Genomic DNA, 71,675 nt, shown 5'->3' on the forward strand with positions numbered 1-71,675 from the left:
TGAAGTGACTTCCCCAAGGTCACTCACAGAGTCCCTGGCAGAGATGTGAATGGCTCTATAATTCTGTCCAGAGCCAAACCAAAGTTCCAGATGTCATTTGGGGAAAATCCAGATGTGAATAGTGTCAGCCAGGTGGACCGCTAAAGTCACTCACCCGCCACAATACAAACAGGTTCTCCCTTGCAACATTGTAACTGAATTGACCCATAAATACTGTGACAAAAGGAGGTTACAGAAAATACCATGTGCAAAGGCCAAGAGGTTGGGAGGATGGTCTTGTGGTTAAAACACCATCAGGAGAGAGAGCACGGCACAGCTACAGCTATTGCAGCTTTCCTGTTTGATAGGCGAGTGTCTCTTTGTGCCAGAGATTCCCATTTGTAAATTAGGAATTATAATGCTACCCAGTGTGTGTGTGTGGGGGGGGGTTTGCTCCTTTTCTTGTAAAACCAGCAATATTTGGGGGAAAATACATTCGCATTGAAAAATCAGGGGTTTTAATTGAAAAAATAGAAACTGAAAGTGTTTTGATCTCTGGCAATTAAAAAAAATTTTTTCCCCCAAATTAATATGGAAAAAAAATCAAATCAGATGCTTAGTTACTGAAACCCCCAGTTTGGTGGGTTTTTTTATTTATTTTATTTTGGTTTGTTGAGCAAATTTTTTATGGCTGGGGCAAGGGGCGTTAGAGCTCTACTATATGAAATTTCCCAGCGTTCTATACTTTTTTTATTTGTTAAAAGGTACCTTGTCAAAGGTTCTTATGTAAATTAAGTTGTCATGGGATAAGAGGGAAGGTCCTTTCATGGATTGAGCACGGGTTAAAAGACAGGAAACAAATGGTAGGTATAAATGGTAAAGTTTCTGAATGGAGACGGGTAACTAGTGGTGTCCCCCAAGGGTCAGACCTAGGCCCAATCCCGCTCAATTTACTCATAAATGATCTGCAGAAGAGGGTGAGCTGTGAGATGGCAGAATTTGCAGATGACACTAAATTGTTCAAGATAAGGAAGACTGTGAAGAACTTCAAAAAGATCTCATCCAACTGAGTGACTGGGCAACAAAATGGCAAATGAAATTTAATGTAGATAAGTGTAAGGTAACGCACTTTGGGAAAAAATAACCCCAACTATACTTAGAATATAATCGGGGGCTAATTTAGCTATAATTAATCAGGAAAGAGATCTTGGAATTATCGTGGATAGTTCCTTGAAAACATCCATGCAGTGTGCAGAGGCCATCAAAAAGGCAAATAGGATGTTAGATAGTATGAAAAAAGGGATAGAAAATAAGACAAGGAATATCTTACTGCCCCTATATAAATCTATGGTATGCCCACATGTTAAATACTGTGTACAGATGTGGTCTCCTCACCTTAAAAAAATATCCTGGCATTGGAAAAAGTTCAGAAAAGGGCAACTAAAATGATTAGAGGCTTGGAACCGATCCCGTCTGAGGAGGGGCTAAAAAGATTGGGACTTTTCAGTTTAGAAAAAAGGCAACACGGGGTGGGGGTGGATAGAGGTATATAAAATTATGACAGGTGTGGAGAGGGTGAATAAGGAGAAGTTATTAACTTGTGCCCATAATATAAGAACTAGAGGACACCAAATGAAATTAATGGGTAGCAGGTTTAAAACTAATAAAAGAAAGTTCTTCATTACTCAGCACATACTCAATCTGTGGATCTCCTTGCCAGAGGAGACTGAAGTTTAGGACTATAAAAGAATTTAAGACAGAGCTAGATAAATTCATGGCGGTTAGGTCCATGAAAGGCTATTAGCCAAGGGTAGGAATGCTGTCCCTGGCCTCTGATTGTCAAAGGCTGGAGATGGATGGCAGGAGACAAATCGCTTGATCATTGGCTTTGGACTGGGAAAGCATCTCAGAGGGGACTGCTTACCTAGGACCCATGTCACCTCTGAAATTCAGACTCAGAGGCCCGATCATGCTCTCATGGACTCCAAAGAAAGCTGGGAAGGGAGCTTGTTTGGTATGCTGAGACACACCCAGAAGAGCTGGGGGAGCCTAGGGATGGGGAGATTGCCAACAGAAGCCCAACTAATGGGACAGACGTGCCAAGACTTGGTCTGGCCTTGCTGTCACCTACCACACTGAACCCTGCCTGGTCCCTGCTTCCTGGAGCTTTGTCCTAATCCACACCTCTGGAAAACACACACGCTCTGCTCGGCGGATGTTTTGCCACTGTTTAATGGGGCCAGGCTCGTTCCTGAACTCTCGGGCTACGTCTACACTAGCGCCTTCTTTTTGAAAGGGTCATGGTAATGAGCGAGGTTGGAAGAGGCTAATGAGGCGCTGCCATGAATATGCAGCACTTCATTAGAGAATGGTGGCCACAGTAAGTCCAACGTGCCACTTTGGAATCGCACGCCGCCCGTGTAGATGGGGGGGCCCTTGCAAAAGGACCCCCCGCCAGTCTTTGAAAGCCCCTTAAATAGGAGTAAGGGGCTTTTGAAGATGGGGGGGGGTCCTTTTCAAAGGTCCCCATCTACACGGGTGGTGTGCAATTCGAAAGCAGCACTTTAGAATTGCCACAGCCATCATTATGCTAATGCGGCACGGCATATTCATGAAACACCTTATTAGCATCTTCCCACCTCGCTCATTACCATGCCTCTTTTGAAAAGAAGGGGCTAGTGTGGATGTAGCCTGGGAGTGTTTTACACCCCTTGTGTGCAGATGTAGCTGGCCATGCAAGGTGCCAAGCTTTGGAGCCAGTGTCAGCCGCCTTTCCTTCCCACTAAGAGCAACCATATGCTTAATGCAGAATCCTTATGTGACATTAAAGCCAAAAAGCATCAAGCACAACTCAGCAGGCAATGACTGGCCCAAGAAGCTGCTAGGAGGGTCTGAAGACGTCATCTTTACACCATCACTCAGTTCTCCACCACACGAGTCGGAGAAAGACACATTAGGTAGCAGCAGAGACACTGCTAATACTTTATGTGGCTCAGCCACTAGATAGGGAGGGTACACAATGTGCAAGCAGGTTACACAGGCCTGGGCATGGCTGAGTTCATGCTATGGCCTCCAGGCTTTTGTTGGTGTTATTTTCAGAGGGAAACACGTTCTTTGGTGGGTGATAGATTCTTCATGGAGTGCATTGAGTGTGATGGGCTATCCGTTCTGGGAGCCTATGAGAGCACTTGCAAACAAGGCTTGCATGGTACACCAGCCCCTCACTGCTCCAGAAGGCCACTGTGGATGCTGGGATATGGGACCCTCCCAGACCTGCCATGGCACTGGTCATGCCCACTGCAGTGGAAGGGTGGCATGGTGGCTTTACCCCCACTGGAGGGTTTCCTTAAACATGGGGAACTTAGCTCGATCCACCAGGTCAGGGACCCAAGCACTCCATGCAACCTGGAGAGGATGATACAGCTGAATGGAGGTGGGTCAGGCACTGCCTAGTCAAAGCATGGTGCTTCTTTGGGTATGTCTATACAAAGGCCTGGGCTACACAAGGGATCAAGGTCGATCCCAGATATGCAATTCTAGCCATGCCATTAGTGTAGCTAAAATCAATGTATCAGGATTGACTTTGTACCCCGGTGCAGATCAGAGCTCTTTGGGCTCATGCCAACGTCCCTTACTCCATGCAGTAGCGTGGCATCCCAGGGTCAATGGCCAAGTCCAATGAGATCGATTTTGTTGCATCTTCACTGACACAGCAAAATCAAACAGGCAGATTGATCACAGAGTGTCAAACCCGTAGTAAGTATAGATGTTCCCTAGTGTAGACAGGCCAGGTTCTGGACGCTGCTTGGACTGATCTGTGATACCAGAGCGTTACGCTAGGGTGACCGCAGATCTGGCTAAGTGAGGTGGATGCAGCATCCTTTAGCACCCGGGGAATCCTGGTATGGTGTAAAGAGTCACATCTGATGCAGCAAGAGGGTCAGAGACGGCAGCAGGGCGTGAGGTATGTTCTGGGCAAAGGCTCAAGCCCAGGCAGAAGCAGCAGGCGGGGTGGGGAGTGTGTGCCAGAGGAAGGCGCGCCCAGCTCCTCAGCTGGTGGAATGAGCCACTTGGAAGTGAGGGGGTCAGATATGCACACACCAGCAGGGGCCACAGGTGGATTAACATGGCCTTATCCTCTCCAGCAGCTCATTGTCTTCTGCTTCCTCTTGGGCTGTTGCCAATATCACTCCGTTGTCTTGCTTGAATTAGCCCTGAAAGGGTACAAGCCGCCCAGCAGGCGAGGGAGGGTTTAGAATTGCACTCACTTTATTCAAAGAAAGAAAGAAGTGTGTCTGATACAGAAATGTCATCAAAATGCCACTCTCCCACAGGCCAGAAGGAGAACTACTGACTCAAGCAATTTACAGACAGGTTCAACCGGTAATCAGTCCAGCTCCATTGGCATAAATTAATAGTCCAGTTCCTCACCTGATATCACTCTTACTACGTCTAAACGTGCCCCAAACTTCGAAATGGCCATGCAAATGGCCATTTCGAAGTTTACTAATGAAACGCTGAAATGCATATTCAGCGCTTCATTAGCATGCGGGCGGCAGCGGCGCTTCGAAATTGACGCGCCTTGCCGCTGCGCGGCACGTCCAGACGGGGCTCCTTTTCGAAAGGACGCCACCTTCTTCGAAGTCCCCTTATTCCCCTGAGCTCATGGGAATAAGGGGACTTCGAAGTAGGCGGGGCCCTTTTGAAAAGGAGCCCCGTCTGGACGTGCCGCGCGGCAGCAAGGCGCGTCAATTTCGAAGCGCCACTGCCGCCCGCATGCTAATGAAGCGCTGAATATGCATTTCAGCGCTTCATTAGTAAACTTCGAAATGGCCATTTGCATGGCCATTTCGAAGTTTGGGGCACGTGTAGACACGGCCTTACAGAGTCAGCACCAGCCCTCGTCTTCAAAATTCACCCAGGGTCCCTGACTCCTGCCCACAGGAAGAGGCCGGCAGCAGAGCTGCGACAGCCAGGGCTGGGTTAATTTCATAGATCGAGATTTGCACATTTTTGTATGGCCATAAATATTGTTTATTTTTGCTGTACGAAGACACGCGAAGCACGTGATGCTGATAACAAACAGCCTCTGCTGAGTTAAAACTCCATTGTTCGCTCCCTGCTGCCTTCAGGTGGGTCTGGCTTTGCTACAGTTACACAAGTGGTCACAGGGGCACAGCCAGATATGAGCCCTGCATCTGCTCTCACTTACACCAGTTTAGCCCCATTGTCTTCCTGCTGTTCTTCCTCAGCGTAAATGAAATCAGAATTCCCCCCGAGGGCTCAGTCCTTAAAAGGAGCCCTGTCAAAATAAAACTCGCAGGCCATATTAATTCTGGGGTTGATCCTGCTTTGGGCAGGGGGCTGGACTAGATGACCTCCTGAGGTCCCTTCCAGCCCTAGGATTCTATGACATTGGTACAGGTCCCACATGAGGGAGTTTGCCAGACCAGGGAAGGTCAATTCCAGCCCCCTCTGCTCCTGGCCTCCAGGCTCTGCTGGGAAGGGGCACAGGGTTGCCAACCTTCCAGCCAGCCCCCCTCCGCCTCAGCTGCCCATTCCAGCTTCCAGGCTGCCCTCATGGCTGCCAACCCCACTGCCGACCCCGACACCTGGGCTCCATTTCCAGCCCCATCCAGGCTCTCAGTCCCCAGCCTGACTCTGCTCCTGGCCCAGCTGTGCTTCCAGCCGCCCTCCCGTCCCCAATGGCCCAGCTTGACTCCAGTTGGACCCCTAGCTGCTGGCCTGGCTTCATGCTCAGCTCTGCCCTGGGCCAGGCTCCCAGCCACTCTGCCCCGGTCTCTCAGTCACCAGGGCACTGTGGTGCAGCAACATTCATGGTCCTGCCAGACCAGCGAGGTTGAACTTGTAGTTACGTTAATCAGTCCAGATACACTGGCTTGCAGTAAATTAATGGCCCAGATCCTCACCTGGTGTCAATCAGCAGATATTGTTTAGAGTCAATGAAGTCAGCTGAAAAAACCCTCCCTATTTAGGAAAAAAAACATTACCCAACCGCAAGCAGTCAAAAATCGTAATTTGCGTCCCCAAAGTTGGTGAGCTGAGCTGAAAAAAGTCCTGGGATTAACATTTTGGAGGCAGGTGTTCTTTTAACCTGCCCCCCTGGCTTTGAATGGTTGGGGTCCTTGCTCCTCAAATATGAAGCGTAGAAACTTAGGGTTTTTTAAAGCAAAGCTGATACTCTCATGTGATCACAGGATTCCAAAAGCTGGGGCTTTTACGAAAAAACCCCCATCAAATATTGTTTGACTCAGTAAAATTGCAAGAATTGGTAATGGGGCATCAGCTTCTTAAAACTGAAATATATGAACCCCCCCCGCACATCCTAATGGTATTATCGATGTGATTGATTGAGTGATGCCTGTGCACTGAACTGGCTAAGGAGGTAGGGCTCCTCTGGTCCCCCTGTCCTGCCAGAAGGATGCCCTCCCAATGAGAATCAAGGCACATTGGCAGGTGGGCAGCTTGCAACATGAGACTGCTGCCTAGGCTGCACCTGTTTTGTGGACAGAGGCCATCAGTCCCTGGGACTGTCTCACTTCAGTGTAAGTCCAGCATCACTCTGTTGGCAACCATGCTGAGCCTGTCCCAGCGCTCTGAAATCCAAGCAGAGCCCACTCCCACCTGGCATCATATAGCTAACCCTCGAACAGGGAGAATGAAAACCCTGCGTCCAACTGCTGGGGGCATGGGGCAGAGATTTGGCCTGGCTCTGAATTCAGTGGCATGAGCACAATGTCCAACACTAAGCACGGGGGGGTCATGGCCTATATAAGGCCTCAAGATGCCACTGAAGTAAAAAGTAACCCATCAGAGCAATGTCTGGTATTCAGCTGCAAAGCTCACCCAGAGAGCACAGACCGGAGCTGGGGTGTAGCTGCTGCAAGGCCTCCCAATGCACTTTGCAAAGATCCCGGAAACTTGATTTTCAAACCACGCTCGGCCCCTCATTCTGCACGGGGAGGCCTAGATCACCATGGCGGCACCTGTGATGGATACCAGGGCCCCTGAGCATTGCAGTGTGAAAGTGGGACCCTACCTTAACCGACCGGGCTGGAGCACTGGGCCCTGAGAGCGGCAGCAAGCAGAGGTCAGAGCCACTGTGCACCTGGCAATGACTCACCCACAGTGTGGGGCTGCATCATTCTCTCAGGGCTGATCCAAACCCCAGTGACATTGTGGGAAAGACTCACATTGACTTGACCGAGGTTTGGTGCAGGCCCTGAGTGAGAGAGGGGTGGGGTGGGGGTGGGACCCCGGATCAATATCAGACAAGTCCCGAAAGGGTTGGTAACTTCGGGGTTTAGCCTCCCCAAAGAGAGAGGCAGATGGAGACTGTTTAATAGCTCCCCTATAACAGTACAGTTGCCCTTACACTGCTGGCACAGAGTCAAGGGGGAAAGTAACATAGAAATTCCTTACAGCCACCGTCCTATTGCAACCCCGGTCCCCGCCAGCTCTTTACATAGGCACCAGCCTACTTTCACGCCTGCATACAGATACAGTTCCAGTTCCCTGTGATGCTGGCCACACTCTGTAGTGCCGCTCTCCTACGGGCAGCGTGAGTGCATTCTTGCAGGCTGTTGTTAGAACTAGCCCCTTACACGAGTGTGTCAGGCAGCTCCGTGGCTCGCCGGTTCTGTGCAAGGTTGTCTCCTTTGGCTCCTGTTTTGCACGGCATAAGGTTGTGCAGAGAAAACGAAGCAGCGAGAAAAAGGGGGTGGGAACGCAAGACAAGCAGCCACGTACTCGGGGGTGTTTCGCCCCTCCTGGCACAGGCACTGCTTCCCGCAGGCTGTTGGAATGTACATATGTACAAAACAGGGCAGTTAGTGTGTGCGCTGCTCTCCCGGGGGCGGGGGGGGGGGCATCAGCCTCCGTCCCAAAGGGCAGCAGCAAAAGGTCAGCAGGATGAGCTGGGGCCCTCCATGTACGGTGTCCGAATGGGGGTCAGAAAAGCACAGGGGTTCCTCCCCAGAGCCCTAGAGTGGTGGGGGAATCCCAGGTCCATGTCGCATGGATTTCAGAGCTGACGCACGCTGCTGCAGTGGTTTGCATTCAGCTCGCTGAGGTGTCTCCCCACTGGGGCCACATGCTGGCATCAGTGGAACAAAATGCAAGCTTCATGGGGAAGCAGAGTTTGCATCATGCCAACCAGGGTTCAAAGGGTGCCTGGGCTTTTATTTCAGTGGCTGCTAATGAGGCGGCTCCACCCTCATGCAAGCAGCTGTGGGTTCCCCACACTACCCTTCTTGTAGGTGGGGCAGGGGTCCAGAGCTTCCCATCTCAAGGTTGCCTTGTGGTGGAGGTTTAGTGGTTGTCTTCTGATGTGCCTGCAGCCTGCAGATCTTCCTCAGTCCCTGTCTGATGCCGCAGTTTTTTGTTTTTTTTTTTTTTACAGGTTTTTGGAAAGTTTCAGGAATCCGTTGCTTTGTTATGCTGAGCCCCCACCCTCATGTCTCCTCCCCAACTCCCCATAATAGAATCACAGAATACTAGAACAGGAAGGGATCTCAAGAAGTTAAGTCCAGTCCCCTGCCCTCCTGGTGTCTCCATGGAGAATCAAGCACCTGCAAAGGTCTTTTTTTTTTTTTTTTAAAGAGCCCTTGAGCAGCCTCCTGGCTCCTCTCCAGCCACCTTCGCTAGAATTCCGTGGTGGTGACCTGAGTCACCTCTGAGTGCAGTTCCTCTCCTCTGCGGCCACGGGTGCCCCGATGGTGGCTGTCCATGTCTAGTCATGCCGGCTTATGGAGGACTTCCGAAGGGGTGCAGGTGGAGATGCGCTCTCGGGTGGTGTTCCTTGCCCGGGAGAAGCTGCTCTGCTCCATCTGGGATCGGAAGGGCAGGCAGAATTCCCGGAAGCACCTCTTGAAGTTCTCATCCAGGAAGGCATAGAGGACAGGGTTGAGGCTGCTGTTGGTGTAACCCAGGGCAATGCAGAAGTGCAAGCTGGCCACCACGTAGGGATTCTTCTTGTCTATGTCCACCAGTGTCCAGACGATGACGAAGATGTGGATGGGCGTCCAGCAGATGATGAAGGCCGCTACCACCACCAGCACCATGCGGGTGATGCGGCGCAGGTTGCGGTCCTTCTCCTTGGAGCCTGAGAGGAGGCGCACACTCTTGAGGCGTAGGATCATGAGGCCGTAGCAGATGGTGATGACCAGGATAGGCACCAGGAAGGCGAAGATGAACACGCAGATCTTGGTCACCGTGTCCCAGTACATGGGGGGATCGGGAAACTGGAGCATGCAAAGCACAACCCCATCTGCATGGAGAGAGAGGACAGGCGCATGGGAGAGAGACCGAGTTAGTACAGCCTGTTACTTGGATCAGCTGCCCCAAGGGTGCACTGACAGCCCTTTCTACTTATGAAAATGGCACAGGCAAAGAACTCGTCAATTGTTCCCATGTTTCTATGTCAACATAATTAAATACTCCTGACAGCCGAACACCAACGGGGATCGCATCAGTAGGATAATTGGAATGGCAGTTGAATTCAACAGGCTTAATTTGCATCAGAGTAGGAGCCTGCATTTGCATACAATAGGGCCTTATTTGCATGCTGTGTCTCCCATTGTATTCAAATGATTAGACTGTTCAAAGCTGCCACCTCCGCAATTCTCCAAGCAGCCAACCAGGATCCTTTTTTTTCAGCAGACAGAGCTGCCTGTGCACATGCAGGTTCCAACCTTGGCACCTGCTCAGTTCCCAAACACATCCAGCTAAATTCCTAACATTTGTATTTGGAGAGATTTAACTCTAGCTGAACAGACTGCTTCAGAGACAGAGTGCTGTTGAGTTGGTGTGATGCTCTCTATCCAGGTGCCAGCTTAGGACAAGGCTGCAGGGTAATTCACTCACAAGCTAATAGAAATCCAAGGAAATGTTAAATTGGGCCAGTTCACTTGTGTGGTAGTCTAGGAATTCAAAGGAAATGTTAATTATCTAACTTGTTGATTGCTAGGATGTTACGTTACGTATAACCCTGTAATTACCTAGGCTAAAATTGTGTTAGTGTTAAGATCAGAGTTCACTTAACCTGCAAACTTCATGAAAACTAACGGATTTTTGTTTGCAATTACACTTGGGGCTTTTCAAACCTCTGCCACCGACTCATTGAATAACTGTAGGCTAGCTTTTTAACGAGATCTGGGCACAGAATCAAAGATCTAGATCCAGGCTTCAGGTTGGCCTGTTCTGAGTTTTATAGATTTACCGATGAGTTCCTCAGTTTTCCCATCAGTCTAAATCTATTTGCCTGTCTCAAGCTACGTTGAAAGGGCTAATTAATGCAGTAAACCCTCGATATAATGGACTAATGGGGGGAGGGGTGTCCGTTAAAACTGAAAGTCCGTTATATTAGAAGGTTTGCACCTCCAGCTCCCAGTTGACCATGCTCAGAGCAGAGCGTAGCATCTCCCCTAGCTCTGAGTGACTGGTACCACCATGTTCCCTCCCACTCATGGCTGGGGTCTCTGGTCATGGCTGGAATAACCATCATGGATCTCAGCCGTGCCAGGAGGTGGGGACACAGCAGCGGAGGCCCTCCAAGCCGCAGCCAGGGAACACCATGGCTACGGTGGTCTCATCCATGGGGGCGGGACCAGTGGCACCTCTGGTGAGTATTGTACTCTACTTTCTTTGGGGGGATGCTAGTGGATGTCGGTTATTACCAATGTCCGGTAAAATGGGATCCACTATATCGTGGCTCTACTGTGTTTGTTGAGCATTTGTAGATTGTGGGGTCTTTGGGGCAGGGTCACCTTTTCATCTGATATGTGTACAGCGCCATGCACAGAAGGACCACAATCCTAAATTAGGCTTCCAGGCCCTACTGCTATACAAATAAGACTCTTAAACAGGAGCCTCTGTTGATGAATAATGATAACACCCTTCCTCTGGTCACAAAGCCGTTCTTAGAGCTAGCGAGTCTGAAAGGTCTCCATGCCTCATTCAGTTGCAGAGGTTTCGGAGACTGCCCATTCTAATGCTGATTCCTGTGAGGCAGATGCTTGTGCTCCGGAAATGGGGCCAAAGACTCATTGTAGAGATGCCACAAAATGGACCTCGACTGTGACATCCTCCCACTTACCAGGCTGCACAAGCTCAGAACTAATCAACCTCCCCTGAGAGACAGGGCAGGAGAGAAAGCACTGGGTGAATCCACAATGAGAAGTCCTGTGGCACCTTACAGACTAATAATGGAGCATGAGCTTTCGTGGGCAAAGACCCACTTTGTCAGATGCATGCAAAGCCAAGATCCGGAACCAGCACTTTCTGGTCCTAGCCCAGCGACAGAGCCACACCCCTACCCTTCCTCTCAAGCCAGCAGCTACCTTGAGCTACACCTTATGACAAAGCAGCTCCTCCACCTGAAGGGGGTCCCCTTGCTTTTAGGTGGATTGTTTGTTCAGGGCAGGTCCACACTACAGGGAAAGGTCGAATTAAGGTACGCAATTCCACCTACAGTAATTATGCAGCTGGAGTCAATGTACCTTAATTCAGGCTTCCATGCCGCCTCCATTAAGGGAGGCCATCAGGAGCCTGTGCTCCTGTCAACTTCCCTTACTCTTAACGGGGGAGGCAGGAGCACTGTGGTCAATGGGGTCACCCTGTAAGTTAAATTAAGCACGCTAACGTGAACTCTAGAAGATTGACCGCACGAGGGTGGATCTTCCCTGTAGTGAAGACATACCTGCCGAGGCTCACAGCAGCCCACAGTTTAGGCATTTCTCTAGGGCCCCAGCTCGCCATTTGTTGAGCTGCTTGGCCAGCATGGGGAAAAGTGGGGAAACCAAATTCCATAGTCTCTGTGGCACCTCCTAGTGGAGCAGAGCAGGACAAACCCCTTTACCAAAACCAGTCTTCTTCCTGTGTTGTCAGGGGGAGATGGTGATGGGGAGAAGCCAGGCCTGTCCTCATCTCTGGGCTCCAGCCCAGGAACCCTATGAAAGCAGTTGCCTGCAAATGTCTCCAATAATGGCCACCTGACATCTACTGCTCCCTGGGCCACTTCCCCACAGCGCTAACCAGCACCTTTCTTACCCCCAGGTTCTCCTTTCTGGCACCTACTGGCTCTTGCTCCTCCCAGATACTCCACAGCTCCATCTCTCCTCAGCTCTTTGGTGCACTGAGCCAACAGAAGAGGAGCCCTTTTTAACCAGTTGCAACCATTTCTTAATTGGCCTGAGGGGTTCTGGTTAGTCTGACTCCCTTGTCTCTGGAAACCACCTAACTGTCTCCAGAAATTTGATTGGCTTGAATCTGACAAGTTCCTGAGAGTTCTAGGGTAACCTCTGTTAGTTTATCTTGGGAACAGGGACCTATTTAACCTGGGGCTAATATATTTCCCTTCCACCACTTCTCTGCAGCCCTCTGGCCTGCCTCTATCACAGCCTACATGTCTTACGTTTATGCTCAGCTAGCCGGGGTACAGATAGTATAAATAGTGAGGCACTGCTTAGCTGAGGAGCCACACATGCCAAAGCCTTAGGTTATGAATAGCTCTCTACACACCTAAGCAGCCCCTCCTCCATTTACACCACTCTTCTGAGCTGTGTAGTGTCCCACTGCCTCCCAGCAGCTGGAACTTTTCCCCAGCGCAAGGAAAAGCTTTGGCTGGGGAAAAGCCCTGGGAACTCCCTGCTGCTGCTGGCTTTCCCCTCTGCCTTTTCCCTGCCAGCACCTCTCACTATTGTGTTGCGGCTATGCACACAGCAGCTATGACACAGCCTCTTTCTCCCTGGGGTGTGTAGCTGCTGCAAGTATAGACAAGGCCAGAGGGTCAGCCCTGCAGTTCCAGGAAGGTTGGTTTGAGCTGGCATACTCTAGCCAAAGGCTCACAGCAGGGGCCGCATTCACTTGCCTTTTGACTTTGTCACAGCCATGATCATGATAGGCACGCCAATGACAGAGGAGAGGACCCAGATGCAGACATTGATGATCTTGGCTTTGGCTGGGGTGCGGAAGTCCAGGGCCTTGACTGGGTGGCAAACGGCAATGTAGCGATCCACGCTCATCATGGTCAGCGTGAAGATGCTGGTGAACATGTTGTAGTAGTCAATGGAGAGGATGAGTTTGCAGAGCAGCTCTCCAAAGGGCCACGTCTCCATGAGGTATTTGGCGCTCTGGAAGGGCAGTGTGCTGGTTGCCAGGGCGTCCGCGAGAGCCAAGTTGAAGATGTAAATGTTGGTGGCTGTTTTCATCTTGGTGTATCTGAGGGGACAACACAAGGGAGAAAGATTAAAGGGCATCTGAGTTTATTCAGGGCCAACGGAGCTGGGTGCTACACAGAGGCTAAGGCCCAGAGCCTCAAAGGTATTTGGGTACTGAAATCAATGGACTGCCAAGAGGAGGGGGCAAAGGGGACAGTTGCTCCAGCATTTCAAAGGTGGATGAAGTTCCATCCACTGCCATTGCCAAAGTTGCAGCTGGAGCTCCGGGCTCCCTTGAAGTGCCACAGCATTGCTGCTCCACTGCTCTGCATGGCTGTGAAGGATGGTGGGGGGCCCAGTGCCGTGGCTCAGGCGGCACTAAGGCCCTGACTGCCTTAGGTCCCACCTCTTCTGTCCTTGGCTCCGCCCCTTCTGGTTGGTGCGGAGCTGGGCCCCTTCCCACCTTGCACCAGGGGCCCTAAGGCAAAGGGAAGTTCTGCCTTACTAATCTTCTAGAGTTCTTTGAGGGGACTAATAAGCATGTGTACAAGGGGGATTCATTGGATATAGTGTACTTAGACCTTAGACTGGAAGTGGGCGGCAGGAGAGGGATGACGATGATTGCCTGTTCTGTTCACTGCCTTTGGGGCACCTGGCGCTGTTGGAAGACAGGATACTGGACTAGATGGACCTTTAGCCTGAGGCTTGGTCTACACTCGGCAGCTCAGTCAGTTACAGATATGCAATTCTTGCTATGGCAGTTGCATAGTTGGAAGCAACTTATCTGCAATTGACTTACTGGGCCGCCCACACAGAGGGAGGTCAACAGGAAAGTTTCTCCTGTATGCCTGGAGACAGCGAGGAGTACAGAGGGCGACTTCTAACCCCAGGCAGATGTATTTCGTTCATCTCTACCAACCACGTGAAACACAACTGCAGAAGATCGACCCTGATGGGGTCAATTTTCCTGGAGGTGTAGCCACAGCCTAACTCAGAATGGCCGTTTTTAGGTTCTTATGTAACTGGCGCAATTTCCTTAACATTAAGCCCGTGCTTAGGTACTTGGACGAACTGGGGCTCCAATTAGGAAAGAGTAGACTAAAGTTCGGTCCTGCAGAGGTTCTAATCCCATTAGTTGCATAAGGCAGTATTAATCATTTCTGTAGCTAGATTGCAGAGAAAAGCGACCTTGCTGAGAATTCAAAGGAAGATGAGGTAAGAGCACATAAGCAGCCTTTCAGAAAAAGCCTTCTTTCAAATTAAATAATTTAATCTCTCTCTGCTGCTACAGAACAGTTAGCAGCCTTCCTCGTATAGCTGGCTTCTTTCTCTCTTTTTTTCTTTCTTTCCCCTCACTATTATCTCTTGGTTTTTTCCTACCGGATTGCTTGCTGAAATCCATTCAGCAACCCACGGGAACTAGCTGAAATTTCCTGATTAACAGTAGTTCTTTGCAATTGTAGCTTTTTCCCCCCTAAACTTCCTCAAAAGACCTTACAAACCTTATACCACAGAGACCAGAACTAGATGATTATTAGGCCCACTTTAGAGCAGGTAAATTGAGGCACACATGGGCACATTTCCAGAAAAGCTCTGGGCCAGGTTTTCCCAGTGTATACCAGCTCCTAGAGCATGGTTTCCCAAACTGGGGGGTGTGTCTTCATGGGGGGTGCATGAAGAAATTCTAGGGGGGGGCATGAGGTAACCCAGCCCCCCCATCATTCCCCCACCCAAAGAAAAAGCTGACCTTTGCTTCCAATTCTCAGCCATTGCCATTTTATGTTGGCAACTCAGTACAGCCATGATAAAAAGCAGGCAGCAGGCAAAGACCCATGTGGAGCTAGCTGCCTCTTGCAAAGGTGTGTGTGGGTTGGGGAGGGGAGGAGGAGGAGGAGGATGGGGTGAGAGTGGGGGACTGGGGGTGCCTGGCTTTGGGGGAGGGGAGGGTCTCAGGTGTGAAGGGAGACTCATGAGGCTCGGGCAGCCGGCTTGCAGGGCTTCTGTGTCTGGCCCCAGTATCACAGGGGTTGGGCAGCTCGGGACTGGCAGGCAGGTGGCTGGCCCTGTAAGCGTGGGGCTTGGGCAGGCAGCTGGTCCTGGCGGCTGGCGGGTGGGAGGTGGGCAGCTGGCCAGCTGGCCCCAGCAACGTGGGACACTGTCAGCTTGGATGGGCAGCTCCGGATGCACAGGGTTCAGGCAGGCGGGCAGGCAACTGGCGCAGGCAGCTCTGGCGGCTGGCACAGGGCTCAGACAGCTGGCCAGCTGGGGCTGCACCAGGCACCTGCAAGGGGCCAGGAAAAACTATTTCTGCTTATTTTTAATTAAAAAAAAATTTTTATATCAAGGTTTTGGGTCTATTTTAAATTATGAATGGAATTTTTTTTAAGGGGGGTTGGATGATGGTAAAGAAGAGGTGTATGAGGGTTTTTCAAAAATGAAAAGCGGGCATGATGCTGAAAAGCTTGGGACCCACTGCCCTAGAGTGACACAGCTAACTCTTCAGAAGTACTCAGCACTCAATGTGCATCTGGGGTCTTTTGAATATCTGCTGGTTTATTGAGATGTCAGATTAATTTGGCTACTTATTTCAAAGCACTGTTCACGATGCCTGAAATCTGGGTACTTATTTAGATACCTAAACAGCAGCTGAGCTCTTTTGAAAATTCTGGAACAAGATATTAAGTAGTTTATACAAAATCAACACAGCTATCAGATCCTGGAAACAGAACTCAAGGGTCTTCTCACCACATTCTGCACTAACCTCTAACATGTTCCTTCCTATCTGCAGACTGTGTGAATGCATATTAAACATGTATAAAACAAATGCAGTTAGGCATTTTCATAAGGCAATACAGACAAAGGCTCTCTTGGGTCCCTACTGAAACACTGAGAACTTTCAGGACATTAATTATTTTTTTCTTTTGTCCTTTAAATTATGGGATCCCACTTCAGAAGTTCTAAAACGCCAAGTTCTTGCATGAGGGAAAATCTGGAACTCTGAATTTTCTAAAAGGTTCCAAGGTCTTCAAGGTTCTGACCTGCACAATCCGTGAGCTCTTAGAATTCATGAAGATCTACAGCCACAGCCCTAGGCTGGTCTCGGCCAAGTGTTCCTGAGTTTGGAATTCACTTCCCCAGTTGGTTTGAGGGCTGCTGAGCCCCTTCGTCACTGGTTCATGGTGCAAACCAGACCTGTCTGATGTGGGGAAGAGGTGTGATAAGTGTTCGGTTCTGATGACTGCCCAGTTTGGGAAGAAGCTGTCATCACAACCTTAGGATGTGCTGTGGTCAGTCATGAGCTGGCCTACAATGGTAAGCTTTGGTTAACTGAGTTTTCTTGACCCAGGCACCAGAGACTTGGGCAGGGTCAGCTGTGCATATTATGTTGCATGCTTGGTCCTGTTGTCAGAGGGCCAGGTGGTGCAGGGATGTAGGAGTGGAACAGAAGGGACAATGCGTGGTAGCATCGTGCCCTGCTTCCAAGTAACAACGCAGCCCCTGCCTTTCTCAATTAGTGATGTGCCTTGCAGTTTGGGGCGTAACTGACTAGCAGCCTGGCTCTGTCGCACGGCAGCTGTGGTGCACCAGCAGACCTGGTATCTGGGTAGTGGTACCCTCCTGCTGCGAAGACACATCCGAGGAAAGTAACTGCCTAGGCACTTTTCCCTAGTGTACCTGCATTGCCGTTGGAGGGGAGCCAGAGCCAGCCCTGCTTGTCCTGGACCTCTCTGAATGCAAGTGTGTTTATCTCCCATGCGGGAGCAGGGTTTGAACCCAAGTACCACTGACAATAAAAGCACGGCCCCCTCCACTTAGTGAGTGACAGAAGTCAGTCAGGCAGCTGGTTGCAACATTAGGCTGTTATATGGACCAGCCCTAGAGAGGGACACGACACCCATTGTGCCAGTGTGTTACACGTGGAAAGCACCAGCAACCCCTTAAATGAGTGGTGAACCTCATGCTCTAGCCTGGGCTGCCCTACAGCCTCCAGGGGAATTCTGGGTGAGCCCACTGGGAATGTCCACTGCCCTGGGGCCCCAATTCTGTCCCATCAACACTCAGCTCTGCCAATGCATCGCAGCCCTCACATGCAGACACCCCTTCTGTTACAGCCCTGGAGCTGCCATTCCAACCAGGCCCTCGGTCTTGACCTACAGCCCCCACCCAGCTATTCCAGACCTCATCACCCTCTGCCTTTCCAATCGAGCTTCAACTAATGTGGCCCATTGCTGGCAGCCACTGTCTATCCTTAACTTTTATCAGGAACTATGTGGATTTAGTCAGGGTGAAATCTATTGTTCAGCCAGCAGGCTACTGACTGCAGCATTGTGTTCTCTGCAGGCTGAAAGAGAAGAGACTGCATTTCCACTCAGATTCATTGCTTGGAATCCGCTCACGGTCCTGGGTGGGACTTTGGTGCTTAGCAAGAGTTTAAGGAGCTGCTTGCAGCTGCTAACCACGGGTGCTCTCTGCAGATGCTCTTTCTTAGGAGAGTGTGTGTCCTTCAGGGTTCGCTCTATGGTTGGCTAAGCCTGAGGACAGAGTGAGAGGAACATTGCCTTGGCTGAATTCAAGCCACAGGTCTCTGGTCATGGATAAATTATTATTCTAAAGTGATGGTTTCAGCAACGCTGTTCTTCATAATGGAAACATGTTCTTCCCTGGCTGGGAAGCATGGCTCAATTGCAATGTGGGGCTGGGCAGTCTCTCACCTTGCTCCCCTTCTCTCAGGCTCTTGCTTTGGAGGGCTGCAGTGAATTGCTGAGCCCCATTTATCCACACAGAAAAATGTGCCGTGGAGCCAGGTGAGCCCCTACTAAGGTCTCCCACCTATCAGAAACCAGACCCTTAGCGCAGAACCCACATTCATCAGCTAATTGCCACGGTGCTCCTGATGGGGAGGGCTGATGGTGATTTTTAATACAGTGAACACTTTCATATCTGGCAGCCCAGGGACTGAGAGGTTGCTGGATATTCAAATATTCTGGATAATAGAGAGGTAAACTGAGTAATATTTAATGCTGAACAAAAACAAGATAAGATATTCAGAAACAAAATGTAGGCAGAGTGCTTTATTTACTAGCAACAGTGGTATTGTACACTGTAAACTTGTACTGTATTTGCTGTATTTATTTCCACTGTACTGTACGTATGGAAAACATAACTAAAATGTACTCATGGTTAAAATGGCAGTTATTTGAGAATTCCAGGTGACAGAACGCTGGATATGAAAGAGTTTACTGTAACTAATGTTACTGCAGTTCCTAGAAGACATAGCAAGGTTAGGGTCCTGTTGTGTTTGGCCCTCAGCATACACTTAACAAGAGGCCAAAGGGCTTCTGATCTAAAGAGCTGAAAACATCGTTGTTCGCATCATCTCTGCTTTACAGCTGGAGAAGTGAGGCTTGGGAAACTCTGGCAACTTGTGCATGGTCACACAGGAAGCCTAGGAGAGCCAGGAGATGCCTCAAGCTGGAGAACAAGTAGTCCTGTGGCATCTTATAGATTAACAGATATTTTGGAGCACAAACTTTCATGAGCAAAGACCCGCTTCATCAGAGTGACTCATGCATCTGATGACGCAGGTCTTTGCCCACGAAAGCTTATGCTCCAAAATATCTGTTAGTCTATATGGTGCCACAGGACTACTTGTTGTTCTCGAAGATACAACCTAACATGGCTACTTCTCTGATACTTATCAACCCGGAGAGCTCCTTTCCACTTCTAGAGCTGTGTTTCTTAAACTTTGAGACCACCACACACCAAACAATATTTTTATGCTGAATCCCTTAAAAATTTTTTTTGTAAATTGTCAGACCAAAACAAAACCAATAAAACCAAAAAACCCAAACCCACAACCCAAACAGCAACATATACAGGAAAACCAACAGGAAGTAATTTAATCGGGTATCCTGGCAATGAAGAGGTAACATTGTATCTGGTTTTAACAATAGAAAATATAGACCTCAGTGTATTTTTCCAAACGCTCACAGCACACCTGGGACTTGGTCCCAGAAAACCAGGGCTCCACAGACCACAGTTTAATTAACACCATCATAGAGCACCAAGAGCCCCCCTTGGGAAATGGGCCAAGAAGCTGACACTACACACAGCAGCCTTAGGACTTGCTCACTGTCCACACGAGCAGAAGAGCTGGGATTAGATCTCAGGCAGTTCAAGCACTCAGCTTGATAGCCAGCTAGCTAGACCACAGAGCCATCCTAGTCAAGTTTGCTATAGGGTGGGTGGGGGTTGGGGTCGGTCGGTCGGTCGGTCTCTCTCTCTCTCTGTGTGTGTGTGTGTGTGTGTGTGTGTGTGTGTGTGTGTGTGTGTGTGTGTGTGTGTGTGTGTGTGTGTGTATGCGCGCGCGCAAAAAGCACAAGACATTCAGATCACCTTCTCCCCCGGTCCCTTGCTCATGTTGCACGGACAGGGAAGTACCTGTGCACAGGGAGAGGAGACTAGGCCCCTGAGTGAACTAAACTTTGCCTCTGGCAGCAGAGGTGAAAGAAGTAACATATTTCTTCAGCTACTTTCCTATTGCAACCCGGGTCCCTGCCAGCTCCTTAACTAGCTCCCTGCTGGTGTTTGCTGCAGCTCAGCCACCTCTTGATGGAGCTGTGCCCCAGGCGGCACCCACTGACTTTCACCCACTGCCTGGCAGTGCAACTCCCCAAGATCAATTGCTTCCATTCACTTCACTTTGAACCTTTCTGCATGTGGTTTATGCCCTGAGCTGCCACGTGTCCTGTCCCTTGGCCCGGGATGTGTGCATTACTCCAGACCACACAAATCATTTTGTCTCTTTAAAACATGGAGGCAGCCGGCTCCCTCCAACATACACGCCCGTTGTTAGGTTGGACAGAAGACCCACGACTCGCCCTATGCCCACTGCAGAGCTGCTGTGTCGGGAAGAACCACAAACCAGCCGGTCATTTCTATCAAAGCCACGGTGACAAGCAGTGAAGGGAGAGAGAGAACAGGTCCCTAAACAATCTTCCGGAAACCACTTTCCGGTCTGTGCCAAACCAGCACGGCTCTTCAGCACACACTCTGGTGGGTGTAGCATCACACAGGGCTGGTTCAACTAATTAAACACGACTGCAAGCTAGAACATTAGCCTCACTTGTCTCGTCTCATGGACAAGGCCATCCATGCCGTCAGACTGAGCTGTGACATGATACAGAGGCAGTTAAGTCGTTGGCTTAAAAAAATATGCAAAGCTTTTAAAACAAGGACACCCCAAAAGGGCGGGGGAGAAACAGAAATCATCACTGGCCGGCATGTGAGGGGAGACTCCTGCCTGGCTTGTGACTGTTCTTACAGGTTAATAATGAAAGGGCTCCAGGTGAGCCCAGAAGGGCACCTTTAAAAGTTATTTGGCATGTAAAACACAGTGGCTTACACCTTGCAGGGCTGGTTCTCACCACCTCTGTCCCATATGGCTATTTACCCCCCTGCAGCGTTGGGGTAATATCCTAGCACCCTGCAGGGGGCACAAAGAGATCCAGCTGCGATCTGTTCCTTTGCTCAGCTCACTTTTCTCTCCCACCAATTTAAATCAGAGGTAAGTCTAAGGAAGCCAGTAGCTCTTCCCTAGTCAGGGTAGGGTTAACAGGGGTACCCAGAGCATTATGGGACAGCACCAGGCTCCACTCTCCCCTTGTGTGCAGATGTGGGAGTGGGAGTCCCGACTTCTCCCCAAGGCTCTGCTGCGCTGCAGTGGAATAAAGCAGCAAGTTCCCAGCCTGTGGTCCAGTGAGTAAAGAGCTTGCCCTGGCTGCCCTGAGCAAACCCTTTCCCGTGCTAGTGCACCCAGGAGCAGCAGTTTGAATTTATTTTGTCCCCTCTCTTTGTGCTCTGGGGAGGGTAACTGGTGTGTGTGTGGGTGTCGGGGGGATGCTTTCAGTTGTGGCGCTGTTTATTCTGGAGGCAGGGTGGCCTAGTGGATAGGGCGCCAGGCTGGGACTCAGGAGGCCTGGTTGTGCCGGTGGGCAAAAGCACTACAACAAGGTTCTCATACTCAGTTGGCCTTAGGGCGAGTGCCAGTCCTCAAATCCTTCTTGTGGGCCAGTGAGCAGCCTCCTGTGGCAGGGCTTCAGGAGGGGGCTGTCCACCACATGTTCCAGCCCCTGGCCCTGCTTGCTGCCCCTGGGAATTTAACACCCCCCCCCACTCCCGCCTCGGAGCCTGACCCAGCCCAAGCCCAAGCCCAAGCCCCAGCCCCTGCCAGCCGCTAGCTCTGTGCCACTGCCGGCACGTTCCTTGGGCCCCGGGGAGGTGGGTGTGGAGCCAGATCGGAAGGCTTGGCATGGCTGTCCCAACCGTCTTATGGACAGGATCATCCTCCTTACTCACAGTAGCCTGCAGGGCTCCAGGTGAGCTGGGGTCAGGCCCTCTGCACTCCCTATGGCAGCAGGAGCCATGGCAGAGTGGACTGATGCAAAGCCCTGCTTTGTTGCCATCTCCCAATCTCAGGATCGTGGGAAGAGGTGCAGTGGGGAGGGGCAGAGCAGGGGGGTGATGGGGCCGAACTTGGGGGGAAGTTACGGACACCCCTGAGGGCTGCAGGGACTCTCATGCCAGCAGCCAGGTATGGGCCAGATTGGGGAACTGCTCGGGCAGGAGCTGGCCCCTGGGCCAGGAGGTTGAGACCCCGGCACTACATACAACCCAGGTCCACTTGTTACTTTTAAAGTCAGGCCCCAGGTGACACACCCAGATCACACACACTCTGTAGTAGAGGGGGAAACTGAAGCCAGAGAGAGTCAAGTGCCTCACTGACTGGAGAACTTCCTGTCTCACCGCCCTTCCCGAGCGTGGTCAGTCAGGAACATTTCAATCCAGGACACCAGGGCAAACTTCCATCTGTATCTCAGCACAGGTGACTCCAGACAAGTTGGCAGCTGGCGTTTATACATTCCTGATGTGCTTAGAGAAGCCTGAAAACACCTGTCTTAATTTCATCTGGGTGTTAATTATTGTTTCCCATTCAGTCTTATTTAGATCATTGCCTGGCTGTCAGTGTGGCTTCACAAATTGCGAGTGCCCTGAAAAATATGCACGGCCAAATGCAGCTCTGGTGTACACGAGAGCAACAGAGCCTCACCCACTTATACCAGCAGCAAAACTGTCCCTGCAAGGAAGCGAGCAGAGGTACCGGCTTGTGTCTTCTGCATATGCCTGTGGGAGTGTCTGACTGCATCCCTCGGCTCCAGGCTCAGGGGGGTCGTTGAACTTTAATGCCAGGCTTGTGGTAAAACTGGCCTTATGAATATGCACGGGCATGTGCCCTGATTTTCCTAGCAAATCCTGGTGCAGCCTGTCTGGCCCTGCCCAAGCAGCCACAAGCATGGGGGAGGGGGCAAGATTTTGCAGGGTGCACACCCTCTAGTGCCAAGTTCCACGCCAGCACACACAAAGGGACTGAGCGGAAATCAGGCCTGAGCCAGGCTGGAGGAGTGGCTGGTCTACGGACACCCTCCTGAGCAGAAAGGCTGTGTTAGGGTCACAGCAGTGACTGCAACTTCAGGGCAGCTCTGTGGTCTCTGCAGGATTCTCTGGGTCTTCCCAGGGTGCAGGACGTCCACAAGGGCTGGGTGCAGGGCAGTGGCTTTGCTCCTACACAATGGCTGCTTGCTTGGGGTCAGTGCTTTGCACTAGACAGGCCCCATGGCGCTAACTGACCTGTCCAACTCACCAGTGATTTTGGGGAGCCTGAGGCCACAGAGGCTTTGTGCAAGGAGCATTGTGACCAGTTCAGCAGCACAGTTGCTGGGTGTGAAACTTGACCAGCTGAGCTGACTCAAAGCAGCAGCCCCTATTGCAGGACAAGGACATTCTCACGACACTCCCTCCAGTGGGGATTTAAAGCTGGTGAACTGGCTCAGCACACTAGTGTCACTGCCAGAGGTGAAAGTCAGAGGGCACATCCTGGTTTGCAGCTCTGGCGAGACCTGGCTGAGCCAGCAGGTAAGGAGCTGGCAGGGACCTGGGCTGCAATAGGACAATACCTGTAAGAACTTGCAAGTGATTTTCATCCCTGGCCACCGCACATCAAGCTCATGCAGCCCCTGCCAATGCCAGGAGATGGTCTGCAGCAGAGGACATGGGACCACCCCCAAAGAGAGGCTTTCCTGGCATGACGGAGGAGAATATGAAGTCTGGTCATCGCCAGGGAGATACAAGAATGGGGTGCACAAGGGAGTTTCAGGAGAGTAACTTCAGGCTGATTTTGAGAGAGACAGTGGCTAAATCAGGGCCACAAGGAGGCTGATTCTCACCCCGCAGAATGTGCTTAGCCTGAGATGCGTGCCCTGCAACCTGGGACACGGTAGGGGAAGGAGAATGGAAAGCTAACGCTGTCCTCATAACTTTCCAAAGAGGTGAGCTCCTGCAGCTTCCACAGACTTCAGTGGGTGGGATCTTGCTGAGTGCCTTTGCAAACTGGACCATTGGCATCCTTCCCAATAGGTAAAGCCTCTTGCGTGTCCCTGTTCGAGCACCTCCTTAGGGGAGGTGGGATTGGAATGTGGGTTTGCACAACACTGGGTCAGCAGAGCGATGGTAGTCAGTGCTCCCAGGTGCACAGCTCACTGCTGGCAGGGTTACACCTAGCGGCAGGGTCACCGCCATGCCTGGGAGTAAAAGGCACAAGTTGTTTGGTGGCTTTACAAATTTCAGCTTGATGTACTTGTGACTTTCTGTCGGTCTGGGCTCCACCGGCACACGCAGTGTGTGATTTGCACAGGCAAATGTTCAGGTGCAGTTAAACCCTGGGTCCAGCAACCTTCTGAGCCTGTTCCTACTCCCATTAGAGTCAACCAGAGTTCTGCCTTGGCTGGGAGCCACATGGAACCCTGGCACGTGTGTGCGTGTGCGTGTGCGCACATACACACATGATCCCCCAAATGCGGTGGAGGCAATATGGAGTCAGATGTCTTGGCTGTGTCTAGTATCGGAGGGGTAGCCGTGTTAGTCTGGATCTGTAACAGCAACGAAGGGTCCTGCGGCACCTTATAGACTAACGGAAAAGTTTTGAGCATGAGCTTTCGTGAGCCCAGACTCACTTCATCAGATGCTGGTCTCTGATGCTGACCAGCATCTGATGAAGTGAGTCTGGGCTCACGAAAGCTCATGCTCAAAACTTTTCTGTTAGTCTGTAAGGTGCCACAGGACCCTTCATTGCTGCTGGCTGTGTCTGTTTCCCCACTGCACAGGTGGAATGCTTGTGGAGGGGGTAAAAACCTGAGAATCACAGGGCTGGAAGAGACCTCAGGAGTTCAAGTCCAACCCCCTGCTCAAAGCAGGACCAACCCCAACTAATTATCCCAGCCAGGGGTTTGTAAAGCCAGGACTTAAAAATCTCTAGGGAGGGAGATTCCACCACCTCTCTGGGTAACATTCCAGTGCTTCACCACCCTCCTGGTGAGATAGATTTTCCTAAGATCCAACATGAACCTTCCCCACTTCAGCTTGAGACCACTGCTCCTTGTTCTGTCATCTGTCACCACTGAGAACAGCCTCTCTCCATCCTCTTTAGAGCCCTCCTTCAGGTATTTGAAGGCTGCTATCAAATTGCCCCTCAGTCTTCTCCTCTGCAAACTAAATAAGCCCAAATCCCTCAGTCTCTCCCCATAAGTCATGTGCTCCAGCCCCCTAATCATTTTTGTTGCCCTCCGCTGGACTCTCTCCAATGCATCCACACCCTTTTTGTAATGGAGGCCCCAGAACTGGACACAATATTCCAGATGTGGCCTTACCAGTATCCAATAAAGGGGAATAATCACTTCCCTAGATCTGCTGGCAATGCTTCTACTAATGCAGTCCAATATGCTGTTAGCCTTCTTGGCTACATGGGCACAATGTTTGCCCATGTCCAGCTTCTCATCCACTATAATGCCCAGGTCCTTTTCTGCAGAACTATTACTTAGTCAGTTGGTCCCCACCCTGTAACACTGCTGCACCAACCTCCATTAGTAATGCTGGGGCACAGAAATTGTTCCCCCGTGACTGAGAAGTTCTACCAGGGATAGTGCAGCAGCACCACAAGGTCCTAGACTCAGAGCCTTTTCCTTTACAGTGAGATACAATGGACTCAATGAGAATCAAAGGGCCAGATTTTCAGCTGATGTAAATCAGCATATTTCTTTTAAGGTCAGTCGATCAGCCCTGATTTGCACTGGCTAGGACCTGACCCAGCAGGGGTCATTCTGGGCTTCCAGCCCATTCATTTTTTTTTCTTTTGCAGCCCTGTATAATCCATCTTTATGCTCTCTTCCCTTCCCCTAATTAGCTTATAAATGTCAGCTCTCCAGTTCATAAGAGAAAATAAGATTCGAGTGATCCTGGTGTCCAGCTGCTGAGACTCTCTTCCGCTCGCTTAATGATTTCAGCTGCCAAGAGCTTTAATGGAATATGGCACTGCTCTTGAACAGTTTAACACCACGTCGCCTTGGTAATGAAGCGATACTGATGTGATTATTTTCCGTGAACACCAGCGCCGGGATGGAGAGGAGGATGCTGGAGGAGTGCAATGGGGAGACAAGCTCTTTCTGATACAGTTGCTGAAGGAGAGGAGGTTCCTTGCTTTGGAAGAGCCAGGTTGGAAGGGAACCTCAGCCCAGCTGGGACCTTCAGTTTTTCAGCGAATGTCTCATCAGAGCATAAGTTTCAGATTTCATCTTCTATCTGAAACACCCCTGCCACATCCCATGAAACTATGACTAGGAGAATTAGGAGAATTTTGATTAGGACCTTTACAGGTCTGATCAAAATCTCAGCTTATTTGTGCTAGGGCCACAGTTTGTACATGTGGTAAGAGATGGTGTCCTGGCCTGAAAGGGTTTGGAATCCAAAATGGACCGGGAAAACAAAGGCTATGAGGTGGGGTGATGTATTCTTATATCCGTTTTACAGAAGGGAAACTGAAACACAAAGAGGGACATGTCAGAAAATGAAGCCTGGAGGATCTGGCATAGTGTTTGGAATAGTGGCAGTCAGTTCTAGGGGTCAGAGCCAAGATTCAGAGCTGGAAACGCATGTTGGGAACATGGCTAGGAGCTGGGCTGGAGCCAGAACAAAAGAACGGCCATACTGGGTCAGACCAAAGGTCCATCCAGCCCAGTATCCTGTCTGCCGACAGTGGCCAGTGCCAGGTGCCCCAGAGGAGATGAACCAAAGACAATGATCAAGCGATTTGTCTCCTGCCATCTGTCTCCAGCCTTTGACTAAAGGCGAGGGGCACCGTACCTTACCCTTGGCTAATAGCCATTTATGGACCTAACCTCCAAAAATTTATCAAGCTCTTTTTTAAACTCTGTTAGAGTGCTGGCCTTCACAGCCTCCTCTGGGCTGGAGCACGGCTAGGGACAAGACTGCAGCACAAGCAGGGCTGAGGCCTGTGAAGTCAGTCCACACTACCAAGCAGAGGAAAGTCCCAAGCCATGTAGTGACAGACTGCCGACTGAGCTGCTCTTTTCTTCAGTGAGGCTGATACACCTGTCCTGAGAGCAGTGTTCCTGCTATTTTTCTTCCATCCATGTGCAGAATAAACTGATATGTGCACCAAGGCATGTCCAGTTGTCCGCTCATGCTGCCAGCTGTCAGGGCTCTGTTAACCAACTGGGTGGCATCTGAGTATAGATTGGTGGATATAAGTGGCCACCCAAATGCTCAGCTTACAGGGAACACTGCCTGAGAGTCACCTGACCGGCTCATGGCTTGGCTGGAGCCTCGCCTATGCATTACTCGTCCTCATGTGCAGCTTCATCAGGTGCTACTGTAACCTACACACCTCTGGATGTGGTTCACTGTCCCACGCAGTGGCACTCTGACCACTTACACAGAGAAGGAACATGTCTCTCTACAGCCTTAGCTAGAACCAGCTGGCTTTTAGCTCTAACTGCAGAGGCTCCTGTATTAAGCTCCAGAGATCCTAGGGTCAAGTCGGCCTGTGGGCAGTTACACTAGTTCAAGGACCACTCATCTCCAATGACATGACCTGCCCAAGGACTGAGACTGCAGCACAGCCAGGAGTTGAACCTGAATTTTATTGATCTCTGGTACCAGTAGGGTCCCCACTGCAGTAGTGGATGATGCTATAATGTATCCTCCCACCTCTCTGTGAGATAAGGCAATGTCCTTATGCCCACTGTACTGACAGGGGGCTACACAACCCTCATCTCTATGCAATCAGAGCACGTCCATGGCCTGTTCCCTTTCTCTCTTCCTTGCTCCCAAACAGCAGGCTCCAGATTTGTTTGGCTGTGGAGTGAGGGCACCTCTGGGTGCATTTGGCTGTGGATGTTGGGGGTTGGAATTAGTGGTTGACAAACTGCTTCCGTCTCCTACCTTCCATCAGTTCTACGGCCACCTCCAGTCCGGTGCTGCTGTGGCTGAGTTGATTCCAGGACGTGAGAGAGAGACAGAAGAACTCGGTGGAGATGGAAGGCTGGTGTCCCTCACCAATGGAAACTGGTCCAATAAGAGATCGTTCCTCCCACACTCTCTCTCTAACCTCCCGTACAGGTCATTCTCCTGCTTAAGGTTTGCCCCTCGATTCCCTGCCGAAAGGATGGATCTGTGGGGCTACTCTCCATCAGCATACTACTGAGCATCACTGCACTGCCGTAGCACTTCAGTGTAGTCACTACAGCCGTGGTTCCCAGTAGGGTATGCCCCAGGCCTGCCCCTATAGGGGCCAATGAAGGAGGAGGGGCGGGCCAGTTTCTGCCTTGCTCCACCTTGACCATCAGCCCCCCACCCATGAGCCCCCAGTCCCGCTCTGCCTCCAGGCCAGGTCCACTGCCACCTGAAATTCGACCTCCACCCAGTGTTCCCTGTAAGCTAAGAGCTTGGGCAGCTGCCCAGGAGAGATTTGGTGCTGCCCAGCTGATTAGCAGAGTGTGTTTCAATCGGAAGATGATGACCTGGGCAGGAGGATCCTGGACTGCTCAAAGGACTCTGACCACATCTCAAAGAGAGCTGAAGAGCGGTGGTGAAACCACTGCAGGGATTGGTCTGCAAGCGTATTTTATTCTGCCCAGCTCTGTGTATTGTGCTGCCTGAAGTAGCACTGGTTTAGAAAGGGGGCCATGGCAGTTAGACTAGGAGATCCCACTTCTGTGAAGGGGTAGCAGGCAGAGTCTGTGCACAGGGAATGTGCCAGAGAGACACAAGAACAGCCACACTGGGTCACTCCAAAGGTACATCTAGCCCAACACCCTGTGTTGTGTGTGTGTGAGAGAAAGGAGGGAGAGAGACAGACAGACAGACAGACCATGTAGTCACTGAGTGATCCCTCTCCTGTCATCCATTTCCAGCTGCTGACAAACAGAGGCAAAGGCCATCATCCCTATCCATCCTGGCTCGTAGCCATAGATGGACCTAACCTCCATGAATTTATCTAGTTCTTTTTTCGAAACCACTTAAAGTCCTGGTCTTCACAACACCCTCTGGCGAGGAGTTCCCCAGGCCGACCGTACGCGACCAAAGAACGAGACCATGCTGGAGTCCATGCAGGCCAAAGGAAATGTAAAAGCATCTGTGTCCGGTGTATCCAAACACAGCAGCTAGGGGTGCCTCCAACAAAGAGCGCTTGACCTGTGCTGCTTTGTGGATCTGTGTGCACACCATTGTGCGTCTGTGCAGGCATGCACATAGATGTGAGTTTCTGCACAGCCACACATGTGCCCAGGCCCACACATGCACATGCAGGAGGGAAGGAGGCCACACCCCTGTTACTGGAAGTATTTTGTATTTAAAGAGAGGGCAAGCAAACCTGACGGATTTTGATGGACGAGGCTGCACACAGACAAACCCACCTGTAAGCTTGTGGGAGTTTCCTGAGTCAGGAATGAATAAAGTGAAGGGCTGGACTCTGCTAGAATTCTGGGTGTTTGCAGTAGGAGATATCACTGCAGCAAAGAGAGTTGCTCCTGAATTATTCCCCTGCGGCTCTCCCCCAGGAACATGTGAAAAGCAGGCAGAGCCGCGGCTGCATTCTTCACAGACACAGGCCAGAGCTAGAGCATAGGTGGAGACGGAACTTTCTTTCCCTCTCCTCGGCCTTTTGAGCCAGCCAGTGGAGCCTTTGTGCACATGGGTGTGGGAACAACCAGGAACCATGTGGCACCTTAAAGACACAGATTTATTTGGGCATAAGCTTTCATGGGCAAAAACTATCTTTCCAAAAGTATAGCAGTTTGTACACTCTCTTCCATGCCCTGGGACACTCATGGAGGCATTCTGGAGTCCCCAAATTCTGGTTGAGGTGCAATGGCACAACTGAATCCTAAGTGAGGTCTTCAGAGTGGGTCCCACTAGAACTTACCCCAAGCCGAGGGAGCTTCCTGGTATAGCCTTGTGCAGCACGGGAAAGGCCAAAGCAATTAAAAACAAAAGGGTCTCAAAATCATGCATCAGAGGATGAAGCCTTTAGACTGGGGAGCTACAAACCCTAGAAAGCCTGCTTGGGGTTAAAAGGAGACACTACCCGAACCTTCTCTGCAGTCCTGGGAATCATACTTCTGCAACACGTTCTCTTAGCAAATTGGCCACTGAGCACTCAGAGGAGACAAATGGCTCTGCTAGGAGTGGAGTTCAACAGGATTAATTTCCTGTAATTCTATCAGACAGGGACATTAAGCGTTGGGCATTGACAGAGGCAATAACGCAGCTGCCAGGTGTTTCAAGGGGTATTTTAAAGATCTCACGTCAGGGCAATGGTAACTGCAAAAGCATAAGACAAAAAAGCAACGGGTGCTCACGCACACAGTAGCTTTTACTGATTGGGCTGGAAGCACAGGGGCATATTGGGTGAGAGGAAAGCAAGGCCCAGAAGGGATTCCTGCTACTTTCTCTCACATGGCCCAGTCAGTACGTGCCCCTTACTGTCACTGGCTCATCTGTGCTGGCCAGTGCCTGGGCCTAGGTCCTGCCCTCCCTGCTTCTTGGATTTTGCGTACCTGTAGAACAGAGTGAGGGGTGATTTGATACCAGCCTTCAACTTCCTGAAGGGGGATGGGAAGAGGATGGAAAGAGGCTGTTCTCAGTGGATGGCAGAACAAGGAGCAATGGTCTCAAGTCAGAGTAGGAGGTGTATGTTGGAAATTAGGAAAATCTACTTCACCAGGAGGGTGGTGAAGCACTGGAATGTGTTGCCTAGAGAGGTGGTGGAATCTCCATTCCTACAGATTTTTAAGTCCTGGCTTGGATGATTTAGTTCGGGTTGGTCCTGCTTTAGGCAGGGGGCTGGACTAGATGACCTCCTGAGGTCTCTTCTAGCCCTAGGATTCTATGAGTCTAACATAGGATGATAGCTACTGTTTGAGAAGTATAACCATACCACACCTGACTTTCAAGAGACGAAGCTTCACAGTGCTGTACAATCTCCTCCCCCAGCTCCCTGAAGCTGATCATTAGAAGTCCAGTTTTGCTACTGTTGAAGCCAAAGGGGAGTGTTTCCATTGATTTCACTGAGCCTCAGCTCAGGCCTCGCCTGGATTCCACCTGCTCCCACTGAAGTTTGCGTGAACTGTGTTAATAGTGCAGAATCAAATCCTAAAAATAATCCCTTTCAATTCTAGATCTGATATGTGGTTGGAGAGGGAGGGGGAATCTCCTGATAAAATATTTGATTTCGCTACAGAATGAAAGCCTGCCCAGAAAGGGGCCTGCTTGGATTCTGATGCCCTTTGAGTTCAGTGCAAGAGGGAGTGGCTAGAACGGATCATGCACAGATCATCCAGTTTCTTCCAGCACCGAGGCAGTCTGTTTTGGGGGGTAACTTACCTCATGTGAGTCACACCGGTTATTTCTGACACAGTGGTTGCTATGGCCGAGTGTGCTGGCAAAGCATAGAGGAAAACTGAAAACAGCTTAAAGTTGGAATTGTGAGGGGTTTTATCCTACCCAGATCTGTTGTGCCATATTCCCATGAACCTGGCTTTCTGCATGCGAGGGAGGTTCTGCTGCCCTGCCAGTGGTTGGACTGGGGAGAACGGTATATTTTGTGTCTTAGGCTGGAAAACAAAGATTTTGCAACAACCACTTACACCACAACAATGGGAATCAATCTCCTGGAACTTCACAGCGTTAATCCGGTGCCATTCATCGGCAGGATGAACGCTTCAGGCTGTGGGAGTGGCAGGATGAAGGGGGAGCAAGAGGGTTCCTTTTTCATACCCCAGCTCCAGACAAATCTGCTAATTTGTGCAGCTGCGGTGGAACATTGCAAATAAAAGCAATATGGAGCGAAGCTGCCATTTTACAGCAGCCCACGTAATAAACAGCTTATTTAGTTCCTACCTCTGATTGCTACCCATCATTAGCCTCTTATGTGCATATTATGATGTTGATAACAAACAGACAATTTTTTTTTCCCTGAGACTCTGAAAGCACTTCACAAATATTAGCTGAGCCTCCCGGCAGTCTGTGGCTTTGGCACCATTATCCCATTTGGCAAATAGACAACACACTGGTGCATTTTGGACCCGATATTCAGAGGCACCTGAGAATCTGCAGTTGCTCAGCCCCTTAGAGTTGAAGGGCTAAACTTTCAAGGACCAGAATTTTTTATATTTCATTCCCACTAGGCACCGATCTGCGTCTTTGGGCACCTAAATACCTTCGAGAACCTGGCTCTAAGTGACTTAGGGATCTAAGTCCCAAAAGCATAAGCTTCTAAGTCCCTTAAGAATTTTTGAAAATTATGCTGTTACCCGGGGACTGATTCCCAGTCCTATTTTCTTCCCACTCCAACCAAAGGCATGACAGGTTTTTCGCACTGCAACTGAAAAACACACAGTGAAACTTTCACGTGGACAGCTGCCTCCCATTAAAGGTCTGAGTTTTAGTCCAAGTTTTGCCACTTAATTATTGAACAACCCCAGGCAAATAATTTCATCTCTCCACTCTTTAGTTTTGCTATCTGTAAAATGGGGATAGTACTTACTTTGGGATGCGCAGATGAAAAGAGCTAAGTACACAACTCACGACCCTCCCAAAGTTCTAAATATGTGAAATTGGCTGTTAAAAATGAGACAAAGATCCCCCAATGAGGAAAATACATACAAACATTTGTACATCACCTTGTACAAACAGCTTCTTGTCCAAGACCAGGACTGCTAGATACTACCCAAGGAAGAAGCTGGAAATGGTGCCAGATTTATTTACTAAAATATACTGAAATTTCTATAACCTCAGGGCTAGATTCTGCTACCCTAGCACTGAAGAATAGATTACTTCACAGATATTTTCAGTAAGGGCAGCAACTTCTGGCCCCAGGCTTGTTGGTTCTATATGCCAATTCTTAATAATTTACAGGCGTCCTCCTAGAAGCGACAGGTTTGTGGGGGAGGATGGTAAATTTGGTACCAGATGAGTGACAAAGCCAGTGATCAGGTGCAGGGAGGATGGTGGTGAGCAGAGGGGAATATGGAAAGAGCCTGGCTTTTGTTTTAAGTACCCTTTCAACACCTCTACAGGACAGTCAGCGACAGAATTGCTGACTTGAACCAAAGAACTTCTAAATTCCCTATACCCAGGCAGCATGATTATTGTCCTTGCCCTTCCAACAGACGAGAGAAGCTTAGAGTGAGTGTAGCTACATCCCCTTGTGCTCTTGAGCCAACCCAAATGATAAGGTAATGGACAGTGAATTAGCATTATGGGGTGGACTCCAGAAGGAGTAAACATGTGCTATGGGATTGAATGAGAGGCTTTGGAAGCCCTGGCAGATGAATAATGGTGGAGAACATGATACAACAGGTTAAGAGTGGAAACAGGTGTAATTCCAATGAAAGCCACTTCAGCTACACCAAATCACACCGGCAGAGGATCTGACTCTAAATTTCACTGGCCCAAATTGCAATGAATTCTACGGGGCTAGGCTTAGGGCCTGATCCAGAGCTCACTGAAGGCAATGAAAAGACTCCCATTGACCTTGATGGGCTTTGGATCAGGCTCCTACATGGGAAACACACAGCTATTCACCAGTTTGATCAAGCAATTGCACATGTCCTTCCCCAGAGACATTGTACCTAGGGCGAGAATACTTAGGTTGAGATCTGCAGCTCTCAGAGTTACTGTCTGCAGGAAAATGGAATCCTCCATTACCTGTAGGTTGTTTTATTAGATAACTGCAATATACAGCAGCTGTAAGGCTCATCTGCGAATCTGATGAGGATTCTGAAATTCACTGGATGTGCAGCTCAGCTCCTTCAGCTGAAGCCAGGCATTACATATGTTGTATGTGTCAAAAATAACAAGGAGAACACATTGGCACCTCGTTTCTCTCCAGGTTCTGCGTAGACACGTGAGTGGTGACTCAGCCTCTGGTTAAGCAAACAATGTACCTTTGAGCTCAGGCTCGGTCATATTTTCATGGGTGGGAAACACACACACACACGCGCGCGCGCGTCCAGACCTTGGATTCAATAGTTCCCCTGACTTCCACGACCCTCTGCTAGTTTACACCATCTCAGGATCCAAGCCCTGTGCCCCCTCTTCTTAACCACTACCCACTCTTTTAGCACAGCGATCTACTGAGCACAGTTCTTTTTGCAACCTTCAGATCTGAGAGCGACTGATTTTAAGCCCATTGGCACTGACTTGGTAAGACTCGATTTCACAGCAGGACACTCCGAGTGCATGGGCTATCTCTGTTACCTTCCTACCATCCCGTCGGCCAGAACACAGCGTGGTTAGCTGTAGACCTCCCGTTATAAATGGCCCTCACACAAACACCGTAAAAGTCACAATTAGGAATTAAATGGGACTCACAGAACTTGGAAGCAGTGACATTAGGGGTTCTTTCTTCCTCCACTTTCCTCCAGGGCATGCTGTACGTACATAGACACATGCACCATACCCCACTGCTGCACAACCGTGCAGCACTCTGGTGTCGCACACATAGGGTTGCTTTGCTCACACATGCTGTATTAGTTTTCTCACATTCCTCACCATGCTCTAATTCCCTCATTTCGCAAATACACACACACAAGCTCATACCACATTCTATGCACTCACAAATGCACTAATGTGCTTGCACACACCCCCAGTCTGTACACACACACAGTCTCTCTAAAATACCTCGAGATTTTTAAAGCTTCAGGGCTGGGTTCTGCTACCCTAGCACTGTAGTATACATCGCTTCCCAGGGATCTTCAGTGAGACCCGTGGCGTTAGGTCAGCGGCCTCTGGCCCCACCTTTGATGTTTCTGTGTGTCCAGTATCGGTACTTTACAGGCAACCCTAGAAGTGACGGGAGGTTTGTAGTGGAGGAAGAGATCAGGTGCAGGGAGAACAGCGGTGCCCCCTGTCCTGCCTCACGGCACTAGCGTCACACGCTCCCATGGGCTGTGGTGCCCCTTGCCCTGCCTGACAGCACTAGTGTCACACGCACCCCAGTGCCGTGGTGCCCCCGCCCTGCCTCATGGCACTGGTGTCTCACGCACCCCAGGACCCCCGTGCCCCCTACCCTGCCTCATGGCACTGGTGTCTCACGCACCCCAGGACCCCCGTGCCCCCTACCCTGCCTTGTGGCACTGGTGTCTCACGCACCCCAGGACCCCCGTGCCCCCTACCCTGCCTTGTGGCACTGGTGTCTCACGTTCCCCAGTGCTGGGGTGCTCCGTCCTGCCTGGCAGCACTAGTGTCACACGCTCCCGGGGGCTGTGGCGCCCCCTGCCCTGCCTCGTGGCACTAGCATCACACGCACCCCAGGACCGTGTTGCCCCCCACGTCCCGCCCAGCCTCGTGGCACCCGTGTCCCCCGCTCCGCGGGGCCCTGCATGCGCTGCCCCCGCGCCCGTACCTGACGATGCCGTACATGACCAGGACGTTGCCCAGCAGCCCGACCACGCACACCACGGAGTAGAGGGCGGTGATGGCGATGGCGATGAAGACCGAGGTGGCGGGCGCGGCCGGCGGCGGCCCCGAGCCGTTCCAGCCGGCGCTGGGGAAGGGGCCGGCGGGCCAGGCGCTGTTGAAGGCGGCGGCGGGGGAGGCTTCGGCGCCGGGCAGGGTGGGCAGCTCCATGGCGGGGCCCAGCGCGCTGGGGGTGGCGGTGGGGGGGGGGAGGCTGCTGCGACGCCCGGGCTCGGCTCGGCTCTGCCCCGCGCCTGGCGGACCCGGCCGGCTGCAGCTGCGAAGGCGCCGCCGCTCGCGGGGCTGCGCCGGGAGTTTACAGCCGCCGCTCGTGGGGCGCCGCGTCGCGTCGCGTCTCACCTGCCAGCGCCCTCGGACGGACGGCGGGCGCCACGTGGGGCGGAGAGGCGGGGCTGTCAATCACGCCCCCCCCGGGTCCCACCCACCGGCCGAGGCGCGGGGAACCGCCCCTTTGCCAGCAGGGGCGGGGCCGGCCGCAGGACGCGGGGGGGGGTCGGTCGTGCCTGCTGTCTAGTCCGGGCGGGCCACGCGGCCCGGTGCTTGCCGGCCCGGGCTGGTGCGGAAGAGGGCGAGGCTCCAGCCAATGGCCTCCCAGTGTGTGCGGAGTGGGTGTGAAGGTAACATCACTGGGGAAAATAAACTGGGCCCTCAAGGGGAATTTAAACGTAGACCCCACCTCACCCGTGCACACCCACAGCCTAGCGATCAGCCAGCCCGCACAGGCCTGCTGGGCCCCCTTCCATACTGCCTCCCTTTCCAGGCTCGCCTCTCCTCCCCTCCCTGGTTAAACCTGTAGTCCCCGCTTCAGCTCCCACTGGCTTCGTTTGACAGCATCTCTTCCTTCTGCTCCTTAACCACCACCCCTCATGGACACGGGCACCCTCCCCCCATCACCCACCTCACTGGTCCAGGCAGAGAGGCCGGGGTAACAGAGGTTTGACCAAAGGCCTTAGAATTGGGTGGGATATTTCCCATCCCCCAGTGGCTAGGTAGGGGCCATACAGATTCTCAAGTTGATGCGCAAAGCAGTGTGCTCATTTAACAAGCAGCACTACACGGGACACCACCAGCCGGGGAGCGTTTCTCGTCTGAAGGAGAAGCAGAACGAGAGGTTGGCATTTGGGGTTTTTTTCGTTTGCAGCACTCACCCACCCCCGTGGCACACACTCCAAGGGAAGCAGATGTGATTTCTCAGTGTGACTTACACACCCTAGGAATAGCAACAAAGGGTCCTGTGGCACCTTATAGACTAACAGAAAAGTTTTGAGCATGAGCTTTTGTGAGCACAGACTCACTTCATCAGATGCTGGTCAGTCTATAAGGTGCCACAGGACCCTTCCTTGCTGTTACAGATCCAGACTAGCGCGGCTACCCCTCCGATACTTGACACCCTAGGAAATGCTCTTAGAAAGACATCTGCTCCTTTGCTTCCCTCTCACTCTGCAGTTGCTTATACTGCACAGCCAGGCAAACACCTCGCCTGTATCTGGGTAGGACTGTAAAGCTTTTTCTCTGAGAAGTCCTGTGGCATTTTATCGACTAACAGCTATTTTGGAGCATAAGCTTTCACAGGCATAGACCCCACTTCATCAGATCTCCAAAATAGCTGTTAGTCTATAAGATGCCACAGGACTTTTTGTTTTTGTGGATACAGACTAATGTGGCCACCCCGATACTTTTTCTCTGCTCACCTCCCTCCATAGAGGTCCATTTTCCTGTGGTCCTGGCCCCTCTGTTTTGCGTTTGCTGTCTAGCACACACAAAGAGACCACCCTCCTCCCCCTGTCTTGCCATCTAGCTGAGACAGATAACCTTTGTTAGATTAAGCCTCATGAAAAGAGAGGCAAGGACTCTCTCCCTTGCCAGGAGGGACGCCAGAGTATTAGATTGCTACAGACCAGAGAAGTCGAGGTGGAAGTGGAATGTTCTAAATGAGATCTCTCTAAAGACTCTGGGGAACTGGGAAATATAATGAAGGGATGATTCCCCATCCCCTGCTTGGCAGAGCTTTCATTTGTAGACAGAGTAGGAGAGAATTGGTTTTCGTGTTGGCAGAGAAGCCATAACTTACTGGATACTTTGACACTTTTAAGAAAGACAAAGTTGGCGAGGTAATAAATTCAATCGGACGAAGTTCTGTTGTTGAAAGAGAAAACCTTTGGAGTTTACCCAGAGCTCTTCTCCAGGTCTGGGGCAGGCAACCAGAATGCCACAGCTAACTACAAGGTGGAACGGAGGAGTTAACATATGTTGCAAGAGGCCATTCAGCTGCTCTCACAAGTGAAATGGTGTTTTTGTCTTTTACCATTTTTCTGTGTGAGTTCATGCAGGAGCATAGTGTTTGTCTGGTTTCACCCACACAGCTGTTATTGTGCATTTAAGGCACAGGATCAAGTACCCCACATGTTCTGATAGGCATGAGTAGGATCCATGGTCCTGAAACGTGCCAGGGGAGGGGGAAGTGTGTTGATCATTGTTGCAATGGAAATGCATCTTGAGGTTTTGCATCTGTTTTTCTGGCAGGGCCTGGTGCTGCTTTCAGTTGTTGGGACCAGCTCCATGGAGTGCATCATCCTGATTATGAGTACAGCAAGGTTCGGGGTTGTTTGAAGGCCAGAAGTTGGGGTTTGGGATGGATTTCTTCTGTGATATGGTCTCTGGCATGTATGATATTTTTTCATCTGTGGTTTCTTTTCGTGGAGGCTTGCATTGCAAACTTGCCATGCGTGGTTTTCTTTGACAAGTGTGCTCTTATGACAGCAGAGACCAAATATACACCAGAAGTCAATAAAGGGTATAAACACAGAAGCCACTTGCAACAAAGGGGCAAAAACAGGAGTTCAGATATGTGTGCCAACATTTTTAAAAAGGATTAGTGATTTTGTGCACCTAAGTTTTTGCATATCCAACATCATGTCCTGTCACAGTACGTAACCAAAAGCAGAAACATGTTCTAATTACTTTTGAAAATCTTGCCTGTGTAATAGTGGCTTGGCCCCTTATGCATAAGCATTGTGATACAGTCTTTACCTACATGATCATATACTATTTTTTCCACAAGACTCTGCTTCATTCAGTGCAAAAGAGACAAATGCTCTGGGGATGAATCACAGCTGTGTAGCGAAAAAATCTGATCTCTCATAAGGCTATGCCTACACAGCAGCCCTATTTGAAATAAGCTATTCCGAACTAGGGCTGCTACACACAAAAATGTATTTTGAAATTGCACTTAGCTATTTCAAAATACATATTCTGCACACAAGGCACGTATTTTGAAAAAGCACCTATTTCAGAATAACTATTTCAGAATAGGTGCTGTTAAGACATGTTGTAGCTACACTACATTCCCCTTTTGAAAGGGGCATACAAATAAGGGAAATCGAAAATGCAAATGAAGCACTGATTTACAAATCTTGCACCTCATTTGCATAGTGTCTTCCAATCACATTTTCAGAAGTGCTGTTTTTTAAAAAAAGCAATGTAGATGGAGTTCCTTTGTAAACACACCCTGTTTTCGAAAGACCCTTTCTTCCTATTTTGTTTCTGGAAGAAGGGTTCTTTTGAAAATGGGGTTTATTTTCAAAGGAACTCCATCTACTCTGCTTTTATTTTTTCTGAAAACAATACTTCTGGAACACCGAGTAGCCGCCATTATGCATATAAGGTGCACAATATGTAAATCAGCACTTCATTTACATTTTTGATTTCCCTTATTTGCATGCCCCTTTTGAAACTGTAGATGCAGCCACAAGGAATAGCACTTAGTTTGAAATAGTTATTCCATACTGGCTGTGTCTACGCTTGCATTACTCTTTTAAAGAGGCATGCAAATGAGGGAAATCAAAAATGCAAATGAGGTGCAGATTTAAATATTTAGCACCTCATTTGCATATTATTTCAGAAGAAGAAAAGCAGTGTAGACATGGCTCTTTCAAAAGTAAACTCCATCTTTGAAAAAAAACATTCTACCCTTTTTTTTAGGAAGAATGGTTCTTTCGAAGATGGGGTTTACTTTCAAAAGAGCCACGTCTACACGGATTTGCTTATTTCGAAAGAATATGCAAATGAGGCACCAGATAGGTAAATTTGCACCTTATTTGCAGTTTTGATTTCCCTCATTTGCACGCCTCTTTAAAAGAGTAATGCAAGTGTCGACACAGCTGTCTTAACAGCACCTAATTCTAAATAGTTATTTTTCAAATAGGCACTATTTCTCCTGCAACGAGGTTTACAGATTTCAAAATAATGCACCTGCTATTCATTATTCGAAATAGCGTGTGCATAGTACAGATGACAGCAAAGTTATTTTGAAATAACAGGTGTTATCTAGGAATAACTTGGCTGTGTGGCTGTAGCCCAAAGAACCAAGGCTTCATTAGTTGCAGAAGTTGGAAGTTAACATAACACAGCAACGAAGGGTCCTGTGGCACCTTATAGACTAACAGAAAAGTTCTGAGCATGAGCTTGCGTGAGCAAAGACTCACTTCATCAGATGAAGTGAGTCTTTGCTCACGCAAGCTCATGCTCAGAACTTTTCTGTTAGTCTATAAGGTGCCACAGGACCCTTCGTTGCTGTTACACATCCAGACTAACACGGCGACCCCTCTGATACTTGACAACATAAAGCAGGAGATTTCTGGAAGAGCAAGGATGGGCCCTGCCTCTGCCACAGCATTTCTGTTTGATGCTGGGTGAGTCACTTGAGCCAAAAGGCTTACTGATTGTGTGCACAGCTGGGTGCACAGCTTAAGATATGCGCAGCCAAGTGTATAGTAATGCTCAGCATTCAAAAGTGCAGCTGAAATCAACTAGATCCAGGCTTTGAACATTTGTCATGCTTGGAAAAATTAGACCCTACATGTCTCAAGTTTGAGCACCCTGAATCAGTGCAGTGGTTCTTAACCTTTTCAATAGTATGGCCCACCAATCACACCCCCAAAACTGTTCGCAGATTCCCATTAAAGCCAATTCTAGCTGCTGTGTACTCTTCATGAAACGAAAAAGGAAAGCAATAATAACATTCTTGGAAGACATTTAATTTAAAAATAATAATTGATTATAACTTTGCCATTTATTTAAAACTTGTTTTCTATGATCATTTTTATTTATTTTTTATTTTTTCACAGATCCCCGGCACTAGTCTTGCAGACCCCCCAGGGGTCTGTGGACCCCATGTTGGGAAGCACTGAATTAGTGGATATTTCTGGCAATTTTGGCTTTATTCACTCTGTGTCTCAGTTCCCCTCTGTAAAAATGGAGACAAGAATGTTGCTTAATCAGCGGTACTGTGTGTCTAAATCCAACAGTACTTGTGAAGCACTCAGATAATATGGTGAGATCATCATAAAAATACCCAGAAGGAAATTAACCATTTTGTCTTCAATTTAGTGTCTGGATGGTGTTTGGTAAATAAGACCTGGGAGTCTGGGAGCACACACTGACAAGAAGGGGTAATAAGAAATATGGGACATCTCCCCATTCACTGTATCAGGCAGAGGAAGTCAATGGTGATCATGTTATTAACAACTGGATTTCAGTGCATCCATGCAAGGGAGCAAATGTAAGGTTGTATGCCTTTTCTTTGAGTGTTTCCCAAACTTACAACAGGATAACTATTTGGGGAGTGGTGTATAATATCACGAATATACTTTGCACACAGATTACATTTCCCATCTGCAGATCTCTCAGTGCTTTATAGAAATGGACAAATAAACAGGATCACCTATGATGTTACAGAAATTGAAGAGCAGGGAGGTGACATGATTTCTCCCAAGGCAAAACACCCAGTCAAGCATCTCTGGTTGCCTCAAGTAAACAAAACCATTTTCTAAGACAAAAGTGGCTTTCCCCCTCCAAAGCATAATGTTCTAATGAAGAGCGGATTCAGAGCTTTGCTGCAATTAAGCCTTTTGCTTCAGCACCACGGAGAGCGGAGCAGTCAATGGACTGGAGAGTTCCTTATTCACACCACCCTTTTGATTTTTGAGAACCCCTCACACCTCCACCTCTTCTTTACCAGCATTCAACCCCCCTTTAACAAACAACTCAATTTGTAATTTAAAATAAACACAAAAGCCTGATATAAAAATGTTATTTAAAATTCAAAATAAGCACAACTAATTTTTATTGGCCCCTTGTGGTTGCTTGCTGCAGCCCCACCTGGGTAGCTGCCTGAGCCCCATGCCAGCCTCCAGAGCTGCTCATGCCAGCTGCCCACACATCTGAGATCTGCGCTGCCAGAGCTGCCCGCCCAAGCCCCACACCACCAGGACCAGCCACCCACCCTCCATCCTGAGTCACCTGAGCCCCATGCTGCTGGGGCCAGCCGCCTGAGCCACATGCTGCCAGGGCCAGCCACCTGTGCACCAGCCCAAGCCACCCAAGCCCCACGCTGCTGGAGTCAGCCATTCAAGCCCTGCTATGCCAGAGCCAGCCGCCTGAGCCCCATGAGTCCCACAAGCTGGCCGGCCACTCAAGCCCCACAAGCCCTGTGAGCCGCCCACCTGATCCCCTCCCCTGCCCTTCTACAAAGGCAAGCACCCCCAGCCCTCCATGTAACCCCATCCTCCTTCTCCCCACAACACACACTCACTCTCATTTGCAGAAGGCAGCTAGCTCCACAAGGGTCTTTGCTGGCTGCCTGCTTTTTATAGCAGCTTCGCCGGGTCACCCACATAAAATGGCAGGGATTGAGAGCCGGAAGCAAAGGCTGGATCTTTCTTCAAGTGGGGGGAATGATGGGGGACCTGGCTCACCTTGCACCCCCACCCCCAGGAATTTCTTCATGCTCCCTGTGGGGCACACGCCCAGTTTGGGAAACATCCTAGCAGATGAATATTTTAGGATCAGATTTTCTCAGGAGCCTGAGGGGTTTAGGTGCCTCTGAAATCACAGCATGCAGGCACTATGCACACATTCTGAACCCCATGGGGATGCATTTGAAACTGCCTGTCATTTTAGAGTGCGTCTGTCTGTTGGCCAGTGCTACGTTTGTTCCAAGAACTCCTCTGAAACCATAAGAGCTGAGACCACAAAATGGCTTCCTCTTACCCCAACTTACACAGAGATCAGGGTTTGATTGTGCCTGGAAAGTGGGAAATGCCTGAAATCCTGGGATTTCTCAGAACAGGGAAAGGGAGGGGGCAGAAGGAGGAGAGAGGCGAAAGGGAGGGGCACAGACAGGAGGGATGCAATACTGAGAATGGCCCTGGAGGCAGGTGCAGCACCAAGAGAGACACCATCAGGGCCAGGGCTCTGCCATTTTCCTGCCACAAAGACTGGGTAAGTAGCTCCCCTGCCTCAAACCCCTGTGCCCCACTATCGAGCCGACAAGCCACAAAGAGGGCTGCTGGCTACGGGGCAGCCTACCAAAGCCTGGCCTCCCTAGACAGTCAGCTAGGTCACATGAAACAGCTGGAGGAAGAACAGCCCCCAGAGCCTGGCTCCACCAGACAGCCTGCAGACCATGGGGGGCCAGCTGGAGAGCAGCAGCCTCCCCAGCACCTGGACCCTCTCAGACAGTCTGCACAATGTGGTTGGTTGCTGGAGGAATGTAGCCTCAAAGACTTTGGCTCCCACCCCTAGACAGACTGCAGGCCATGGAGGGGCAGATGGAGGGTAGGGCAATGTCTCATGCATCTGATGAAGCAGGTCTTTGCCCATGAAAGCTTATGTTCCAAAATATCTGTTAGTCTATAAAGGGCCATAGGACTTCTTGTTGTGCTCAAAGATACAGACTAACGCGGCTACCTCTCTGATGCTTCTTAAGCAAACACTTGAGAGGGAAAGCAAGAACTATTTGCTTTAATGTTCTGGCTCAGTCTCCTTCTAGGCCCGCTGACCTGGTTTCCTCAAGAGTGATTCAGTCCCTGTCAGGAAGGGCAATCAAGGAGTCAGGAAGGTGCAAAGAGCTGCACAGTCCCTCAAGAAGAGGCTGAGAACCCACATTCCAGAGGTTGGGGGTGTCTGGAAGTCACCCCATTGGGCCCCCAAGGAGGCTGGTTACAGCCCAGGTAAGACGGATGTGCAGGGAGATCTGTTGTTGTTTTAAAATCCCTCTTCTCTTCTGTTACACTTTGTTCCTATGTGAAGAGTTAATGCTGCTTCAGCTTAATAAGGCAAGTGTGGTCCCTGCCAGGGTTCCATCCATGGGCAGAATAATTTTTTTATGTGCACCAAGTCATATAGGGATGTGCACCACCAGTGGACAAACATTTTACTGACTGTTGGTGCTGTGGGTACTCCGCTCAGCTGGGTGGCTCCTGAATCTCTGCTGGGTGGCTGTTGAAGCTCTCAGCTTACAGGGAATGCTGGTTGCCACTCACAGCCTCTGAAGGGACAAACTGCAAGTACTGAACACAGTCAGACCCCTTGACTCAGCACAGCGGGCACACTAGTTATTGTAACCCAGGACCTGATCTAAGCATGGGAGGCTCAGGGGACTCCAGCCCAGGAAAGGCCTGAAACACAAGGAGTGCACTCAATTACCAGAGCTGGGTCAGAGTCACAGCTAGCTCTGACACATTGTGTGCATCAAGGCAGCTGCCCTTAATATGGTGAAAATGAACAGTGGGTAAAATCGGCAGCTGGTGCCAACTGCTGCAGCTCTTATTTTCACCACTTAAAGATATGACCCTGTGTGGAAGATAAACAATGTAGGCCTCTGTTTGTTTGGCTTAAGCTCTTTGAAAAAAGCATCATCTCTTCCTCTGTGTTCACCCAGATCCTACCCCAGTGGTGTCCCATTGCTGACTGGGGCCGGGGTCAGCCTGCAAAATGCTGTCCAATCCTCTAGGCACTCCTGCATACAGACAAGTACTTACAAGAATAATTATAATGCCTGATGTTGCCTGCAGCGAGTTATTTTAGGTCTCCCTTAATCCTTTACTATGGCTTGATTGCTTTAAAAAAAGTAAATCCATCGGTTAAGTTTTCATTGCACAATAACATGACTAAGCATATTACTATTACTACAGTAGCATTATTGTACAGCTACATTGCAAAAACAAACCTGCAGAAACGAATCTCAGAGCCCAAGTGTACGGTCTGGGGCTCGCATGACAGTGCTAGAACAGCTGTGGAGACGTTACTGCTTGGGCGCTGAAGTCCAGGACAGGGAGCCGGCATCAGAATCCAAGCTTCACCCTGAATGGGAACACCCGCAAAGCTATTTTTAGCACTGTAGTATAAGCTGCATGAGCCTGAATGAGTAGTCCTGGGCTCTGAGACCCACTGCTCTGTTTTTTTGTTGTTTTCTTGTAGACGTACCCTTGGACATCCATGTAGACTGTTGAAACACAAGACTTCTCTGTGTTTAGGCGGCTAACATACAGCTTTATTGAATTCAATAAGGCAACAGATGAGCCAAACTGGACACTAGTAAAACCAGGTCCAGCAAGGCTGCTTGATGCAGCTAACTCTGGTATTTTATACCCTTACATGAACAAAGCCCAGTGGCAGAGGCAATTAGTTAGAGAATCGTAAATCACTTCTCAAAGAGAAACCGTTATCAGCAAAGAGAAACAGGTACCAGGGAGCTGGGGCCTTAACTCCAAACAGTCCATTAACGCAATCCATAGAGCTCATCCTCCCTGCCATTCCCAAACAGGTCAAGGAAAGTACAGGCTCCTGTGTGCATGCAGAAGTAAGGGATGTGAAATGGATTCTTATACAAGATGGCTTCTACAAGACCAAGAGTGGGGAACCTTGGGTGCTCCGGCCACACATAGTTCATTGGGGTTAGCTGTGCTGCTTCCCACAGAACCTATTGGCTAGGAACGGTGAACCTTGCCCACTGACAGCTGCAGGGCTCTGTGCCTGTGAACACTCAGATAAACAAATTATCTAGCCGCCTGCCAGTGGCTAACTCTAACGAACCATGTGCACCCCATGGGACAGAAGTTCCCCCACCTCTGATTGTAGACAAACCCTTAGAGGTCCATGTTGATGAACCCTTGGAGGTCCATGTAGACGTACCCTCAGAGATCCCAACCAAGCTTGAGGCTCCATTAGATATGCTAGGACCTCTGCATGCACATGGCAGGGGCCAAGAGACCTTGTGATCTAACTAGCCAAGAGGGGAAGGGAGTTGCCCATGGCTCCACAGCAGGCAAAGCCAGAAACAGAAGCAAGCTCTCCTGCCTTCTAGTCCACCGCCCTACCCAATAGACAATGCTGCCCCCACAAGGAACAGCCACTTCAAGGACTTCTGTGCACAGGGAATGGGAGTGGGAATTTAGCCTCGCAACACCCTATCAGCAGCGGAGTAAGTATCACCAACCCTTTTTCATTAGGGAGGAAATGGCAGCATAGAGAGATGAAGGGGCTTGAACTCAACAGCTTCCTGTTTGCTGGTCCCGTACCTTAATTGGGCTGTTGTCTCATCTGCTTCAGTTGATGCCAATTTATCTGTAAATCAGACTGATGATATGATCAGTGTAATACTGAGCCTGTTTTCATCTGCAGATTGGTCTGCAGTGGGACTCTGTGCTCCTGTATCAGGCACCTCAGGAGTTCTGTTTGGTGCTTCATCAGCTGGAAAGTCTCCTACACAGAGATGTTAATGTACCTGCTCGACTCCGTTCTGCTTCCTCTAGAGCGATATCAGCCTATTTAGAATCATATACACGTATAAGGAATGGATGCTGGCTAAACGTGGGCACAAGGCCGGACGTCATGCTGCACTGCTCTGTGGTGCAATGACACCAGTGTACTTACTGTGGGTTTGGCATGGAAGGGTGTCCTATCATGGAGGCTGGAGTAAGCCAGGCCTCCCCAGAAACCTTGTGAGAGGAATTAAAGAGTACCTGTCTGAGAGTTTAATGGAGATGTGCAGGGGGGATTGGTGCCCTGTCCCCAGTCATATTAACAAGTTGTTCTGGGGCGGGGGGGCCTGGCTGTGTAGATACAGCGCCTGCCACAGGTCACCCAATTGCTTCAGCCCACTGGTAGCATGGTTAAAAATGAGAACTCACCAGAAGTGCCCTCCCTGTCGTCACAGTCTGACAGCGAAATGTCCTGGGAGGAGAGGGTGAGTTCCAAAGTTAAAAAAGTTCCTTGCTTTTTGTAAGATAAGCTGCTCTATTCCCCTGCTGACTATTACTGTCCTCCTCATTCACCGTGCCTTCCCTGCTGTTGCCAGGCGCTGCTTGAGGAATCTCTTGGGATGTATCCACAGATTGTTGGGGGACAGTTGTTGGGTCCCTCCCAGAATACCATGAAGCTGCCCATAGAAGTGGCCATGATTGTGAAGATGACCCAGAACATCTGTTTGCTTCCTTTGTCTTCAACTACACCTGCCTGAGCTCCTTTATTTTCAAGTGGTACTGCTGGGCATCCCTTGTGCATCCTTTTTCCAGCATGCCCTGTGAGATCTAGGCACAGATGTCTGTGTTTCTTTGGCTGCTTCATAGTTCTTCCAGCTCAGATTCATCCCCATACACAACAATAAGGTTCTGGATCTCCTGAATTCTCTATTAATGGCTGCTGAGGTGTGCTGCCTGCTCTGCTTGCCATGCTGGTCAAACAGTAAAGATAATTCAAACTTTCCCAGGCCACACAGCTGGAGAGCAGTGGAGCTGAAAGTAGTGTCCAGAGTGATCACATTGGGGCACTGTGGGATACCTCCAGGAGGCCAAGAATCTTGAATTTCACAGTGCTCCATCTGTATTACCCTAAAGTTGACTGTGCAAGGTCAAATTTGGTATTACTCTTCCTTGTGAAATGCAGGAGTACCAAAGTTGACCATAGGAGCTCTTAAGGTTGGTGGAACAAACTTTGTAATGGGGACTGAATGCTTAGAAAATTGACCTAAGTCAGCTAAATTTGACCTAATCTTCTAGTGTAGAACAGGCCTCAGTTTTCACAGGTGTACAACTTGAGAGCCTTAGCTTTTGGGTGTCCAGCTGGACACATCCAGGACCTAATCTGTCCCTTGACCCACCGTGCCCCATGCAGACTTCTTCTAGCAGGCAGACTCCTAAGCTGCCTGCCCTTGGAACCAGCACCCTGGCACCTTCTCTTCAGCAACATGGGCTGGGGCTGGGGGAAGAGGGGTGTCACTGAAATTATTACTCATTCTTACAATCCACTGCTTCCTTTTCTTCCTTTCCTCCCTCTTACGTACACTGATATCCTAACAGGACAAGATTCACTAGAAGGGACAGAAAGGGAGTGGCCTGCCTGTAACTTATTAAAGAGATGTGGGGGAAAGTACCACCCCATACTCAGGCAACTGGTGCCCTGTTGCAATTTCTCTCTAGCAAGCATGGTAAGGTGCTGACTGTGGCTACACACCCTCTCCTGTGATCAAGATTCACTTCCTGGTTCTGCCACAGACTCACAGTACAGCCTGGGGTAAGTCACTTAATCGCCCCTGCAGCTCCTTCCTCTTCTACAAAATTCAGGGAGTAAAGCACTCCTTGTCTATTCGATTGTAAGATCTTCCAAACCTGGGTTGTCTAAGTGTGTCCAGAAGAGAGCACAATGGGGCCCTGCTCTCAGTTAGGGGCTTCTGTGATTAGATCAGCCATGGCCGCTTCCTCATACATGAAGCCAACACAGGGCACAAGGAAAGTGCAGGGAAGTCAATTACTTGGATAAAATCCACGTGGACTAAATCGGTTTTTCTGAGACTGTCTTGGAGCATCTGGGAAAAAATTCACATTGATCAGCCCTTTCAGAGAGCTGTGATGGATCAGCCCAGGCTGTTATGCCAGCAACAATTTATGGGCACCGTTGTTAAATGTGGCACTTTGACTTAGTCAGAGTTGTGTGTTTGACAAAGATGAATATTACGCCCTGGGAAGACCCTCTTCTCCTTCCCTCCCTAGGAATTTATTGGCTTTAATTAAAATGCTTAGAAACTGAGAAAGAGCAATAATGAATATGTCGCTAGGGGATTTTAGTCAAATTTCAGCAGCAACCTCTAAATGTTAATAAAGAGGGAAACATAATGGGAATTGATTTCTCTCCAAAGATTTCCTCTGCCCTTAATAATTTAATAATAATAACAGTAATAATACTCTATACTTATAAAGCACCTATTACTGATGTCTATTACTGATGAATTGAGCCTCACATTGGTGCTAGAAAAATAGATGTGTAAGCTCATTTTCCATATGGGGAAACTGAGGCACCATATGACTCTCTCAGGCTCCTACAACAAGTCAGTCACGAAGCTCCTGATCTTGCACTCACTGAAATTGATGGGCCAGTTCTCAGATCTGCTACAGCCCCTTCTCCCTGCTTCAACTGAAGAAAGAAAGAAAAAAAGCAAATTCCAAGGGACCAAAAAGATCCTGTCTTACTGCAGTACTCAGACAGGAAGCGGTTGGATCATGATGCTGGCATAAGCAGCTACCTGAGAATTTCCTGCATCTTACATGCAATCTGTGGGTGGTGTTGAGCTGGTCTGTGGTGAATAGTGAGGGGATGATCAGAACATCTTTGTGCTCCTGCTTCTACTGGCTGCCAGTCCAGCCCCTTAAGGCCAGAATTTACATAGCATGGGTGGGAGCAACCCAACCAGTTTCTGCCTAGCTCCCAACCCAGAGCTAGGCACAGCCACCTTTAATTTCATGCCTTTGGAGCCTGTTGCAGCCCACCTCAGGAATCAGCGCCAATGGCAAAGCCCTCATCGATTCTCACAGTGCAAGGAGCAGGCCCAGAGCCATGGCTAAAACAAACCCAATCCTGACCCTGCTAATCAGCTGGGCTTAGCTCTAGTATGGCTCATGGGCAGGGGCAGAGAGGGGAAGCCTGAGCACTGCAGTAGGATAGGATCTTCTTGGTCCTCTGGAATTCTTTTCCTTCCTTCCTTCCAATGGCTATAAATCAGTACCTGGAACTAACAGACTCTTTGGCAGGACCTTGGGGAGGTGGGTACTCAGACGGTTGCAAAGGGGTTGCCCTGGACCACTAATTGTCAACCCCCAGCAGCTTGTGGCCCAACCAGCACACAGCAACGGCCTGTGTGACAGACTCAGGGCTGTGCAGGGAGGCTATATATTGTGTAGATGCAGCCCACGTAACACACAGAGAGCTTTCTATCTAGCGTGAGCCGATGTCCCATTTTTAAAGGGACAGTCCTCTATTTAAGCCCTCCTGTAGGTGCCCCAATCTTTTCTTAAAGCAGGTAAATCGTCCCTTATTTTCTGTCCCTCCTCCATCAGTACCAGTGGGTTCTGCTGCTGGCCGGGCCCCTGTTTGCCAGCTGCCTGCGCACCAGAGAGATCCCAACTACGCAGGATTTCTTTCTGAACACTGGCTCAGTCAACTTGATGTTAATTGGAACATTTATACTGAGTAGTCCTGATTGATTGCTGTTCAACTTGCTCAGATACAAGTCCTTTTCCCCATGGACTCAGCATAGGGAAATATAATCACTCTGTTCATATGCAGCCCATGATTGTACATAGGTGGAGAACCACTGCTTGGACTAAGCAATTCATTCTCCCTCCCCTCACCCCCATCCCCTGACCCTACCAGGTTCCAGGTTATTGAGCTTCAAGGCTCATGACAGGGTCTGTGTTACTTGTCAGGAAAGGCTGATGGTATTGTCCATCAGATGGTTTATTCTTTAATCTCTGTTCTGCACTGGCTGCAAATTTGCCCCAAGAACTGCAACAGCTGTTTTTTCTGTGCTGCTAGGTCCATAATGTGCTGTACATAACTTAGGCTGCAGATTCTAAGTATCAGCCTTGCACTGATGAAGACCTTAGCTTAATGTTGCACAGTGAATCAGCACCTCCTGGGACTTTTAATCAAGGAAGTTATGAGAAGCAAGGCTAGTGAAGATTTTTTTTCCCCAGGGAGGCAGCATGCTCTGGACCCTGGTGTGACAATTTACTATTACAATATATATGGTGGGGAGCTGCCTTTTCTTCCACTGATCTGTGATGTGCTTTAGATTTCTACTGGCTTTTTCAGCATGACCCAAAGCCGGTTGAGTAGAGTAGCCATTAAATTAACTGAGAGTTGTCTGGGTACAGAGAGACATGTTATAATCACCTGCTGCTTTTATGTAGACAATCAAATTTTGTGTGCCTGGTGGTCGGTTTCTAAAGCAAATGCCCATCAGACACAAAACTCAGCACTGAGATCAAAGCCAGAGAGACTTGAAGGACAGAATCCATGAACTACAGAGCTGCATGAAAAGCAAAGAGTTGCTTTTCATGTGGCATTGAGCACAAAGCCCTGGGAAGTTGGCTAGTGGTCATGCCACCTAGAGTGTGATCTTATAAGCCAAGACCTCCCCAGGACTGCATCACAGGGAGGCAGGAGAGGCCCCTCCCCTGCTCAGGGGTGAAGACATTGTCAGGGATGCCCCTTTTTTGTGTGTAAGTCATCTAGCATTCACAACCTTGCACTACTCATTGCGGGACTTAGCCTCAGCATCCTGGCCACTTGGAACAGTGCTAGGGACAAAGATGAGAGTGGTGCATGGAGGGAGGTGGGTGATGTTCCATCTAACGTTTTCCATCTATGTGCAGAATACATGTTCTTATGTGCACTGGAGGTATGTCGAGGTGTGCACCACCAGGAGAAGCACACGCTGCTGACTGTGGGCACTCTGTAATCAGCTGAGTGGCACCTGAATCTCTCCTCAGTGGCTACCCAAGGAACGCCAGAGGAGGGGTATTTATTTAGCTTTGTGCTTTAGTGTTTCAGCTGAACCCTTTGTGTCCTATAGTGCCTTTTTCCTGTCCCCAGTAAAGTCCCTGGTATTATCGTGTTATTTTTGATGATGGCATTTCACTCGCTGGGGTTTGTATTAATGTATTGTGGTGGTGCATGATATTCTGGTGACCAGAATGGTCACATTAGAAGAATCCAGGAACCAGCCCATGTAAGGAGCTGGAAGAAGCCAACCTGATTAACAGTTATTGGGGAGGAGCCATGAATCAAGCCTTGGTGTGGGGGGAGAGGGGCACACCCTTATTCCAGGTCCCAGGGTGCCTTTTGCAAAAGTAGGGACGTTAACGTTGGTCAGATTACATCTTGGGTGACCTTCCACATATATTGATCCCACCCTGCATTGCACAGTATTCTGCCTTGCTCTCTGCGCTAAGCTAACGCTATGCTTCGGCCACTCAGCTGTAAATGTCCAAAAGGGAATTTGTTTTCTCAGTGTATTCTATGGCTTTTCTCCTCCCTTCCTCTGCACCACCAGAGATGGCCAGGAGTATAGATGGGGACAGCGCATATCAGGAAGTGCTGGGCTGTGCATCCAGATGAGACTCTTAGCCCCTGAATGAGAGCCTGATTCTATGTCTTGAGGTTACTCCAACCCTCCTGCTGGCCCCACCTTCTTGAAAAGTTGTGACATTCCCTCCCACCGTTCTAATCCTCGAGGCCAGGCCTGCTGGTTTGGGATGGGTGGGAGAGGGCAAAGTGGGCAACTGCCACTGGAGACTCATCAGAGATCTTAGGGCCATGCCTGGGGCAGGAGCAGCATGCTCCAGGCAGTGCTCAGACTGCTGGGCAGAAGCTAATCTGGGCCCCGCCCCTTCCACCAGAAGTCCCACCCCCTTCCACCTGAGGCCCCTCCCCTTCTGGGAGGGTGGAGCAGAGTTCCCTCCTGCCCATTGACTAGGGGCCTGGGAAAGCTGACAGCCCCACTGCTTGAGGCCCAAGCATCAACTGCTGGTCTGGTCCCCTTGTCTTGAGTAACCTCTTAACAAAACCACAGTGGAGGCCACTGCACTGGGGGAATTTGTATTCCTTAGGGCAGAGACAGCAACCTTTCTGAGGCAGAATGCCGGAATTTGACCTTTTGATCTCTATGTACGGTCCAAGTGCTGGTGATACTTTTTAAAGTCGCTAATAGTTCTACTTACAACAGCTTCATTAGCAAATAAGTTCAGATGCAGAGCTTTACCAGTTAGGTGGTGGTTGGTGGCATTAGCTGATCTTCGGTTAATCCACAGGCGGCCCGGCTGCATGGGGGAAGAGGGGCAGGGCTGAGCTCCCGTCTTGCATGCCAGAGAAAATCGGCTCATGTGCCATTCTTGGCATGTATGCTGGGGTTGCTGACCCCTGCTTTAGGGCATCCGTGGGGAAGTGAAACACACCCTGCCACTGCCAGTCTCAGGCTTATCCTGTGCTGTCCCTTTGCCTGAGATTGGCTTGTTTGGTGTTTGAAAACAATTCCTGTATTGGACACAAGGGAGTGCAGCTGCCCATTTGCACTGGGAAGCCAGGGAGACATAACCTCCCTATGGCAGTAAATTGGTATAAAACACAAAACTGCTTGAAAGCTTGCCGAATCTGTAATCCACCCCCTGCAGAGAGAGGAGCATTTCCTTTCTCCAGCAATCACAGCCTCTCTTGCAAGGAAGGTGGAAAACGAGGCACTTGCAGGAAAGCCATGTGTCAAACCTGCCAGTTCCTTTCCCTTTAGCTCTTAAGAATCCAGCTCTCCTGATGGCCCATTCCACCTGCCATTAGGAAAGGCTTTACATACACAGAAGCATAGTAAGCAAACCTGAGAGTGGAGGAGCCAGGAGGCGAGATTAGTCAAATGAGAACACAGACTGGGTAATTGAGGCAGATACTGACCTGTGTGTGGAGGGAAGGCTGGGGCAACTCCAACAATGCTGTGGAATGTTTTATAGCAGGAGGCAGCAAACATTTGAACTTGGGCTCCCACTTTTCCTCCCTGTACTTAGCAGCCACCCCCTTAACCTGTCTCATGTAGTCCAAACTGATGGAAATTTCAGTTATGTTCATATATAAAACACACCCTTTCGGCTTGTGTAAGAGAATAAGACTGTAGAATGTAAAAGTTTTATTAAATGGTGTGTAAATGTGAATACACAGACATAAAAACAGTAATGCATTTCAGCATATTTAATGAGCTGGATGAGCCTGAGAACCAGCAGCCAATCCTGCTGCACCCCACTTACAAAATTTCTTGCCCCCATGAGGGGACCCACCCCTCACTTTGTGCACCCCTGTTTTATAGCATCACTCCAAGGATCAGCCATAGGCAAATCTAGAGATTTCCAGATTGGACCAGACCAATGGCCCCCAGGCCCTCTCTCCAAACCCACGTGCTTCAGGGGACGGCACAAGGCTGTCACGTTTCTTCCTGCCCTTTCTTCTTCTTTTCCTTGAGTGCACTGCCATCAGCATCACCTCTGTGCTTGGACCTGGGACTTTCCCCATGTCTCACCCATGAGACCCCATTGCAAGGGGCATATCAGGAAGCAAAGGATGATGTACTGATGCAGCCCTGTTGCAACATGCCTTAAATCCAGTGGACTTAACCCCACACCTTTTGCTCTAGCAGAGGGATTCCAATAGGAACCTTGTCTGATCCAGGGCTGATTTACACCACGGAAGGATCTGGGAACTTTGTTTCCAGCCTGCCGTTCATGAGTGGTGCATAGTGCGATTTGTCTTCCAGCCTGCCCAGCTCAAATAAACATCTCCTGTGGTGCTCACATGCAGTGTTCTCTGTAAGCTGTGGACTCACGCAACTGCTTAGGAGAAAATCAGATGCTGTCCAGCGCATCAGCAGGGGGCCCACAGCTGGGTTTTTGTTTCTATTGGTGGAGCACATTTGCAGATGCCTTGGAGCACATAAATTTTTTTCCACCCATGGATGGAAAGATTAGTGGGACCTTTGCTCACAGGCAGGGCTTGCTAGAGCCTCTCTCTTGGGCTGACTCCCATATGAAACCCTCCTCCAGACTGACGCATAGGGGAGGAATTACGGTCATGTCAGCGTCCACAGACTGGACGATCAGAAAGAATTACGATGTGACCTGTTCCCACAGAAGCTGTTATGCTTGTACCCGGCTAGCTAGAGCTCTCACTAGCTTGGGGCCTTGCTAAGGCAGACTGTGACTTTGTCATCTCTGCCCAGTGGTCTGTACTTGGAAGGGGACCAAAGAGCCCAGGTGCTGCATGAAGTGGGGTGGTGTGTCAGTACACCGCAAGTTCTGTGCAGGTTGGTGCCAGAGATATGCCTCCTTACCGATAAGTGTCAAACTGAAGTCCTCACCTGCAGGGGACTCTGAAGATCAGGGGCCGCTTCTTATAAAACTAGGGGTGTTATTGGGGCCTAGAGGATGAGGCACAAGTCAGGAGAGCTGTGTTCTCTTCATCACTCTGCCACTGCCCAACTGGGGGACCATGGGTAAGACCCTTTACCTGTTTGTGACTGTTTCCTCACTCACCCTGTTGTCTATGTGTATTTTTACAAAGCGCTTTATGAAGCCTCTACAATAGAAGGCACAATAGAAGTGAAATGAACTGCTATTGTAACCCATCACTGCAAGTCTGTGCAAAAGGAAGGGTGTAGCTAAGTGAATTACACACATGCCCTTCCTGTGCAAGACTGATTTCAGCTTTAGGGGCTAAATGACACTTATTTGCTCTTCTCTCAGAGGACAGCAGTTCATGGCATAAACTGCTTTAGCTGCATTGTGGTCCAACAGGTAGAGCCCTGGCTCAAGCAATCAGAATCTTAGTCTCAGCTCTGCCACTGATCTGTTTTGTGACCTTGAGTCAGTCACTTTGCTTCTGTTCCACCCTTCCATCATTTGAAGGAAGTGCATGGTCTAGTTCTGGGGTTTGCAAAGTGGGGGATAGCCCCCCCTTGGGGGGCATGAAATTTAGTAAGGGAGGCATAGCACAACTGGCTGCTGGGTCTCAGGCTAATCCATCTAATAAAAACAGGAACATACTGCAACATTTTTAATGTATTTACGTTCACATTTCTACCTAATCACTAAAGTTTCACATTCTACAGACTTACACATGCTGGGTTTTTTGTTTTCCCATATGGACATAACTGAAATCTCCATTGGTTTGGATTACTTTGGACAGGTTCTCGGGGAGGGGTTGCTAATTGCAGGGAGGAAAGTGGGACTCATTGTAAACAAGTTTTCTCGCCCAGGTCTACTTAGATTGCTATCTCTCTACAGCAGGAGCTCTCTGTCTCCCACTAGGTGTACTTGGAGACCTAGCCCAACAGGGCCTCAGTCTTAGCTGAGTCCTCTAGGCACTATTGTCATACAAGAAAAAATAAATGAAAAATTAACACTCCCTCACTAAGGCTCTGCTTTTCAGATCATGCACCAACTGTTTTGCAGGGTGCAAACCACTGCTAATGTAAAACCTGCAGAGATCTAGTGGCTGGGATGCAGGGAGGAGTTTAAAGATCTGCATGACTTCAAAATCAAATCATTGCAGCTGGAAACTGACCCTTGTAATTATTTGTAAGTGCCAGAAGGAAATTGGGATCTGAAAACTTGCTCCTAAATCCCTTTTCACCTGCAGACACCAGGCCCAATGCAACTCTGCAAATCCACTGAGTACACTAGAATCACAGCAGGGATGGCGTTTGGCCCATGCTGGTTCTGTTGCCAACAGGTTAATGTGGAAAGCACCAGCAGGATGTAGGAGCACCCAGAAACTCCTTCCCAGATCAGATCCCCATTTTGCCAAGCGCTGTACAGGTAGACACACAGCGAGAGATGGTTGCTACTCCAAAATGCTCACAAACAGCAAGAAGCAAAGCAACTTGCTCAAGTGACACAGGCCGGTGGCTTAATATAGAAAAGAACCAGACATACATTATAGCCATTAGATCAATATCCACTGCTTAGTCCCTGCCTGACACCTACAAGCAGTAACTAAACGGAGGGTGACAGCACTTTAAAATGATGACCTGGGACCACTAATGCTGAACTGCAGTCAAATCTGCATAGAAGCCCTAGCCCTTGTTACTGCCATATTAATTCCCCATGATTAACGGGACTCCTGGAAGTGTGGTTTAGTGTCTAGCCCTTCCCAGGGCTGTGCTATAAATCTGCAAGCTCACCGCAGGCTATCGAGCAGCTGGGGCTGGTGTTCAGCTAGACAGCAAACTCAGCATCTGCTTGGAACCCTGGGGAGACCTCAGCAAATGCTACTAGTCATGAAGGGAAGCAAATACCATCCAGTCCAATTTCTCTGGTACTTTATACCGAAGCCAGATCCAGGCATGCTAAAACCCTCAGCACCTGCCCAGTGCTCTGAGTCATCCACAAAAGAACTGTCCGCTAGGCTGTTAGGGAGCCTTCCCTCAATTCCCCAAAGAACCAGGCAGACCAGGGTTCCCCTTCAAGAGCGAGGACTGGGGACTTGGTATGGGTGAGGGTGGTCCATACCAACATCACCCAAATGCAGCCATGCTAGAGTGGTAAATCTAACTGCTAGGCTGGTGTCAGCTGGGGGCAGCTGGCAGGTTTCAGCATTAACAATCCACTAAGATTCCTATGGTAGCTCCTGTGTCTCAGAGCTACAGTTTCAGACTCATTGCAAATGCAGGCAGATGACCAGGCTTCCTGCACAGCTGCAAGGGCTAGAGATACCTGGAGTGGGATTTGAAGGAGCAGTGACAGAGGCCCATTGACAGCTGTGGTTTGGCCTCTCTCTTCCCTAGCCTCCAGGCATGGCAAACGATAATAAAATGCTGGGGCAACCCGTGCATCCATCTGGCAAGGGAATGCTGCATTACTTTGTCCAGTGACTCGTGTTGTACAGTTCCATTGCAGAGTGTCCGGTTGGGTGCTTATGAGCCCCCACCTCCATATGAAGGTCAGCTTGGGTTCAAAACCTCAGTGGTTACATCTACACTATAGCAATCTGTCGACAGGAATTACTGTCAGAAGGGATCTTCCAGCAAAACTTCAGTTGACACCTCACATCCACATGCAAAAGAGGATCAGAAGAACAATCCACTCTGTCGACAGACAGCGGCTGGACCACCTGGCTGCTCTCTTGACAGCACGGCCAACAGGAAGCTCAGCGAACAGGGCTGCCTGGTGAACCAGAAGCCGTGTCTGTTGACAGAGGGCCCCCCTGGAGCCTCCATGCAGCTTTTTTCATTGACAGACTGCCAATGCCAATCCAGGGGGATAGAGCATCTGTCTTTGCTTTAGCTAATCAAGACCCAGCAGGCCAATATATAAGAAGCTGCTGGGCTAAGGCCTGGCAGTTCCTTTCAGGAGCTTGACTCAGGCAGATACATACACTGCCAAGGAGAGCAGCAACACTTTGGACAGCTCCAAGTGTGAGCTGAACTTAGGCCTGGGTGAGACTGGCCACAAGTCTAATAGGGGAACTGACAGCATCCTGGGCAGGGTTAGCCAGATCCCACCCTCAGAACCCTGGAGACAACAGACAAGGCCTCATGTGGTGCCCTTGGCTTCAGGGGGCTCTCAAGACTGGGTGGACCCCATTACAGCCACTCACAGAATCCTAGAATCCTAGGCCTGGAAGGTACCTCAGGAGGTCATTGAGTCCAGCCCCCTGCATCAAGCAGAATTTATCTGGGGTGATCATCCCAGCCAGGACTTTGTCAAGCCAGTACTTAAAAACCTCTAGGGATGGAGATTCCATCACCTCTTTAGGCAACGCATTCCAGTGCTTCACCACTCTCCTGGTGAAGGAGTTTTTCCTTATATCCAACCTACTCCTCTCCTTCTGTAACTTCAGACCATTTCTCCACGTTCTGCCATCTGTCATGAGTAAGAACAGTTTCTCTTCATTCTCCTTGGAGCTCACCTTCAGGAATCTAAAGGCTGCTATTAAATCACCCCTCACTCTTCTCTTCTGCAAACTAAACAAACCAAACTACATCAGACTTTCCTCATAGATCATGTGTTCCAGCCCCTTAATCATTTTCGTTGCCTTCTGGTGAACCTGCTCCAGCACATTCACATCCTTTCTATATGGGGGGGCCCAATACTGTACGCAGTACTCCAGATGTGGCCTCACCAGTGCCAAATAAAGAGGAACACCAGCTTCTCTAGATCTGCTTGAAATGCTCCTCCTAATGCACCCCAGTATGCCATTAGCCTTCTTGGCTACAAGGGCACACTGTTTACTCATATCCAGCCTTTCATCCACCATAACCCCTAGGTTCCTTTCCGCTGTACTGCTGCTTAGCCAGTTGATTCCCAGCCTATAACAATACTTGAGATTCTTCCATCCCAGGTACAGGACTCTACACTTCTCCTTGTTGACCCGCATCAGATTTCTTTTGGCCCAATCCTCCAATTTATCCAGGTCACTCTGGATCCTATCTCTACCCTTCAACTCATCTACCTCTCCCCCTAGCCTGGTGTCATCCACAAACTTGCTGAGGGTGCAATCCAGTCCCTCATCCAGTTCATTAATACAGATGTTGAACAACACCAGCCCCAGAACTGAGCCTTGTGGCACTCCACTTGACTCTGACCACCATCCAAATATTGAACCACTGACCACTACCCTTTGGGCCCGACCATCAAGACAGCTTTCTATCCATTTTATAATCCATGTATTCAATCCATACTACCTTAACTTGTTGGCAAGAATGTTGTGGGAGACTGTATCAAAAGCTTTGCTGAAGTCAAGGTATATCTCATCTACTGACTCCCCCATGTCCTCTGAACCTGTTACCTCATCACAGAAGCTAATCAGCTTGGTCAGGCACGACTTGCCCTTGATGGATCCATGTTGACTACTTTTGATCACTTTCCCCTCCTCCAAGTGCTCCAGAATGGATACCTTGAGGATCCTCTCCATTATTTTCCCACGGACTGAGGTAAAACTGACCAGTCTATAGTTCCGTGGATCGTCCTTCTTTTCCTTTTTAAAGATGGGCACTACATTTACCTTTTTCCAATCATTCGGGATCTCTCCCAGTCTCCAAAAGTCTTCAAAGATAATGGCCAAAGGCTCGGCAATGACATCTGTCAATGTCCTTAATACCTTTGGGTGCATTAAATCCAGACCCATGGATTTGTGTACATCTAGTTTTTCTAAGTAGCTTTTAACTCATTCCTTCCCTACCAAGGGCTGCCCTCTATCTTCCTGTACTTCCCTGTCTAGCACCATACTGTGGTAGCTCTACTCGCCCATGAAGACTGAGTTAAAAATAGCACTGAATACTTCAGCTTTTCTTATTTCATCTGTCACTAGGTTACCTCTCTCATCCAGTAACAGCCCCACACCTTCCCTGATAGCCCTCTTATTGTTAATATGCCTGTAGAAACCCTTCTTGTTGCCTCTCACATCCCTTGCCAGCTGCAGTTCCAATTGTGCTTTTGCTTTCCTGATTACTGTCTGGCATTCTCCAGCCATATATTTATACTCCTTAGTCAACTGTCCATGCTTCCACTTCCTTTACGCATCCTTTTTGAGTTTAAGCTGACCAAGAATTTCTTTGTTAACCAAGCTGGTTGCCTACCATAACTGCGTTTCTTACTATGCAGTGGGATGGTTTGTTCCTGTGCCTTCAGTATGACTTTAAAATATTGCCAGTTCTCCTGACCTCTTTTTCCCTTCATCTTCATTTTCCAGTGGATCCTGCCCATCAGTTCTGTCAGGGAGTCGAAGTCTGCTCTTTTGAAATCAAAAGATCTGTATTTTACTGTTCATCTTTCTTCCTTTTGTCAGGATCCTTAAATCCATGGTCACTGCAGCCCAGGTTGCCACCCACTTCTATTTCTCCTACTAGTTCTTCCCTGTTTGTGAGCAGCAGGTCAAGTTGTTCATGGCCCCTGGTTGGTTCCATCAGCACTTGTACCAAGAAGTTATCACCAACATTCTCCAGAGGCTTCCTGGATTGTCTTTGTGCTGCTCTATTGGTCTCCCAACAAATGTCTGGATGATTAAAGTCTACCATGAGAACCAGGGCCTGTGGTTTGGAAGCTTCTCTTAGTTGTCCAAAGAAATCCACATCTACCCCTGATTTTGGCGGTCTATAGCAGACAGCAACTACAACAGCGTCTCTGTTGCTTCTGCCTCTAAGCTAAACCCAAAGACACGCAACTGGCTTTTCTCCCTCCTTATACTGGAGCTCTGAGCAATCATACTGCTCCCTCACATAGAGTGTAATTCTTCCTCCTTTTCTCCCCTGCCTGTCCTTCCTGAACAGTTCATACCCTTCCATGACCGTGCTCCAGTTATGAGAGCCATCCCACCAAGTCTCTGTTATTCCAACCACCTCATACTTCTTTGTGCCAGGGCCTCTAATTCTTCCTGTTTGTTCCCCAGGCTTCTTGCATTTATGTACAAGCACCTCAGAGAAGTGGCTGATTGGCCCACTTTCTCCTCTTCACCTAGGAATCCTACTTTATTGTTCCCTACTCTTTCCCCACTTACCTCAGGGCTTGTGTCACTGTCCCCCGATGAACCTCATTTAAAGCCCTTCTCACTAGGTTTGCAAGCCTGCCCTCAGAGACGCTGTTTCTTCTCTTTGTTAGGTGGATCCCATCTCTTCCTAGCAATCCTTGTTCATGAAACAGAATCCCATGGTCAAAGAAACCAAATCCTTCGCTGTGACACCACCTACACAACCATGCATTTACCTCGGTGATTTGACAATCCCTACCCAGACACCCTCCTTCCACAGGGAGGATGGACAAGAGTATCTTTGTGAGTATCTCAGCCATTGAAGGGCAGGGTTTGTGCTTTTACTGGGTCAGCCAGCTTTGAAACATCCAGAAAAGTCCTGTGATGATTAAGAGTTTTCTGGCTTCCCAGATCCACCTGGCAACTTGTCCAGGTTGCATCTTCTTATAGGAATAGCAGAGCCCTAGATTATGGGCCTGACTATGAAAATGCTCTTTCCCACAGCACAGATTCACTCCCCATGTGGCCCAGTAAACTCCCTTCTAGTAGAAATCAGTAAAACTCCACAGAAATGAATGGAGCTTCACCCCTGATTCTAGCAGAAAAATTGGTCCCCTTATGTCTCCTGCCTACTTTACTACCAGCGCCCCAAAGGCCTTGCTTATCCAAACTGCTAAGTGGCCAGACTTCCTACTGCTCTTATCCGTGGGCTCAGCAACTTAATATCCAGGCTAGGAGGGTTTGTTACTTTTTTTCAAGGGAGGTTTAGGTTGAACATTAGGAAAAACTTCCTAACTGTCAGGGTGGTTAAACAATTGCCTAGGGAGCTGTGGAATCTCCATCGTGGGAGATATTTAAGAGCAGGTTAGATAGGCATCTGTCAGGGATGGTCTAGACAATACTTGGTCTTTCCGTGAGGCCAAGGGATTGGACTTGATGACCTCTTGAGATCCCTTCCAGTTTTAGTGTTCTAAGATTCACTCTGGCTACGTCTACACGTGTAGCAACATCGAAATAAGCTATTTCGATGAATAACGTCTACACGTCCTCCAGAGCTGGTGCCGTCGACATTCAACGTTGACGTTGGGCAGCACCACATCGAAGTAGGCGCTGCAGGGGAGTGTCTACACGTCAAAGTAGCACACATCGAAATAAGGGTGCCAGGAACAGCTGCAGACAGGGTCACAGGGCGGACTAGCACTTCCGGGGCAACAGCTAGCCGCTCCCTTAAAGGGCCCCTCCCAGACACACTCAGCCTGCACAGCACACGGTTTGCAGAGCCATAGGCACGCACACCTCGGCGACGCAGTTATGGACCCCCAGCAGCAGCAGCAGCAGCAGCAGCAGCCAGAGGTCCACCCAGCCCCCCCTGCAGGAGCAGTGCTCGCCCTGCTCAATGCCATGCAGGAGGCAGCTGAGCATCTTCTAGCCACAGAAGAGGAGCTGCCCCCAGGGGAGGAGGAAGCAACCCCAGACCCTGCAGCCCCCCGCCCCCCTCCCCCGATGCACACGCCGCCAGCTGTGGAGCTACCCCACGAGCACTGACTGGTGGGAGCGGCTGGTGCTCGGAGAGTGGGACGACGACCGCTGGCTCCAGAACTTTCGCATGAGCCGGCAGACATTTCTGGAGCTATGCCAGTGGCTCACCACCGCACTGAGGCACCAGGACACCGCCATGCGGCGTGTCCTCAGTGTGGAGAAACGGGTCGGCATCGCTGTCTGGAAGCTGGCCACTCCAGACAGCTACCGATCCGTGGGCCAGCAGTTTGGCATCAGCAAGGCCACCGTCGGGGCTGTCCTCATGGAGGTAAGAGGACCCACGGGGAGGGGGAGGCAGCCCTGGGGGTGGAGGGGAGCCCTGGCAGGGGAGGGCCAGACACACCCTGCACACACGTCCTCACTGGTGCTCTCCCATGTCCTTCCCCTGCAGGTCGTCTGCGCCATCAACACCCTGTTCCTCCACAGGCTCGTGCGGCTTGGGGACCCGGATGCCGCCATCGCAGGGTTTGCCACCCTGGGGTTCCCAAATTGCTTCGGGGCTCTGGATGGGACCCATATCCCCATCTGTGCCCCGGAGCACAGTGGAGGACACTTCTTGAACAGGAAGGGCTACCACTCAGTGGTCCTCCAGGCCTTGGTGGACAGCCGGGGCCGCTTCCTGGACATATGTGTTGGCTGGCCTGGCAGCACCCACGACGCCCGGGTATTCTGGAATTTGGGCCTGTGCCGCCGGCTGGAGGCAGGGACCTATATCCCCCAGTGGGAGATCCCTGTCAGGGACACCACCGTGCCCCTCTGCGTTGTCGCAGATGCAGCGTGCCCCCTCCGGCCCTGGCTCATGCACCTTTACACGGGCCATCTGTCAGCCAGCCAGGAGCGCTTCAACATGCGCCTGAACCACGCGCGCCAGGTGGTTGAGCGCACATTTGGCTGCCTCCAAGGGTGCTGGAGGTGTCTCCTCACCCGCCTTGATGCGGGCCCCACCAACATCCCCCAGATTGTGGGCGCATGCAGCACCCTCCACAACCTGGTAGAGAGCAAGGGGGGAGGCATTCTTCCAGGGCTGGGCTGTGGAGGCTGGCAGGGCCAACGTGCAGCCACCCGCTGCCCACAGTCGCCAGGTGGACCCCGAGGGGATCCAGGTCCGGGAGGCCCTGCGGGCCCATTTCAATGAGGCCACAGGGTGAACGCTGGCAGGCCCCCCACTGCACCCCCCCCATCCTCCACAACACACCCTGCCCCTACGCCCACACCACAGAGCACCCAAGAGCACCCCCCGCGACTTTTCTTGCAAATAAAAATAGCCCTGTTGTTCGTGAAACCACCAAACATTGAATTCTTATTATATTATTTACAACAAACATAAATATTATATATATTATAATGATAAGCAAAAAAAAAGGGGAAGACAAGGAAGGGGAGAACTATTTACATGGGGGGGCAGGTACCATAACATAACAGAGGTCTAATACAAACTATTTACAAAACACAAGTAAAAGGGGATATGTACAAAGGGGGGAGGGGGGGCCACGTTCTGGGCCCCGCACCCCCTAACGTCCAGCGCTGGGGGTGGGCAGACGTGACCTACGCCTCGGCCTCAGCCCTGGCCGGGGCTGGCTGGGGGCCAGGCGGACCGGCAGATATGGCCGGCGGGTGTCAGCAGGCCCCAGGTCCCCCTCGGCGGATGGCCCCTCGGTGGCGCACGGCGGTGGGACGGCAGATGGAACAGCGGGTGGAGCAGGAAGGGCAGGCACAGCGGCAGCCAGCACGGCATGGGGGCCAGGTAGTCCGTGATGCGCTCAAACGTGCACATAAAGGCCCCCCACGCCTCCTGGTGCCAGGCCAGCACTTGCTCCTGCAGATGGAGGCGCTGCTCCTCCACCCGCAGGCGCTGCTCTGAGACCTCCAGCTGCCGCCGGAGGATCGCCAGCAGCTGGGGGTCCGTCGCCGTCCTCGGATGGTGCTGGGTCCGCCGTCGTCCCCGCCCTGGGGCTGGTTGGTGCTCTGCCAAGGGGCTGGCCTGGAGTGATGGCCCCGGTGGGCTCTCCGGGACCACTGACACCTCGCTGGTGCTCTCCGGTCCCTCCAATGGCGCAGCTGCGGAACACAGGGGGGGAAGAAGAGTGGAGACAGCCGTTAGTGCGGGCCCTGAGCCGTGGCCCTTGTCCCCCAACCCCTCTGCTGCTGGTTCCCCATCCCCGTCCCCGGGAGATGCTGCTGCTGCTGCTGGTGTCCCACCCCCTCCCCCTGGGGGACCCTAGGTTCTGCTTCCCCCCATCCCCAGGGATGGGGCATGGCGCTGTCATGCTGTGGGGGCAGGGGCTGATGCACTCTTCTGAGGGACATGCCACTGCTGTCCTTGGGGCCATGGTTATCTGGGCATATGGAGGGCCCTGGTCATGTCTCTTGTCCCCGCCCCTCAACCCCGGGGGTGTGCACCGGGGGGGTATATACCTGACGGTCCGCTCCCACGGTCGGGGGACACCCTGTGGGCGGATGCCCTGCTGGAGCTCCGGGATGGGATGGCGATCTGGAGCCCCCCATCGCTGGAGGAAGATCCCCCCCCTCCTCCTCCTCCTCCGATGTCCCAGGGGTGGGCTCCTGGGGGGGGCCCCTGGGGTACGGGGCTTGCCTCCGGGGCGGACTCCGCCTCCGGGGCCTGCTGGGTCTCGTTGGCCGAGGTGTCAAGAGTGGCTGGCAGGGAGGAGGTGTGCCGGGAGCCCAGGATGGCCCTGAGCTCCCTGTAAAAGGAGCAAGTGACGGGGGCGGCCCCAGATCGGCTGGCCGCATCCCGGGCCCGGGTGTAACCCTGCCGCAGCTCCTTAACCTTACTCCTGACATGATCCGGAGTGCGGGCAGGGTGACCCCGGGCGGCCAGGCCCTCGGCCAGCCGAGCGAATGCATCCGCGTTCCGCCTCTTGCTCCCCATTACCTGGAGCACCTCCTCCTCGCTCCAGAGCCCCAGCAAGTCCCGGAGCTCGGCCTCCATCCAGGAGGGCCCCGCTGCCTCTTCCCCAGCTGGCTGCCAGCCTCGAAGCCCTGGCTCCCCTTTGGGGGGGGTTGCCCTAGGGGCGCTTGGGGGGCTGGCTGGCTGCCATTGCTGTGGTCGGGTGGGGGTGGACTGTGGCTGCTGTGAGACGTGCAGGCTGGCCGCGTGGCTGTGCTGCCACCTGCACGCTCTCTCAGCTTCCTGCACAGGAAGGCAGGGGGCAGGGACCTTTAAGGGTCCGCTGCACACGGCAACCATCAAGCTCAGGGGCTGGGGAGAGCGTCTCTCAACCCCTCAGCTGATGGCCGCCATGGAGGACCCTGCTATTTCAACGTTGCGGGACGCGCATTGGCTACACGTGCCCTACTTCGACGTTGAATGTCTAAGTAGGGCGCTATTCCCATCCCCTCATGAGGATAGCGACTTCGACGTCTCACCGCCTTACATCGATGTCAACTTCAAAATAGCGCCTGCCACGTGTAGACATGGCAGGCGCTATTTCAAAGTTGACGCGGCTACTTCGAAGTAGCTGGCGTGTGTAGATGCGGCTTCTGTGGCCCACCCCTCACCCCTGATTTATGGCAGCCATACTGGAGGGAGCAGTGTTTGAGTCTGCCCATGCAACAGGAGCACCCAGCTGTCTGAGCGGTGGTTCTGGAATTTTTACTGATGGTGATGATGGATTGGAGACGACGACTCTTTGTCTGTCACATGGCTATTCTCAGTGTGCTGACCACGCAGCTCAAAAATATTGGGACATACTTGACCTGGAAGTCACTGCTGATGATGACACCAAGAGGTGTCATTGTTATGTGGTTGCTTTTCTGCTCAGAGACAATTTAAATGAAATAGGCCATTAAAGTGTGGGCATTAAGACCTGCTGCTTTAACTCTCTCTGGCCTTGCTGCTTATTGGGAGATCCTGCGTACAGGCAGGATTGAGGTGATGTCACTAACTGCCCAGTTCATTCAATATCATTTGGAATAGGTTGGACCTCTCTCGTCCAGCTCCCTTGGGACCTGACCAGTGCCAAATGAGAGAATTTGCCGGACAATGGGAGGTCAATATTGTCTAGCACAATACCAACCCTTCCCCAGCTTGGTGAGCTCTTAGCTGACATTTAGGGGTCAAATACAGCTAAAGAACAGCACCGAACACCCAGAGCCAGAACTGGTGGCTGGACATAAACTTTCTGGGACCACAGGAAACTTGGCCAGGGCCATGATAAGTGGTTGTCCAGCTAACTGAAAGCATGCTGGAATACGGATGTTGTCAGACGAGCGAGTTCTGGATTAAAGAGCGTCAACCTGTACTTCAACAGGAATTGGCCACAGTTGCTGTTAGAGCTCGAATGAGAAACAGTCAAGATCTGAAAGGGAAAGTCCAGCTGTAGCTGGTGATTCAAACCCTGGTGCATTCTCCCATGGGTCAGAACTGACCCCATGGCTAGAGAGGCGTAAAGAGGCATGGCGTCACAGGGCTAGCATTTTTCAGATGCAAAACTCACCTATGGTCATTAAAGATCCCACAGTACTGTTCACAAGCATAGGGCTATCCTTGCTGCATTCCTGGATGATTTATTACATTCAGCCTAGGTACCCTCCCTCTCACTGTAGCTGGCAAGGCCATTCAGCATTTCTTTCCTGATCATTGCATGGTGTTGCTGTGCACAGTTACGTGGCCGGACACAATCCACCCCAAAGGTGGGGAGAAAAGTTTCCTATTGTGCTTTGAGCTGGCCAGGTTACAGACCTGTGCAACGCCATCTGATTTGAGTTACTCCTGATTGATCCCAGTGTAAGTTCAGAATCAGATCTGGCTGAAATGTCACAAGTCAAACTTGGTGCAGAATTTGTCCACAAGTTTGCACCAGCGGTGGAGTGGGCCCAATGACTTTCAAATGAGTAATGAGGTTGAATCCTGTAGAGCCTTCCTCACTCATTGCACCATTATCCTCAGCAGATTAAGTGGTTCCTTGTTTGGATTCCTTCCTCTGACTGCCAACAATGCATTGCCAATAAATTGGCCTTGAGATTAAAAAAAAGACTTATTTTTTTATTTTGTTTTCGCATGGCAGCTGAATGTTAGAGTGTTCATCCCTTGTGCTGCATTGACTGAGCAAGAACAATACATTTCCAGCAATGGAGTTACAACGGGAATAGATTCTTCTATCCCTCACTATTATGTGTGACTGAACAGAAGGAATTTTTCGGCTTTCTTTCTCCTGTGTTATGTGCTAGCAGAATGTCTCAGAGGGGAGTTTTGCTAGCTATTTGCATAGTGGTTGATGAGATGTGATCTGACTGGCTTCAGCTATAACTCAGAAAGTGTAATAAATAACACTTAGAACTTTTCATCTGTAGGTCTTTGCAAGGGATGACAGTAACACTCCTCACTGTATGGGTGGTGGCGGGGGAGGAGGTAGGGGTCAAGTTCCAGGTAGGGAAAAACAATGAGAAGTCCTGTGGCACCTTATAGACTATCAGATTTTTTTGGAGCATAAGCCTTCACGGGCAAAGACCCATTTCATCAGATGAATGCACCTGAGTCGCTAAGGTGCCACAGGACTTCTCATTGTTTTTGTGGATACAGACTAACATGGCTACCGCTCTGATACCAGGCAGGGAAAGCAACTGATCCAATGCTTCACAGTGAGCTCATGGCTGATGCAACCTAACAGGTAGATTTTTAAAGGAACTTAAGCGCCAAGCACCCACTGAAACCCAAGAGAGTTAGGTACCTATATACCTTTAAAAATCTGCCCCTAAGTGTCCAGACTTCCACGTACTTATGACAAAGGTGACATGGTAGCAGCTATGTGGGGCTAGACTGGAATTGTGAAAGGAGCCCAGGAGTTAGGCACCTGGCTCACAGGGCATGCCAATGGGATTTGGGCACCAAAATCTGATGGTTTCCCTTGAAAAGCCCAGCAGGAGGACAGCTTTCACTATTTGCTCTCCACTGGCAATTTTTTTTCCATTTTTCACAGAATCCGACTCTGCTCCCGTAGAAGCTCATAGGAATCTCCCGTCAGCTCCCTTGGGAACAGCAGTAGGTTCTCAAACACATGCCTATTATTCTTATTCTTTCTAAGGAAGTGCTGGGCCTGCCCTGGGGAAGTTGCTCTATCACCTGTGGGAAGTGAGGTGGATCTGCATGGTCACCAAGGGGGTATCCACACTCACCAGTGGAGGGGAGGTGTGCCCCCTTACCTCTGATCAGGTTACCAGTGCAGTTACCAGTGGCAGGGGGCTGTGGGGTCATCACTCAAAAGCAAGTGTCCACAAAAAACTGTCTCTAAAGGTGTGTTCCGCACTGCACAGCTTGGGACCCCTGCCTCAGGCTGAGTCCCAGAGAGGGGTTTCCACAATCAGGCTACTTACAGCGTAGCTGGAGGCCCAGGAGATGCAGTAGGCAGGAACTCTCCTTTGTGAGAGAAAGATGTGGGTGGTTTGGCTTTTCCCCCCCTTTTCCATTATCACTGAGCCTGGTACGCATGACAACGTGCGACTGACAGTGTTAACTAGAGCCCCAGGCAGAGTGTGAGCAAGTGGCTCCCACGCACGGCTACACTCTGCACATTGGTCCTGACCTTCAGCGATTCCAGCCTCTGGGCTCCCACGTCGCTCTGACAGCACAGCTCAGTCTTTAACCTGCTGCTCCTCACCCAGTTTCTCTGGTCCTTCTTCCACCTTCTCCAGCTCTGCCAACATCCCCAGTGTTGGCTGTACTATTCTACACCCCTGGGGTGGTGGGTAACCCTCTATCCCAACACATGCGTCAGCCAGAGCACCTCACTCTCAAGTTGTTACTCTCAGCCTGTTGCTGTCTCTCTCTGGGCCATTCTCAAGCAGAGGCTCCCTGTTCCACCAGGCTGTGCGTTGGCCCTGCGATGTGGGCTGCACAGTGGGCACCAGACCATTGGGCATTAGAACCGAGGGTGGTTTTAGCTCTAGCTGCCGGAGAAAGAAGGGGGTAATAATTCAGCAACTCTCCCCCAGAGGTGGAAAAAGGACCCTAAAAGTTACTTGAGTAAAAGTACAGCTGCTTTGGGAGGAATGTGCTTAAGTATGTGTTCCAGTACCCCTCTGGAAATCTACTTGAGTAAAAGTGCACATGCGCACACCCACATCACATCTTGAACCGGGTGCGCAAGGTGGGGGGCATGGGATTTCATGGGGGGGTTGCAGCACAATCGGCTGCTGGTGTCAGGCTCAGCCAGCTCCTTAAAAATGTGGAAATATGTGCCTGTTTTTAAGTGTGTGTGTGTGTGTGTGTGTGTGTGTGTGTGAGAGAGATGGGTGGGCCAACCCTGCACTGACTGGGGGTGGGGGCCAGGCTTGTTGGGTGGAAAAGGCCCCTACCCTGCAGCCCTGCTGGGCATGCTCCAGCTGCAGCGCAGGTATAAAGGCCAGGGAGGCCAGTCCATTGGGGCTGGGGAGCAGGAGCTCTAGTCACAGAGTGGGGGCAACACTCAGAGGTGGAACGGTGGCTGCTTGAGGAGTGGTTGCAGCAGCAGCAACCCAGGGAGAGACAGAGAGCCAGGGTGACCCGCCGCATCCAGAGCCGGGTAGGAAGCAGCCGAAGGCAGGGAACCAGGAGGCCCAGGTTGTGAGCTCAGCATGTTGCGGTGAGGATCCCCGCTGAACTGGTGGCTGGGGTCACACACCACCCACCACCAGGGCCCTGGGCTGGAGCTCGGTGGAGCAGGAGACCCCAAGCTCCCCTATCGCCACCTTCCTGGAACCCAAAGTCAGTGAGAACCAGGGCTGCCGAGGCCTTAGCTAGGCCCCTGGGCCGGGGAGATCTGAGACTCGGGTGTTAAGCCTATGATTTGGGACTAGGCCAGTGGGGATTGATGGGGCCATGGAGGCCTGACAAGAGGGATATAGATTAGGCTGTGGAGCCCTGACGGCAGTGCACGAGCCCTCGGGAGCTGCGTGGGGCAGGTGACCCCCACCCCACACACACACAGTGTATTCACAGTGAGAAATCAATTAATAAAGCTTTTACATTCTACAGACTTATTTTCTCCCTTGTGCCCCAAAGCTGTTTTTGTCATATGAACATAACTGACATTTCTGTCAGGTGGGATTACGTGAGACAGGTTGGGGGACCCCTGCTAATTGCAGGGATAAAAAGTTTGTTGCCCCCGATTTAGATTGTACTCAAGTATCCAGAGGTGAAAGCAGCTGCACTTTTACTCAAGTAACTTTTTGGGTACTTTTCCCACCTCTGCCCTCCCCCCCCACCGCCCCAGACATCAGTGAGACGGAATGTCATCGCAGCAGCATCTGAGAACTGGAAACTAGACATGAAACCAAATCAATGGAGGGTCCTTTGTATTGTTGCTCCTTTCTTTCTCTGTGGAAGCCACAGGGGTTGATTTCATCTCTCTATTCCCCTTCCCTCACAATGAGGCATTGATTAGACATTGGCCGAGTTCCCCCAGATCTGAGGGCAGAGAGGAAAGGCACTAGAGGCTGCGTCTGGAAGTGTTGATTTGGCCAAAGGATGACTCAGCTACCCCCCCCACCCCCCTTCTTCTCTGCCCTCGCAGCCCCCAACCCAGAACCCCCACCCTCTTTGCAAGTGCATCCCTGCTCTGCAGCTGATGGTTAATGCTTGTGATGTGCTCTGACTTCCCCATCCATGAGTCATCTCATCAACAAAACAGATGAAAGAGAAATCAACACAATACACACATTTACTCCCGCACAGAGCCAGGCCGATCACTAATGGAGAAATGCTGCGTAGCTTGGACAAAAGAAGAGCAGCATGAAAATGGAGAGATTCTGTTCTAATACATGGTGGTGGCCCCACTGTTGTCAGTGGACCAAATTAATCCATGGTGTAAAAATACCCTGACTTCTATGGAGGTAGTGTGGTGCTATGGAGCAAAAGAAGGGCAAGGAATCAGGAGATTAGGTTTCTCTTCCCAGCTCTGCTAGCGCCTCACAAACTCACCTTGAGCAAGTCATGTTGCCTGGCTGAGTCTCTAAAGTGCTGTGAGTTTCAGTGTTAATTACACTGATCATCTTGCTCTTATGTCCTATGGCTCACACTGGGCCCTACAAAGTCTTGGATACTTTGCTGCATTGGGGTTTAACTGAGCAAGACCCAGGCTCACTTTCCTGCACTTTTGATCCAGGGCTGCCTGGCTTTTTACAGGACCTGGAGCGAAAGGGTAGGAGCCTTGGGGCCCGAGCAGGTGCCAGACCCAGTTGCAGACAGGCAGGGCCTGGCTGGATGCAGCCCAGGCTGGTACAGAAGGGAGCAGCCATGAGCTTTTCACTTCCATGATGCCACAGGCCAGTCTCAGGTTTGATTAAGCTTCTGCTGTTTATCAAGCTGCACCAGATGCTTCCTTGCTCGGTCAGTGGACTGCCCGATTGATGGCCCTGCCCGTCCCTGGCTTACACTAGGCCACGTTCCACCAGCCAAATGTCAGCTACGAGACGTCCCAGTGCTGTTTGTTATCCTTTTTAAGGCTGCCATAAATTCAGCTCCTCCAGGAACAGCAACTCACCTTTCAGCTCCACCAATGCACTCAAACACTCAGCCCTGGACTGCTGAGCTCACCAGGAAGATCTCCTCTGCAGAGACCTTGTCGAGCGCCTCTCCCAAGCCACCACAACCAGAGAAGTATCAAGGGCAGGGCACTTTTTTTGGCTTTTATTCCCATCTGTGGCTCCCCCAGTACTATCAGCAGATCATTTAATCTCCCTGACCCAGACTCTTCTCAGCAGTTAGGTACCAGAGTTCCTGCTAATTTTTCCCATCCTGGGATGGAATAAATTTTATTTGGGTGGACAGGCATGTGCAGGTGTGCACCGCCCACAGAAACACACATTGTAGGTGCTCTGCTAATCAGCTGGGCTGCACCTGACTCTCCCCTGGGAGCTCACCAAAGATCCACATGCCTTTGAGGAGCAGGGGCCTGCCTCTTGTTTGCTTAGACTAGAAATGCATGTGGACAGGGACTCCTCAGTTATTCCACAATTAGCTTGGGGTAGAGACAT

At 50.4% G+C, this 71,675-nt stretch overlaps 1 protein-coding gene across 1 annotated transcript; it reads right to left on the reverse strand.

Moving 5' to 3' along the window:
* Positions 1-8,735: 8,735 nt before the first annotated feature.
* OPRD1 (opioid receptor delta 1) lies at positions 8,736-35,135 on the reverse strand. Its single transcript, XM_074976205.1, has 3 exons — positions 34,975-35,135; positions 12,869-13,218; positions 8,736-9,268 (listed from the first exon to the last, which is right to left on the reverse strand). The coding sequence occupies exons 1-3, from the start codon at positions 34,989-34,991 to the stop codon at positions 8,736-8,738; spliced, it is 900 nt and encodes a 299-aa protein (XP_074832306.1). The 5' UTR covers positions 34,992-35,135.
* Between the last annotated feature and the right edge of the window lie 36,540 nt (positions 35,136-71,675).

This window comes from Carettochelys insculpta, chromosome 24 (genome assembly GCF_033958435.1).
Source record: "Carettochelys insculpta isolate YL-2023 chromosome 24, ASM3395843v1, whole genome shotgun sequence".
Lineage (NCBI taxonomy): Eukaryota > Metazoa > Chordata > Testudines > Carettochelyidae > Carettochelys > Carettochelys insculpta.

Coding starts and splice junctions, on each gene's coding strand:
- OPRD1 (XM_074976205.1), bottom strand. Junction 9,269..12,868: donor GGCTGTGACAAAGTCAAAAG/GCAAGTGAATGC, acceptor CTCTCCATGCAG/ATGGGGTTGTGCTTTGCATG.